The 72,089-nt window shown below is 45.5% G+C and overlaps 2 protein-coding genes across 2 annotated transcripts in view; one reads left to right on the forward strand and one right to left on the reverse strand.

The window, feature by feature from the left end:
• The first annotated feature begins 38,960 nt into the window (after nucleotides 1-38,960).
• On the forward strand, nucleotides 38,961-42,014 carry LOC123401274. The gene is made up of 3 exons (XM_045095044.1): nucleotides 38,961-39,361; nucleotides 40,192-41,332; nucleotides 41,411-42,014. The coding sequence occupies exons 1-3, from the start codon at nucleotides 38,961-38,963 to the stop codon at nucleotides 41,765-41,767; spliced, it is 1,899 nt and encodes a 632-aa protein (XP_044950979.1). The 3' UTR covers nucleotides 41,768-42,014.
• A 27,222-nt stretch (nucleotides 42,015-69,236) lies between these two features.
• LOC123416474 overlaps nucleotides 69,237-72,089 on the reverse strand; it is a 3,062-nt gene continuing 209 nt past the window's right edge. The window contains exons 1-6 of the mRNA XM_045106800.1: nucleotides 71,934-72,089; nucleotides 71,709-71,858; nucleotides 71,367-71,625; nucleotides 71,053-71,271; nucleotides 69,797-69,939; nucleotides 69,237-69,675 (exon numbers count right to left, since the gene is read on the reverse strand). The exon at nucleotides 71,934-72,089 is cut by the window's right edge and continues 209 nt beyond it. Of these exons, the coding sequence (XP_044962735.1) occupies nucleotides 69,376-69,675; nucleotides 69,797-69,939; nucleotides 71,053-71,271; nucleotides 71,367-71,625; nucleotides 71,709-71,858; nucleotides 71,934-72,089 (1,227 nt within the window). The 3' untranslated portion in view covers nucleotides 69,237-69,375. The remainder of the gene's footprint in view (nucleotides 69,676-69,796; nucleotides 69,940-71,052; nucleotides 71,272-71,366; nucleotides 71,626-71,708; nucleotides 71,859-71,933) is intronic.

Here is a 72,089-nt window from a genome sequence, read left to right on the forward strand (position 1 = left end):
ACCATACACAACTTCAAAAGGACACATCTTTGTAGTAGAATGCAGCGAATGATTATAAGCTAATTCAATATAAGGCAAGCATTCTTTCCACAGTTTTAGATTGTTCTTCAAAATAGACCTAATCATAGTAGACAAAGATCTATTGACTACTTTAGTTTGTCCATCAGTTTGGGGATGACATGTAGTACTAAAAAGCAATTTTGTCCCCAACTTAGCCCATAAACATCGCCAAAAGTGGCTAAGAAATTTAGCATCACGATCTCAAACAATCGTATTTCGCACACCATGCGAGCGAATAATTTCACGAAAGAACAAATCAACCACATTAGCGGCATCATACTTTTATGACATGGTATAAAGTGTGGCATTTTAGAAAATCTGTCCACGACAACAAATATGCTATCCCTCCCATTCTTTGTTCGACGTAAACCTAAAACAAAGTCCATAGATATATCCTCCCAAGGAACACTAGGTAAAGGCAAAGGCATATATAAACCATGAGGATTGAGTCGTGACTTAGCTTTTTGACATGTCGTGCAGCGAGCAACAAAACGCTCAACATCCCGTTGCATCCTTGGCCAAAAGAAATGTGTAGCAAGTACGTCCTCCGTCTTCTTTACGCCAAAGTGTCCCATCATTCCTCCTCCATGCGCCTCATGTAACAAAAAAAGACGAACGGAGCTAGCTGGAATTCATAGCTTGTTAGCACGAAACACAAATCTATTATTAATGATGAACTTGTTCCATGTTCTCCCTTCTTTACAATTTTCAACACATCTTTGAAATCAACATCATGCACATATTGATATTTGATGGTCTCCAAACCAAATATTTTAAAGTCAAGTTGTGAAAGCATAGTATAACGACGAGACAAAGCATCAATAATAACATTTTCTTTACCCTTCTTGTGTTTAATGACGTACGGGAAAGTCTCAATGAATTTAACCCATTTAGCATGTCTACGGTTTAGTTTTGCTTGACTTTTAATATGTTTCAAAGATTCATGATCAGAATGTATGACAAATCCTTTGGGCCATAAATAATGTTGCCATGTTTCCAAAGTCCGAACAAGATCATATATTTCCTTATCATAAGTAGAATAATTCAGACTAGGCCCACTTAATTTTTCAGAAAAGTATGCAACAGGTTTACCATCTTGTAATAATGCACCTCCTAATCCAATTCCACTAGCATCACATTCAAGCTCGAAAGTCTTATTAAAATCAGGAAGTTGGAGTAAAGGAGCATGTGTTAACTTATCTTTTAAAATCGTGAAGGCTTCTTCCTGTGCGGTACCCCAAGAATAATGCACATCCTTCTTTATAAGCTCATTGAGAGGTGCAGCAATGGTGCTGAAATCTCTGACAAAACGCCTATAAAACCCGGCGAGTCCAAGGAAACTCCTCACTTGTGTTACCGTTTTGGGCTGTGGCCAACTCTCAATAGCTTCAATCTTGGCTTTATCAACTTCAATTCCGTGTGGAGTAACAACATAGCCAAGAAAGGATACTCGGTCTATGCAAAAGGTGCACTTCCCAAGGTTACCAAATAGACGTGCATCACGTAGAGCAGTAAAAACAACATGCAAATGATCCAAGTGTTCCTCCAAATATCTACTATAAATCAGTATATCATCAAAGTAGACTACCACAAATCGTCCAATGAAAGCACGTGAAACCTCATTCATTAATCTCATGAAAGTGCTAGGTGCATTAGTCAATCCAAAAGGCATAACTAACCACTCATATAAGCCAAACTTAGTTTTAAATGCCGTTTTCCATTCATCTCCCAGTTTCATGCGAATTTGATGGTATCCACTACCCAAATCAACTTTGGAGAAAATTATAGAGCCACTTAATTCATCAAGGATATCATCTAGCCTAGGAACAGGATGATGATAATGAATAGTAATATTATTAATGCCTCTACAATCAACACACATACGCGATGTACCATCATTTTTCGGCACTAGAATAATAGGAACAACACAAGGACTAAGAGATTCACGTATATAACCTTTGTCGAGCAGCTCTTGTACTTGACGCATAATCTCCTTCGTCTCCTCTGGATTGGTATGGTATGGTGCACGGTTGGGTAGCGATGCACCGAGAATTAAGTCAATCTGATGCTCAATTCCTCTAATAGGTGGTAATCCCGGTGGCACGTCTTGTGGAAAGACGTCAGCGAACTCCTGCAAAATGTTAATGATAGCAGGAGGCAAAGAGGGTGGCATGTCCTCAAATGAAAATAATACCTCTTTGCATACGAAAGCATAACAAACACATGTAGTAATATCCAAATCAGTAATATCAGATTTAGTGGCAAGTAAACAACCACTCTTCAGATTTATTTCAGAGGCAACACTAGATGATGATTTAGTAGGCTTGTTGTGTTGCTCAAATTCCTTCGCTACAATCTGATTTTCACTCTTACTAGATCATTGATGGCGCGCGTTGCTGCGCCCGTCTATTTGTACCATAAATATATGGTGGTATTAAACATATTTAATTTTGCATAAACATAGTTGTTACTGAGTAATCAAGGGAAATATCATAGTATATCCTTAGTGAAAGCAACACATGTACACATTGGCTTTGGTATGACAACATATGAAACAAGTGTACACTAAGTAAATAAGCAACAAACCAAACAAATTAAACATGTAATTGTTTACATACAATCCTACAATGTATTGATGGTGCATTGATGAAATCTACATGATGTGCAAAACGGATGCCATGATCGACAACCAAGAAGAATTAGGCGAACTTGTGATGCACCTCGCCATTTGTGGAGTGTATCACAATTCATGAAAAAGAATGTTTACAAAGATTTAATTAGTTAGGAAATGAAATAAATGATTATACTACATACCATACAAGCAACTGTGGGGATATATTCATGTATATTCCCTCCATCTAGAATTACTTGTCGCATAAATGTATAAAAATGGATATATCCAGAGCTAAAATACATCTAGATACATCCATTTACATGACAAGTATTTCCGGACGGAGGGAGTATGTATTAATCAGATATTCCAATTTTATTTCTTAGCTATGTGTATGAAAGTGTAAAACTGATAGTTCCATTTGATACACGGAGAGGCTTTCTAGAATAACCATCATAAGAAAAGGCTGTCATTGGACATGCACGAAATAAATAAGATCTAAATTAAATGTTCAGGAGTGAACAGATCATGATGAAATCTATTACTGGAAAAATTTCCCATTAATTAAGCAAAACTGAAGGGAAATTTCCTCTTAAGTAATGCTAACACATCACAGGAAATGCAACACTCGAAAGATAATAATTACGTGTTTACATGTACTATTAAGCAAGATGTCATAACAAATTTTAACCATTAGATCACATTCGAGTAAGGCATGACAAAAAGAACAAAATCAGTGTTTCAAAATGCTTTCGAAAGTAACATTTTCAGAGCATCATTTTTGTTTTTTCGTCATGCCATACTCAAATGTGATATAATGCTGAAACTTTGCAAGCACTTAGAACTTTTGTCAAAGTTCATTACAAAAAAAATCATTTTTTTTTGGAATGTCTTTGAATTTTGTTTTTACTGTTCATGCGGGTGCATTTGAGCTCGGGCTCAAATACTCCACGCCGAGATGAAACATACAATTCAGAACAATATAACTTAGATTCACGTATCAATCATCTAAGAAACTACCAAAATGTTCTAGTAGATAACTAAAAAGAATTATGAAGGAAGAAGAAATCCCTTCCAAACCTCTTTTTGTTCGTGAGATGATTGAGATGTACCGATAAGCATGTGTCGCGAAAATATACAGATCGTCCATAAGCAGTGCAACAAACCTATAACTTCAGAACAATATGACTTAGATTCACGCATCAATCATCTAAGAAACTACCAAAATGTTCTAGTAGATAACTAAAAAGAATTACGAAGGAAGAAGAAATCCCTTCCAAACCTCTTTTTGTTCGTCAAATGATTGAGATGTACCAGTAAGCATCTGCCGCGAAATATACAGATTGTCCATAAACAGTGCAGCAAACCTATAATATGTTCTAGAGTTGTTGAACAAAACAATAAAATAATGACTCACCCCTCTTCTCCGCATAATTGCATTGAGCACTTATAGTTACAAGAAAAAGAACGCAAGGGGCAACCAAGTGAGCTTAGATGAAACCTAGCTAAGAGATCAATAATGGGCCGAGTCTCATAAGAAAATAACCAAATTTAAGATTAACAAACATAGAAGGCCAACCAGCACATCGACCAAATTTAAGATTTACAAACATAGAAGGCCAACAAACATAGATTTACAAACATGCTGGGCTAATTCCATGTTGATTTTATAACACCATATCTTGTTTTGTGTGCTCTCCTGGACCAAACCGACAAATCAATCCATGCTACCGTCCTGTGCACTCACAAACGCCTAGAGAGAAAGGATATCAAGGAACAAAAGTGGATACCCACAGATCGTACATCTCATACCTTGGTATTTTACGTAGTGGTAGGTGGCGCAAAAATCCAGTCTGTCAACTCCAGGGCAGAGTCAAGCGAGACCGTTTTCGCCATCCACATAACCAACAAAAAATGAGCCTTGCATTGCTTTCCCCCGGTATCCACAGACATGTTTTTTTCCTCTCCCGATTAAATCGGATCAATGGTAAGAACCAACCTTCAAGACACATGAGATAGAAAAACATAGTGAAGGCAAGCTAATTTTACCTGGAATCCGTATGAAGGCATTTCAGAAGCATCGTCATCCCCTCAACACCTGGTACGCCAAAATCGGGTCCCAAACATGACCCCCTCTGGGAAGCCAAAAGGACGTGGCCGCGCCCACCGTAGGGAAGCAACATACAGTAAAAAGTAGATGGGAAAGAAGTGACGCCCCATCCCATCCTCTGATTCTCATCTCATCCTCTAAGATTTGACCGGATTGGTAGGACGGAGACATAATGAACACTGATGACCCATAAGTATAGGGGATCAATCGTAGTCCTTTCGATAAGTAAGAGTGTCGAACCCAACGAGGAGCAGAAGGATCTGACAAGTGGTTTTCACCAAGGAAATATCTGCAAGCACTGAAATTGTCGGTAACAAGTGATTGTGTTGTGAGATGATTCGTAGCAAGCAACAAGTAAGAAAAGTAGCAACGGTGCAGAAAAGTGGCCCAATCCCTTTTGTAGCAAGGGACAAGCCTGGACAACGTCTTATAGGAGGAAAAACGCTCCCGAGGACACACGAGAATTTCTGTCATGCTAGTTTCATCATGTTCACATGATTCGCGTTCGTTACTTTGATAGTTTGATATGTGGGTGGACCGGCGCTTGGGTACTGCCCTTAATTGGACAAGCATCCCACTTATGATTAACCCCTCTTGCAAGCATCTGCAACTATGAAAGAAGAATTAAGACAAAGTCTAACCATAGCATTAAACTAGTGGATCCAAATCAGCCCCTTACGAAGTAACGCATAAACTAGGGTTTAAGCTTGTGTCACTCTAGCAACCCATCATATACTTACTAATTCCCAATGCCTTCCTCTAGGCCCAAATAATGGTGAAGTGTTATGTAGTCGACGTTCACATAACACCACTAGAGGAAAAACAACATACAACATATCAAATTACCGAACGAATACCAAATTCACATGACTACTATTAGCATGACTTATCCCATGTCCTCAGGAACAAAAGTAACTACTCACAAAGCATAATCATATTCATGACCAGAGAGGTAATTAGTAGCATCAAGGATCTGAACATAAACTCTTCCACCAAGTAATCCAACTAGCATCAACTACAAAGAGTAATCAACACTACAAGCAACCTTACAAGTACCAATCGGAGTCGCGAGACGGAGATTGGTTACAAGAGATGAACTAGGGTTTGGAGATGAGATGGTGCTGATGAAGATGTTGATGGTGACGAGTCCCCTCCGATGAGAGGAGTGTTGGTGATGACGATGGCGACAGTTTCCCCCTCCGGGAGGGAAGTTTCCCCGCAGGATCGTCCTGCCGGAGCTCTAGATTGGTTCTGCTCAAGTTCCGCCTCGTGGCGGCGGCGAAACCATGAAAAAGCTCCTCTATGATTTTTTCCTGGACGAAACCCTCCATATAGCAAAAGAGGGGGGCAGTGGGCTAGTGGGCTGCCCACAAGCCCCCATGGTGCGGCCTGGGGGGTGGCTACGCCGTGCAGGCTTGTGGGCACCCCCTGGTGCCCCTCTAGGACTTCTTCGGCCCAGTATTTTTGATAAATCGGGAAAAATCCCCGTTGATTTTCACGGTGTTTGGATTTGCGCAGAATACGTATCTCAACTTTGTTCCACTTTCATGCCAGAATTCCAGTTGCCGGTATTCTCCCTCTTCATGTAAACCTTGCAAAATAAGAGAGAAAATGCATAAGAATAGTATCGTGAAGTGAAATAAGAGCCAAAGAAGTGATAAATATCAACATGAAAACATGATGCAAAATGGACGTATCAAACACCACCTCCACAAATTTCACATTGGAAAGGCATCAAATCCCATGTCCAACCATAACATTTTTTTTGTGGCGAGCGAGATGTACAACGACATTGCGGGTAGGATGGAGGAGAGTGGTTGAGAATCAGATGGGACGAGTACGGCAGGGGTGGTGCCAACAACCTGGTGGAGATCCATAGCCACCGGGAAAGCTTTAGAAGGAGGAAGGAAGCCCAAAGGGTCCGCAGTAGAGCAGAGGGCATGTAAATGTACCAACCATCAAACATTTGCAGTTGGGGCGGTGTTCCTCGTCGTAGTTGGTGCCCTCGTGGCCGATTTCGACCGAGAACGGAACCGATGCCCGATCAATCAGTGACTCAATCCATGATCAGGGACGCGGTCCAGATCACTAATTGAATCGAATCTACCCAGTGTGGAGGGGGCGAGGGGATGCATTAGCAGTCGGGAGGTGAAAGGATCGATATGGTTGGCTAGAGGGGGGGTGAATAGACAACGACCACTTTTTAATTAATCTTAGCAAGTTAAGGTAAACACTATACGGGTTCACAAATAATATGACAATGAGGTGAACCCTATAGAAGCTAACAACGAGAGCTATTAAGACAAGTAAGATATAATCACAAGCATAAGTAAATACAAAGTAAAGGATAGAGATAACCACAAGTGGAACCGATGGAGATGAGGATGTGTTACCGAAGTTCCTTCCCTTTGACAGGAAGTACGTCTCCGTTGGAGCGGTGTGGAGGCACAATGCTCCCCAAAAAGCCACTAGGGCCACCGTATTCTCCTCACCCCCTCGCACGATGCAAGGTACCGTGATTCCACTATAGGTGCCCTTGAAGGCGGCGACCGAACCTTTACAAACAAGGTTGGGGCAACTCCACACAAAGCTTGGAGGCTCCCAACTAAACCACGAAGCTTCACCACAATGGAATATGGCTTCGAGGTGACCTCAACCGTCTAGGATGCTCAAACACCCAAGAGTAACAAGATCCGCAAGGGATTGGTGGGGGAATCAACTTTTCTCTTGGTGGAAGTGTGGATCTAGGCCTTCTCAACCAATCCTTAAAGAATCAACAAGTTTGATTGGCTAGGGAGAGAGATCGGGCACTTTTGAGCTTGGGGCGCAACAATGGAGCTTAGAGAGGTAAGAGATAGGGTTCCTCAGCTAGAAGAACCCTTTATATAGTGGGGGGGGGGGGGAAATCAGACCGTTTTCCCACTCTCTGCCCGAGCTCCAGCGGTACTACCGCTGGCACTCCGGCGGTACTACCGCTGAACAGGGGCGGTACTACCGCTGCGTGGCGGTACTACCGCTGGATGCAGCGGTACTACCGCTGACACCAGCGGTACTACTGCTGGCCCCTTGGTAGTGCAAAAGCACTACTACCGCCAAGAAAGTCTTCGCAAAGAGGTCCATCCACGAACTACCGCTAGGTAGGTGGAACAAAGCACCTGGAGCGGTACTACCGCTGGCCAGGGGCGGTACTACCGCCAGCTAGCGGTACTACCGCTGGCTGCAGCGGTACTACCGCTAGCAGTCCAGCGATACTACCGCTGGGGACCATTTTGCAAAGATGCGAGAAACAAAGTGGCCAGGGCCGCTCCAAAGATAAAGGAAAGGGAGAATGAAGTGTGCGTGTGCAAAGATAGATTCCACCCAAACCTTTCCACTACGGATCCCCTCTTAATAGTACGACTTTCCTATGACTCAAATAAAGAGAATCGTAGAGAGCGTCGTGCTTCCGTTCCATGAGAGAGGAGACGTGTCGTCTTGTGCCGTTGACGTGTGTTATCTGAAACCTTAACACACACGGTTAGTCCTGTACGGTACTGTCATCAATCACCAAAATTACTTAGGCATAAACTATGCCCCAACAATCTCCCCCTTTTTGGTGGATTGATGACAATACCGGATTTGCACAGAGAATAATATGAGAACAAAAAGATAGAGATATATGACAATACGGGGCATATGACTCACAGCATATGATGGAAATAAATCTCACATAAGTTAATGTCTCACAAAAGATAGCAAACTAGAAGCAAACCAAGTTCGAAGCAAACCACACGAAATAAAGCAAAGCAACGCAAAGTTTGAATATGAAAGCAAATCCTAGACTCTCTCCCCCTTTGGCACAAGACACCAAAAAGGGGCACACCTAGTGCCACAGGTAGCTACTCCTCATCTTCAGCATCAGCAGACTCATCTGTCCCCTCCTGATGGGTCTGCTCCTCCTCTTCCGCCTCATCGCCAGACCACTGGTATCCTTGAGCCTGCATCCAAGTAGCCTCAGGAGTGATGTCGTCCTCTGATCCGCTGGAGATGTCCACATCCAGGGTCCTGAGAACACGCTTATGCCTCTGGCGGCTCTCCTTCTGAGCCACGTGCGTCTGGTACTGACCCTTGGCCTGCATACAGAAAAGAGTCTTCATCTTGTCCTGCAGTTTGATAGCCCAAGATGGCATGGCAGACGAGCGGGACTGAGAGGCGGTTCCTCTGTCAGCAGCAGTCTCTGTATTAGTATCCATGTGCTGAGAGGAAGTAGAGGGGTTGGCCCATTTGTCCTTGACGCGAAGCCCGATCGGGTCGTGCACAATGTAGTCAGACTGAGCGTAGAGCAGCTCCTCAGGAAAAGCCTCTTGCCACTTATGGCAAATGTATGCGAACAGATAAGGCCCGTAGATGGGAACCTTACGCATGATGACGCAGTTCTAGAGCTCCGTGAACATCACATCAGAAATATCCAGCTGAGCAGACTCCTGAGACATAGCCTCCTCACAAAGCAGCAGCATCTCAGCCAAGGAGCCATGAACCTCGTCGAAGTTACCACTGCGAGGGAAGAGGGTGTTGCGAAAGATTCGATGCATGATGTCCAGGTGCTTGGGAAGCACCCCCTTCCTCAGATAAAGTTTCTGCAGTCTGTCCTTTGCGGGGGCCCTATCGGCGGTAGCTGCAGCATGAGGACGCAGCCCAAGAGGAGTGTCAGCACCCTGGAAGTCAATGTGGAGGAATTGCATGAGCTCATGCCAGGTATCAGTCATCTTCTTTGACCCAGTCATCCACACCATGGAGCGCTCTGCATCAGGAGAGAAGTGGACCGTGACATAGAACTGAGCAACAGCAGTGGGATCAAAATCTGTCTTGTAAGTGATGATGTCCTTGATCCCCAGTTTGTCAATCAGAGAGAGGGCATCACCAAAATAGCCCATGTTCCTCTGAAGATGTGCCAGGTCAATCCACTGAACAGAGACATAGTTTTTCTTGAAATGAGCGCCAACATCATGGTAGATCCTGCACTGGTCCCTTGCCCAGACATGGTCAACATCCTTGATCACAGCCCTCTCGTTGAGATAGTGATTCTGAGTGCCAAACTGCAGAAAGTCCTTGGGGGACATAGTTCGGACATTGACCCTCTTATCCTTGTGCGCAACCTTCTTGAAGGACTGCTTCTTGGGTTGCAGGCCTGAGGTGGCAGATCCCTCGGGCGCCTCTTGGTTGCGATACTGTTTGGACTGCGTGTCCCGTGGGGGGTTCGAACGGCGAGAGCCACCTGTGACACAAAACACACAGCGAAAAGAGGCGACAAAAAGAGTCAAGGCAACGAATCTTTGAAAACGCAGAACAAATAAGCACGCGTTGCTAATCACGTAAAAGGAATACATAGTGAATGCTCCTGGCAGTAGTACCGCTACCCCTGGCGGTAGTACCGCTGGGGGTCATAGCGGTAGTACCGCTACCCCTGGCGGTAGTACCGCTGGGGGTCATAGCGGTAGTACCGCTACCCCTGGCGGTAGTACCGCTGGGGTTTGACTTATCAGATCTGACAGATAAAAACCGTTACGAGGGCATGGGTTGTATATGAACATGAAGAACTCCACCCCAGCCCTACTTTGCATGAGGAACACTAGTAACACGAAATAAGTACATGCCTAGGTAAGAGAGAGCAGGTTTTAGATCTAATCCAAACATAGTTCAAGTGCTAGATCTAAAACAAGTAAATCCTAGGGCATGGCAACATAATCAACAACAATCCATAGGACCTATACTCCCCTCAAACATCTCCTTCATGCCATCCAAGAACTAGCCATAAGATCAAGGATATGGATTCAATCCCCAATGCTCCTATCCCTAGAACAAGAACATCAACCAAATAGAAGAAGGGAGGAGCTTTACCGGGATTCATTGCTCTTGGAGGAGGAAGGAGAGGTGGAGCAACCCTTCCAAACCAACGGGGAGAAAGAGCTCCACGAAACGAGATCCAAACAGGGAGTTTTCGGGCTGGGGGAGGGAGGAGCCGCGAGGAAGAAGAAACAGGCTGAGAAAATCGGGCTCCCCCTCCTTTATATAGCCCAAGGGGTACGGGCCAGCGGTAGTACCGCTGAGGACCTAGCGGGTAGTACCGCCAGATGCAGCAGTAGTACCGCTGGGGTCCTGGCGGTAGTACCGCTCCCCCTGGCGGTAGTACCGCTCCCCCTTGAGACTGCCCTAAAAGTTTCCTAGCCGGTCATGTCAGATGGGAATCCTGGCGGTAGTACCGCTATCCCTAGCGATAGTACCGCTGGGGTCCTGGCGGTAGTACCGCTACCCTGGCGGTAGTACCGCTATAAATGTCGCAACGCGGCTAAGGAAGAGAGATGAACTTGGGCACATGACAAGTGAGTAAAAACAGATAGCATCTAGGAAAATGTACTGACTTGTCATTGTATATCCTTTCTTCTATACGCAAGAAAGGATGGAGGGGCGGTGGCCGAGGCCACCTATGTTTGAGACAATGGTATGACACCGCGAAGAATTATCCTTGGGTTCATGACCAATGCTCGTCTTTGAAGCACAAGTGCCATTTGACAATGGCTAAAGTGAAAGACTAGATTGATTTATGCATAATGGGGGGAGGGAAAGTTCATTGAGAGAACAACACTCCCCCTATGTCCATGCCTACATCTAGACCAAGATGGAATGCAAAGTGAGGTGCAATATGCCTAGTTTCAATCCACATTACTTGAATCAATGATATTTAGCTCATGCCTTAACTCCCGGAACCTTGCTTCATCTAGAGGCTTAGTGAAAATATCTGCAAGTTGCTCTTCAGTGTTGATGAAGTGAACCTCAATATCACCTAGCTTGATATGTTCACGAATGAAGTGATGACGAATATCAATATGTTTGGTTTTGCTATGTTGCACTCGGTTGAGGGAAATCTTGATGGCGCTTTGATTGTCACATAGAAGAGGCACTTTGTCACAAGTGACACCATAATCCTTTAAAGTCTGCCTCATCCATAGCAATTGTGCACAACAACTTGCAGCTGCCACATACTCAGCTTCGGTGGATGATAAGGAGACGCAATTCTGCTTCTTTGAAGACCAACTTACCAAAGAGCGACCAAGGAATTGGCATCCTCCAGAAGTTGACTTCCTCTCTACACAATCTCCTGCCCAATCTGAGTCAGAATAGCCAACTAGATTGAAGTTTGCTCCTTTGGGATACCAGAGGCCAAAGTTTGGGGTATGAGCCAAATATCGAAAGATTCGCTTAACAGCCATGTAATGACTTTCTTTTGGTGCGGATTGAAACCATGCACATATCCCTACACTCAACATAATATCCGGTCTAGATGCACAAAGGTAAAGGAGGGATCCAATCATGTAGCGGTATACCTTTTGATCCACTGCTTTACCATTGGGATCACTGTCAAGCTTGCATCTTGTTGGCATGGGGAACTTCACCGGCTTGACATCTTCGAGCTCGAACCGTTTGAGCATGTCTTGTGTGTACTTGGCTTGTTTGATGAATGTCCCTTCTAGACCTTGTCTAATCTCGAACCCGAGGAAGAACTTCAACTCTCCCATCATGGACATCTCAAACTTCTCAGTCACTAGTGCAGCAAATTCTTCATTGAATGAAATGTTAGGAGAGCCAAAGATAATATCATCAACATATAGTTGGCATATGAACAAATCCCCTTTAACCCTCTTAGTAAAAAGAGTGGGATCTATCTTCCCAATTTCAAACCCACGATCTTGTAACAACTCAGTAAGATACTCATACCACGCGCGTGGGGCTTGTTTAAGGCCATAGAGTGCCTTATTAAGTTTGTACACATGATTGGGGAGCTTGGGATGTTCGAATCCCGGGGGTTGTTTGACATAGACCAACTCATTCAAAGGACCATTAAGAAATGCACTTTTCACATCCATTTGCTGTAATTTGAAGTTATGATGAGAAGCAAATGCAAGTAACATGCGAATAGATTCTAAACGAGCAACAGGGGCAAAGGTTTCACCGTAGTGGATACCCTCGACTTGGGAGTAGCCTTGAGCCACCAATCTTGCCTTGTTTTGAATCACAATTCCATTGGCATCTTGCTTGTTCTTGAATATCCATTTGGTCCCGATGACATTATGTTCCTCCGTTGGCCGAGGCACTAAATCCCAGACTTGGTTGCGCTCGAAGTTGTTAAGTTCTTCGTGCATGGCCATAAGCCAATCCTCATCATCGAGCGCTTCCTGTACCTGTTGAGGTTCACAATACGAGACAAACGCGTGATGCTCACAATAATTCCAAAGCTGTTGACGGGTGGATACTCCCTTTTTTAAACTGCCAAGTACATTCTTCATAAGATGTGACTTGACTCTCAGCTTGTTCGCATTCTTGGCTGCTCGACGCTCCAAGAGTTCTTCATTAGATAACGGGGGAGCATCGACTTGTTTCTTTTGCTTGCCCTTGCGTCTTGAGCCGGTTATTGGAGCTCCAGACGGGAATTGTGAGACAGTCTCCTGATCATCTTGTCCTTCGACTTGAGCAGGTTCACTAGTTTGATCTTGTATTAGTGGTTGCTCTTGATCTTGATCTTGTGCTTCTACTTGGTCTGGATCTTGGGGTTGCACTTGATCTCGATCATGAGTAGGTTCGGAGTCTTGGGGTAGTGCTTGAATATCATGGGGCACATCATCATTGTTAGGCAATTGATCTTGACCGTGAGCTTGATCAACTTGTTGAGAGTCTTCTCTTTGTTCATCGGAAGCGTGTGGGGCTTGTGGGGGTGATGGCTCCACTTGAGTAGAGCATTGTCCTTCTCCTTCAGCCACAAGGGGTTCCTCAATGGGGAGTATTTGACCAATCCCCATTCTTCTTATGGCTCCGGGAGGAATTTCATCACCTATATCACAAAGACCACTTTGCTCCACTTGGGAGCCATTATTTTCATCAAACTCTACGTTACACGTCTCCTCAATTAGTCTGGTGGACTTGTTGAGGACACGGTAAGCATGAGAGTTTGTAGCATAACCAACAAAGATACCCTCATGTGCTCTAGAATCAAATTTAGCTAACCGTGCTCCCTTTTTGAGAATGAAACACTTACAACCGAATACACGGAAGTACTTGAGATTGGGTTTGTTTCTAGTTAGAATCTCATATGGAGTCTTGTTCAAGCCTTTGCGGATGTAGAGCCGATTGGATGCATGACATGCTGTGTTGATGGCCTCTGCCCAGAAGTTATATGGAGATTTGAATTCTGCCATCATTGTCCTTGCAGCGTCTATCAAGGTCCGGTTCTTCCTTTCTGCCATGCCGTTTTGCTGAGGGGTATATGGTGCAGAATATCGGTGCTTTATTCCCTCATCACCTAGAAACTCATCTAGGGTGTAGTTCTTGAACTCGGTGCCGTTGTCACTCCTAATCATCAAGATCTTTGCTTCATGTTGACGTTGCGCTTCATTAGCAAAGTTGATGACCGTTTGTTGAGTTTCACTCTTCCTTTTAAAGAAATATACCCAGGTATATCTTGAGTAGTCATCAACAATCACTAAGCAATATTTTCTGCCTCCAAGACTATCAAATGTTGGAGGACCAAACAGATCCATATGGAGAAGTTCCAATGGCCTCTTAGTGTAGATAAGAGTCGTTGGACGATGAGCAGTTTCATGAATCTTTCCTTCAATGCAAGCACTGCAAACACGATCTTTAGCAAAGCTCACATTTGTTAGTCCATGAACATGGTCCCCTGTCAGAAGACTTTGCAAAGATCTCATATTGACATGAGCTAAACGGCGATGCCAAAGCCAGCACACGTCAACTTTAGCCATTAAACATGTCGCAGTCTTAGTGGGTCGCTTTGAGAAGTTCACCACATAAAGACCATTTTCGACATGTCCAACATAGGCTACTTTAAGAGTCTTGCTCCTTAGGAGGACCACAGTGTCAATATTAAAGAATGTGGAAAAACCCATAATTGCAAGTTGACGAACCGAAAGTAAATTGTAGGCAAGTGACTCAACAAGCATGACCTTCTCAATAGATAAATCTTGAGAGACGACCACCTTACCAAATCCCAATACCTTTGACGAGGATGCATCGGCGAATTGGACATGGGTGGGCATAGATGGATAAAGATGCACATCCACCACTAAGTCCTTGCTTCCGGTCATATGATTTGTTGCTCCACTATCGAGCAACCATGACACCCCACCGGAAGCAAACTCCTGCAATAGATCAAGGCTTGGTTTTAGGTACCCATTTTTTAATGGGTCCTTTCATGTTAGAGACAAGGGTCTTAGGAACCCAGATAGCCCATTCAATGTCTTCATCGTAGGAACCAATAAATCTGGCATAAACATGCCCATCACTAGCACAACATAAAACATAAGAAGAATTGAGTTTGCCGGCTGTGTTAGTAGGAACGGTTTTGCCCTTCTTGGGGTTCTCATAGTCCACCTTGTTCCTGTTCACCTTCTGAGTCCCCTCACCCTCTTTGACAAAGATGTCCATGAGGGTGAGAGATCGTTTGTTCTTGTTCTTCCTTTTACCTTTTGACTTGGAGGTAAGTCCAAGTCCTTCCTTTCCTACAACACCCTTTTGAGTGCTCAAGAGATCGTTCAGACTCTTCTCACCTTGTCTGCATGCCACAAGGCCCTTCTCAAGTTTCTCCTTTAACTTGGCATTTTCCTCCACAAGATGAACATGCTCACAACAGGGGTTAGTTGCACAAGTATTATCAATTAACACAAAGGGAGGACAAGTAGAGATCTCCTTGGTAAGCTTTGCTTGGAGTTGATCATGAGACTCTTTCAGAGAGAAATGAGCACCTTTCAAGGCTTTGTAAGCCTTGTCAAGTATATCAAACTCCTCTTTGAGTCTGTCACGACCAACCTCAAGAGCATACTTTTCAGATTTAAGCATGCGAGTAAGAACAACATCATGATCTAGTTTCTTTTGCATTTTGGCGCAGTCATCGTTATATGACTCCTCAAGAGCCAAACGAAGAGTGCGCTCTTCCTCTAGAGCACTAGATAATTCGGCAATTTCATCGGCATAGTCACGACTATGTCCTTGGAGCTCGGAGATGGTCTCCTCATGAGACTCAATGAGGTCAGTGGCCTCACCCAGTTGTTCCAAGAGAGCAATAAAGTGCTTCTTGGGTTCTCCCTTAATAGTGCACAGAAACTTATCAAGATCATGCTCATTAAGTTCCCCAACATCACTATCTTCAACACAATTTAACAATGAAGGAGCAGAAGCAATGTTGGTCTTAATGATGGGAGTTACCTGATTGATACCTTTTGCCATGAGGCACTTGGTGATGTGGTTCTCGTTGGGGGCGTTGAAGAGAGACACCTTCTAGGGAGAGGTAGTGGCAATAGCAATAGTTGCCGTTGCCACTGTATCATCATCACCACCATCATCATCGGAAGGATACTCTTCCAGGGCCACCATCCCTTTTGGGTGAGGTTTCTTCACAAAGTTGTTCTTGAGTGGAAATTATTTGGTTTTGTCTTTGCGAATGAGCTTGCCTCCGTTGTCTTCCCTTTTCTCATAGGGACATTCTGCCACGAAGTGACTCACGTTGCCACAGTTATAACATGTCCTTACTCGTTGTTTGGGTTTGAATCCACTCGAGTTGTTCTTGGTGAAGGTGGGTCTTGAGTTCCTTTTATTTCCCCAGAATTGCCTTGATGCAAGAGCCATGTGCTCATGATAGGCATACTTTGTGTCTTCAGGGCAGCTCTCCTCTTCTTCATCTTCTTCTTCTTCTTCAAACATTGCTCTTGCTTTCAACGCAAGGTTGGGTGAAGTTGTCTTTGATCGAACACGAGCAAGTGCATTGTCGGCTGTTTCGTTCATGATTGACATTGCAATGAACTCATCCAACACCTCACTGGAAGACAAGGAGTGGAAGTCTGGCCGCTGACGAATGACAGATGACATGGCTTTGTTGAAAGGCATGATGGCTTTGAGGAACTTGCGCTTGACCCATGTATCATCCACATCCTTACTCCCATGATCTTTTAGTGCCACAGCAATAGCAGTCACCCTCCGATAGAGATCACGAGGGTCCTCGTCTTCCTTCATCACAAACTCATCGGCCTTATCAAGTATCACTTCATAGTTGGATCGTTGAATGCTTGAGCTTCCCTTGTACAACACCATAATATGCTCCCAACAGTCCTTGGCCAATGTGAAGGGACGTAAGTGGGGAAGATCTTCAGGTGGCACAGCAGACTTAAGAATAAACAACGCAGAGTGATTATATTGGTTGTCTGCATCTTCTCTTGGAGTGAGGTTGCTTGGGTCATGAGGATAATATCCTTGCTCGATAATTCTCCACAAGTTTGTTGAGCTGTGATTCAAATGAGACTTAATAGAAAATACCCAGTTAGCAAAGTCACCTTTCACAAGCTTAGGAGGAGGACCAACAGGATTAAGACGAGGTGCGGGAACGGATCCTCCATAGACCATGGGGGGTGGAACTGAGGCATATGTTCCAGTCCCATCCTTTTCGTGAGATGAAGCAGGTCGCATATCTTTAGCCGCTTCCTTAGAGGAGTTGGCCTCCGAATCGGGGATGGTGGGTTTAACCACTAAAGCCGGTTCGGGTGAACCTTTAAGGCCCTCAATTAACTCTTTAAGCATGGTCTTGACTTCGCTCGTCAAGGACGTCTTGAGGGCTGACATAGCCGTATTCAAGTCGTCCCTTGTGACCGAAGTCAAGTCCATGTTTTCGGGTTGCCCATGGTTAACTTCCTCTCCGCCTTCCATACTCTTCGAGTGGTTAAACCCTTAATAAAGAGACGTGGCTCTGATACCAATTGAAAGGATCGATATGGTTGGCTAGAGGGGGGGGTGAATAGACAACGACCACTTTTTAATTAATCTTAGCAAGTTAAGGTAAACACTATACGGGTTCACAAATAATATGACAATGAGGTGAACCCTATAGAAGCTAACAGCGAGAGCTATTAAGACAAGTAAGATATAATCACAAGCATAAGTAAATACAAAGTAAAGGATAGAGAAAACCACAAGTGGAACCGATGGAGACGAGGATGTGTTACCGAAGTTCCTTCCCTTTGACAGGAAGTACGTCTCCGTTGGAGCGGTGTGGAGGCACAATGCTCCCCAAAAAGCCACTAGGGCCACCGTATTCTCCTCACGCCCTCGCACGATGCAAGGTACCGTGATTCCACTATAGGTGCCCTTGAAGGCGGCGACCGAACCTTTACAAACAAGGTTGGGGCAACTCCACACAAAGCTTGGAGGCTCCCAACTAAACCACGAAGCTTCACCACAATGGAATATGGCTTCAAGGTGACCTCAACCGTCTAGGATGCTCAAACACCCAAGAGTAACAAGATCCGCAAGGGATTGGTGGGGGAATCAACTTTTCTCTTGGTGGAAGTGTGGATCTAGGCCTTCTCAACCAATCCCTAAAGAATCAACAAGTTTGATTGGCTAGGGAGAGAGATCGGGCACTTTTGAGCTTGGGGCGCAACAATGGAGCTTAGAGAGGTAAGAGATAGGGTTCCTCGGCTAGAAGAACCCTTTATATAGTGTGGGGGGGGGGGAATCAGACCGTTTTCCCACTCTCTGCCCGAGCTCCAGCGGTACTACCGCTGGCCCCTTGGTAGTGCAAAAGCACTACTACCGCCAAGAAAGTCTTCGCAAAGAGGTCCGTCCATGAACTACCGCTAGGTAGGTGGAACAAAGCACCTGGAGCGGTACTACCGCTGGCCAGGGGCGGTACTACCGCTGGCTGCAGCGGTACTACCGCTCGAACCAGCGGTACTACCGCTGGGGACCATTTTGCAAAGATGCGAGAAACAAAGTGGCGAGGGCCGCTCCAAAGATAAAGGAAAGGGAGAATGAAGTGTGCGTGTGCAAAGATAGATTCCACCCAAACCTTTCCACTACGGATCCTCTCTTAATAGTACGGCTTTCCTATGACTCAAATAAAGAGAATCATAGAGAGCGCCGTGCTTCCGTTCCATGAGAGAGGAGACGTGTCGTCTTGTGCCGTTGACGTGTGTTATCTGAAACCTTAACACACACGGTTAGTCCTGTACGGTACTGTCATCAATCACCAAAATTACTTAGGCATAAACTATGCCCCAACAGGAGGGAAAAGCTCACCAGGCCGGGGTTAGAGATGGCGGATGTGGCGCAAGGTCGGGAGGGAGAAGGGCGGAGGAGACGACGTGGTGGCGGAGGGCTGGATCGACGCAAACCAATGATCCTGTCGAGCGCCGCATCCTCGCGTGCATCGCCTAGGTCGAGGCTGGATATCTCGCCTTGGGTCGATCCCCTCTCACGCCGCATCATGGGCAACCCGCATCGTAATCCCTCGCGAGGCTCGCCCAGGTTGGATGGAGGAAGACAGTGAGTCGCGTCAGCGCATCCTCTTCCTGTGTATCAAGCCGCTCAGATCCCCTCAAGCGAATAGTTTTATTTTAAGGGCAGCGACGGATCGGTAACCCCATACAGGCTCAATCAACCACAAGCCTTAGAAAAAGTCTCCACAGTAGCGGCCCATTAGGACAGGCAGCCCAGATCGTGAAAAACTGCCACTCAATGAAATATCTGACGACCATAACCAACTAAAATATAACATCCTACGGCCAGAAATGCCGAGGGTGTGAGAGAGCTCGCTTTAGGTTCAGTTTTGCTGTCCTAAATGTAGGTCCTGTTTTGCTTTACTAGCTCTAGCAATGTCATCTTTCCTAATATGTCCAGGAGACATAGGAATCAAAGTTATTTTTTGATCCTTATGAACAAGAGTATACTGATTTGCTCTACCATGGTGTATGATACGTCTCACACGTATCTATAATTTTTGATGGTTTCATGCTGTTATCTTGTCAACTTTGGATGTTTTATATACCTTTTATATCTTTTTTGGGACTAACTTATTAATTCAGTGCCAAGTGCCAGTTCCTGTTTTTTCTGTGTTTTTGACTCTTTTCAGATCTGATTTTGGAACGGAGTCCAAATGGAATAAAATCCCCGAAATATTTTTTTCCAGAACAGAAGAAGATCAGGAGACTTGAGGGCCAAGGCACGCGGCCCACAGGGAGCCCACAAGCCCTGACGCCGCGACCTGGGGTGCCCGCAGCGACCAGGCTTGTGGCCTCCCTGGCGCTCCCCTGCCCTAGCTCTTTGGCCTATAAATTCCCTAAAATTCCAGAAAAAATCAGGGCATCCACGAAAACACTTTTCCGCCGCCGCAAGCTTCCGTTTCCGCGAGATCTCATCTGGAGACCCTTCCCGGTGCCCTGCCGGAGGGGACTTTGGAGTTGGGGGGCTTCTACATCAACATCACCGCCTCTCCAATGACTCGTGAGTAGTCCACTTCAGACCTACGGATCCGTAGTTAGTAGCTAGATGGCTTATTCTCTCTCTTGGATCTTCAATACAAAGTTCTCCATGATCTTCATGGAGATCTATCCGATGTAATCCTTATCCGATGTAATCCTCTTTGGCGGTGTGTTTGTCGAGATCCGATGAATTGTGGATTTGTGATCAGATTATCTATGAATTATATTTGAGTCTTTGCTGATTTCTTATTTGCATGATTTGATATCCTTGTAAGTCTCTCCGAGTCTTGGGTTTTGTTTGGCCAATTAGATCTATGATTCTTGCAATGGGAGAAGTGCTTGGTTCTGGGTTCATTCCGTGCGGTGAGCTTTCCCAGTGACAGAAGGGACAGCAAGGCACGCATCGTGTTGTTGCCATCGAGGGTAACAAGATGGTCTTTCATCATAGATTTGAGATTGTCCATCTACATCATGTCATCTTGCTTAAGGCGTTACTCTGTTCTTATGAACTCAATACACTAGATGCATGCTAGATAGCGGTCGACGTGTGGAGTAATAGTAGTAGATGTAGAAAGTATCGGTCTACTTGTTTTGGACGTGATGCTATAGATATGATCATTGCCATAGATAACGTCATGACTTTGCGCGGTTCTATCAATTGCTCGACGGTAATTCGTTCACCCACCGTCTACTTGCTTTCATGAGAGAAGCCACTAGTGAACACTACGGCCCCCGGGTCTATTCACAACTATCATCTCCACTTTTACTTTTACTTTGCTTTGTTTACTTTTTGCTTTCAGTTCTCACTTTGCAAACAATCTATAAGGGATTGACAACCCCTTCATAGCGTTGGGTGCAAGCTCTTTGTGTTTGTGCAGGTACTTGTGACTTGATTCGATCCTCCTACTGGATTGATACCTTGGTTCTCAAACTGAGCGAAATACTTACCGCCGCTGCGCTACATCACCCTTTCCTCTTCAAGGGAACACCAACGCAAGGCTCCAAGGCCGCGGGGAAATCCTTTGCATATTTGCCAAGGAAGTCCCTATAGGCGTAGCCCGTAGCAGAAGGATTCCTGGTGCCGTTGCGAGGGAAGGTCTTTTGTTGCCGTAGGAGAAGTATTTCTGGCGCCGTTGCCGGGGAGATCAAGTCAAGATCTATCCAAGTAAGTGTCACAAACTCATCTCTTGCATTTACCTTTTTTGCCACTTGCCTCTCGTTTTCCTCTCCCCCACTTCACATTTGCCGTTTTCATTTGCCCTTTTCTTCGTTTGCCTTTTTCGTTTGCCTTCCCTTTGCTTGTGTGCTATGTGCCTTCAATATGCTTGCATCTTCGCTTGCTGAAAATCTAGTGATATGGATCCTCACCCACTTGCTAATCTCTTTAAGAGATCCACTTTTGTGGAACCAATTGCTAGTGAGTTGAGTGCACTTGACTTTCTCTATGGAGGTTTGCTTGAGATGCGTGAATCTGAAAATTGTGATGAAGAAATTTATGAAGTGATTCACGAGGGCTACTTGGATGAAAAGCATGATTGCAATGGTTTCACTATAAATTCTATTAGTGACAATCATGCTAAAAATATGCAAAACCCTAAGCTTGGGGACGCTAGTTTTGCTATGATCACTACCTATTGCAATAATCATGATTGGGGTGATGATCTTTCTTATGATCTTGAAAATTTGTTTAAACCTCATGTTGAATATGATATTTGCAATAATATTGAAAGTGGGTTTGGAGAAGTCATGACTTTAGTTGATGATAATCCCACTATTTTTGAAGAGCTTCAACTTTGCATGCATGTGGATCATGAAAAGCATATCCTATGTGATAGTTACATTGTTGAATTCGAATATGATCCCACATGTAATTTCTATGAGAGAGGAAAATATTTTGGTAGAAACTTTCATGTTACCAAATTACCTCTCGTTATGTGGAGATTGCTATTGTCTCTTTCTTCTTCCTTGCATATGGCAACTATTGGTTGTCTTGACAATCTATTTTCCTATAAAATGCCTATGCATACGAAGTATATTAGACTTAGATGTGATTTTCACATGCTTTAGGATGCTCTCGTTGTGCTTCAATTATTGTCTTTTGTGTGAGCATCATTGAATGCCTAGCTAAGGGCGTTAAACAATAGCGCTTGTTGGGAGGCAACTCAACGAATCTATTCTTTTTCTTTCTGTTTTGTGTTTTCCACACTTTCATAATTCTGTTATGAATGTGTTTTTTGTGTTTCTTTTGCGTTTGTGCCAAGTGAAACCGTTATGATTAGTCTTGGGGATGATCGTTTGGTCATGGTGGAAAAGACAGAAACTTTGTGCTCACGAAAAGAATTTTCATTTTTATACTGTAAGAGGTTTTGAGTTGATTCTTTCTGCTGCTGATTGCTATGCAAATTCTACAGACTGTCGTAATTTTTCAGAATTTTTGAAGTACCAGAAGTATACGAAGTATACAGATTTCTACAGACTGGTCTGCTGTTAACAGATTCTGTTTTTGTTGAGTTGGTTGCTTATTTTGATGAAACTATGGATAGTATGGGGGGTATTAGCCATGGAAGATTGAAAATACAGTAACCCAACATCAACATAAGTAGAATTTAAGTTTTCTACAGTACCTAAGGAAGTGGTGGTTTGCTTTCTTATACTAATGATATCACGAGTTTCTGTTTAAATTTCGTGTTATGAAGTTTTCATGTTTTGGGTGAAGTTCTTATGGACAAAGAGATAAAGAGTGGCAAGAGCTCAAGCTTGGTGATGCCCAAGGCACCCCAAATTGATTCAAGGATGCCGTAAAAGCCTAAGCTTGGGGATGCCCCGGGAAGGCATCCCCTCTTTCGTCTTCAATCCATCGGTAGCGTTACTTGGGGCTATATTTTTATTCACCACATGTTATGTGTTTTGCTTGGAGCGTCTTGTATCGTAGGAGTCTTTTATTTTCATTGTGTCACAATCTTCCTTGCTGCACACCTAGAGAGAGAGACATGCACTCACCGTGATTTTGTCGAGCTTCACTTATATCCTTTGGTTAGACAAATCAGCTCACATGTGTTTCACTTATATCTTTTGAGCTAGTTGATTTTGCTCTATGTGCTTCACTTATATCTTTTAGAGCACAGCGGTGCGTGGCTTGGTACTTGATCTATGCTATGAAAGTAGTCTCAAAAGGGGTAGTTATCCAAAGGGATATGAAAACTTCCACCTTCGTGTGCATTGAATAGTTAGAGAAGTTTGATTCATCTCAATTAGTTTTGAGTTGTGGTTGTGGTAATATTAAAGTTATACTAGTAAGGTGTTGAGGATCTAGAAATACCTGTGTTGAAGTTAGTGATTCCCGTAGCATGCACGTATGGTGAACCGCTACGTGATGAAGTCTGAGCATGATTAGTCTATTGATTGTCATCCTTTGTGTGGCGGTCGGGATCGCGCGATGGTTTATACCTACCAACCCTTCCCCTAGGAGTATGCGTTGAATGCTTTGTTTCGATTACTACTAAAACTTTTGTAACAAGTATATGAGTTCTTCATGACTAATATTGAGCCCATGGTTTAGATGCACTTTCACCTTCCACCATCACTATCTTCTTTAGTGTCGTGCAACTTTCTTCCGTGCACAAAACCCACTATTAGCCTCCCCCAAAACAGCCACCATACCTACCTACTATGGCTTTTTCAAAGCCATTCCGAGATATATTTGTTGGGGAACGTCGCATGGGAAACAAAAACTTTCCTACGCGCACGAAGACCCATCATGGTGATGTCCATCTACGAGAGGGGATGAGTGATCTACGTACCCTTGTAGATCGTACAGCAGAAGCGTTAGTGAATGCGGTTGATGTAGTGGAACGTCCTCACGTCCCTCGATCCGCCCCGCGAACAATCCCGCGATCAGTCCCACGATCTAGTACGGAACGGATGGCACCTCCGCGTTCAGCACACGTACAGATCGATGATGATCTCGGCCTTCTTGATCCAGCAAGAGAGACGGAGAGGTAGAAGAGTTCTCCGGCAGCATGACGGCGCTCCGGAGGTTGGTGATGACCTTGTCTCAGCAGGGCTCCGCCCGAGCTCCGCAGAAACGCGATCTAGAGGAAAAACCGTGGAGGTATGTGGTCGGGCTGCCGTGGAAAAGTCGTCTCAAATCAGCCCTAAAACCTCCGTATATATAGGTGGGAGGGAGGGGGCCTTGCCTTGGGTCTCAAGGAGCCCCAAGGGGGTCGGCCGAGTCCAAGGGGGGAGGACTCCCCCCCCCAAACCGAGTTGGACTTGGTTTGGTGGGAGGGAGTCCCCCTTCCTTCCCACCTCCTCCTTTTTTTTCTTTCTCTTTGATTTTTATCTCTATGGCGCATAGGGCACTTGTGGGCTGTCCCACCAGCCCACTAAGGGCTGGTTTGCCTCCCTCAAGGCCTATGGGCTTCCCCGGGGTGGGTTGCCCCTCCCGGTGAACTCCCGGAACCCATTCGTCATTCCCGGTACATTCCCGGTAACTCCGAAAACCTTCCCGTAATCAAATGAGGTCATCCTATATATCAATCTTCGTTTCCGGACCATTCCGGAAACCCTCGTGACGTCCGTGATCTCATCCGGGACTCCGAACAACATTCGGTAACCAACCATATAACTCAAATACGCATAAAACAACGTCGAACCTTAAGTGTGCAGACCCTGCGGGTTCGAGAACTATGTAGACATGACCCGAGAGACTCCTCGGTCAATATCCAATAGCGGGACCTGGATGCCCATATTGGATCCTACATATTCTACGAAGATCTTATCGTTTGAACCTCAGTGCCAAGGATTCATATAATCCCGTATGTCATTCCCTTTATCCTTCGGTATGTTACCTGCCCGAGATTCGATCGTTAGTATCCGCATACCTATTTCAATCTCGTTTACCGGCAAGTCTCTTTACTCGTTCCGTAATACAAGATCCCGCAACTTACACTAAGTTACATTGCTTGCAAGGCTTGTGTGTGATGTTGTATTACCGAGTGGGCCCCGAGATACCTCTCCGTCACACGGAGTGACAAATCCCAGTCTTGATCCATACTAACTCAACGAACACCTTCGGAGATACCTGTAGAGCATCTTTATAGTCACCCAGTTACGTTGCGACGTTTGATACACCCAAAGCATTCCTCCGGTATCCGTGAGTTATATGATCTCATGGTCATAGGAACAAATACTTGACACGCAGAAAACAGTAGCAACAAAATGACACGATCAACATGCTACGTCTATTAGTTTGGGTCTAGTCCATCACATGATTCTCCTAATGATGTGATCCCGTTATCAAGTGACAACACTTGCCTATGGCGAGGAAACCTTGACCATCTTTGATCAACGAGCTAGTCAACTAGAGGCTTACTAGGGACAGTGTTTTGTCTATGTATCCACACAAGTATTGTGTTTCCAATCAATACAATTATAGCATGGATAATAAACGATTATCATGAACTAAGAAATATAATAATAACTAATTTATTATTGCCTCTAGGGCATATTTCCAACAGTCTCCCACTTGCACTAGAGTCAATAATCTAGTTCACATCACCATGTGATTCCAACGAATCCAACACCCATATAGTTATGGGGTCTGATCACGTCTTGCTCGTGAGAGAGGTTTTAGTCAACGGTTCTGAAACTTTCAGATCCGTGCATTCTTTACAAATCTTTATGTCATCTTATAGATGCTGCTACTACGTGCTATTCGGAAATGCTCCAAATATATATACTCTACTATACGAATCTGTTTCACTACTCATAGTTATTCGGATTAGTGTCAAAGCTTGCATCGACGTAACCCTTTACGACGAACTCTTTAACCAACTCCATAATTGAGAAAAAATCCTTAGTCCATTAGTTTCTAAGGATAAATTTTGACCGCTGCTAGTGATTCAATCATGGATCACTCTCTGTACCTCTCAACAGATCTTGAGTCAAGGCACACATCAGGTGCGGTACACAACATGGCATACTTTAGATTCTATGGCTAAGGCATAGAAGACGACCTTCGTCTATTCTCTTTATTCTGCCGTGGTCGGGTTTTGAGTCTTACTCAAATTCACACCTCACAACGCAACCAAGAACTCCTTCTTTGCTGATCTATTTTGAACTCTTTCAAAAACTTGTCAAGGCATGCATCTTGTTGAAACTTCTATTAAGCGCTTTTGATCTATCTCCATAGATTTTTTATGCTCAACGTTCAAGTAGCGTAATCCAGGTACTCCTTTGAAAACTTCTTTCAAACAACCTTGTATGCTTTACAGAAATTCTACATTACTTCTGATCCACAATATGTCAACCACATATACTTATCAGAAATTCTATAGTGCTCCCACTCACTTCTTTGGAAATACAAGTTTCTCATAAACCTTGTACAAACCCAAAATCTTTGATCATCTCATCAAAGTGTATATTCCAACTCCGAGATGCTTGCACCAGTCCATTGAAGGATCACTGGAGCTTGCATACTTGCTAGTATCTTTAGGATCGACAAAACCTTCTGGTTGTATCACATACAATGTTTGCTCAAGGAAACCATCGAGAAAACAATGTTTTGACATCCTACATGCAATATTTCATAAATAATGCATCAACAACTAACATAATTCTAACAGACCTTTAGCATCGCTACGAGTGAGAAAGTCTCATCATAGTCAACTGTTTGATCTTGTCGAAAACAACTTTGCGACAAGTCGAGCTTTTCTTAATAGTGATTTATCACCATCATCGTCTGTCTTCCTTTAAAGATCCATCTTTACTCAATAGTCCTCTGACCATCAAGTAGTTCTTCCAAAGTCTACACTTTGTTTTCATACATGGATCCTCTCTCGGATTTCATGGCTTCCAGCCATTTGTCGGAATCCGGGCCCACCATCGCTTTCTCCATAACTCGTAGGTTCACTGTTGGTCAACAACATGACCTCCAAGACAGGGTTACCGTACCACTCTGTAGTAGTACGCGACCTTGTCAACCTACGAGACTTGTAGTAACTTGATCCGATGCTCGATGATCACCATCATCAGCTTCCACTTCAATTGGTGTAGGCACCATAGGAACAACTTCCTGCGCCCTGCTACACACTGGTTGAAGTGATGGTTCAATAACCTCATCAAGTTCTACTATCCTCCCACTCAATTCTTTCGAGAGAAACCTTTCCTCGAGAAAGGATCTGTTTCTAGAAACAAACACTTTGCTTTCGGATCTGAGATAGGAGATGTACCCAACTGTTTTGGATATCCTATGAAGATGCATTTATCCGCTTTGGGTTCGAGCTTAACAGACTGAAACTTTTTCACATAAGTGTCGAAACCCCAAACTTTCAAGAAACGACAGTTTAGATTTCTCTAAACCTCAGTCTATACTGTGTCATCTCAACGGAAATACGCGGTGCCCTATTTAAAGTGAGTGCGGTTGTCTCTAATGCATAACCATAAACGATAGTGGTAATTCGATAAGAGACATCATAGTATGCACCATACCAAATAGTGCGTGGCTATGACGTTCAGACACATCATCACACTATGATGTTCCAGGTGGCATGAACTGCGAAACAATTTCCACATTGTCTTAACTATGTACCAAAACTCGTAACTCAGATATTCATTTCCATGATCATATCGTAGACAGTTTGTCCTCTTGTTACGACGAACTTCACTCTGAAACGGAATTGAACTTTTCAACATTTTAGACTTGTGATTCATTAAGTAAATACTCCTGTATCTACTCAAATCGTCAGTGAAGTAAGAACATAATGATATCCACTGCGTGCCTCAGCACCCATTGGACTGCATACATCAAAATGTATCACTTCCAACAAGTTACTATCTTATTTCATCTCAATGAAAACAAGGCCTTGCTCATGTGGTATGATTCGCATGTCACTAGTGATTCGAAATCAGGTGAGTACAAAGATCCATCAGCATGGAGCCTCTTCATGCAATTTATACTAACATGACTCAAGCGGCAGTGCCACAAGTAAGTGGTACTATCATCATCAACTCGTATCTTTTGGCACCAATATCATGAACATGTGTAACACTACGATCGAGATTCAATAAACCATTGAAGGTGATTATTCAAGAAAATAGAGTAACCATTATTCTCTTTAAATGAATAATCGTATTGCAATAAACACGATCCAATCATGTTCATGCTTAACGCAAGCACCAAATAACAATTATTTAGGTTTAACACCAATCCCGATGGTAGAGGGAGCGTGCGACGTTTGATCATATCAATCTTGGAAACACTTCCAACACGTATCGTCACCTCGCCTTTAGCTAGTCTCCGTTTATGCCGTAGCTTTCATTTCGCGTCACTAATCACTTAGCAACTGAACCGGTATCCAATACCCTCGTGCTACTAGGAGTACTAGTAAAGTACACATCAACATCATGTATATCAAATACACTTCTTTCGACTTTTGCCAGCCTTCTTATCTACCAAGTATCTTGAGTTGCTCCGCCTCAGTGATTGTTCCCCTCATTATAGAAGCACTTAGTCTCGGGTTTGGGTTTAATCTAGTGCAGCAACTGTTTTGCCGTTTCACGAAGTATCCCTTCTAGCCCTTGCCTTTCTTGAAACTTAGTGGTTTTACAAACCATCAACTATTGATGCTCCTTCTTGATTTCTACTTTCGCAGTGTCAAACATCGCGAATCGCTCAAGGATCATTGTATGTATCCTTGATATGTTATAGTTCATCACGAAGCTCTCACAGCTTGGTGGCAGTGACTTTGGAGAACCATCACTATCTCATCTGGAAGATTAACTCCCACTTGATTCAAGCGATTGTCGTACTCAGACAATCTGAGCACATGCTCAACGATTGAGCCTTTTCTCCTGTGCTTTGTGGACAAAGAATCTTGTCGGAGGTCTCTTACCTCTTAACAAGGGCACAAGCATGAAATCACAATTTCATCTCTTTAGAACATCACTTATGTTCCGTGACGTTTTACAACGTTTTCGGCGCCTTGCTTCTAAGACATTAAGTATTTTTGTACTGAACTATCGTGTAGTCATCAGAAACGTGTATGTCGAATGTTCACAGCATCTACAGACGACGCTCGAGGTGCAGCACACCGAGTGGTGCATTAAGGACATAAGCCTTCTGCGCAGCAACGAGGACAATCCTCGGTTTTACAGACTTAGTCTGCAGAGTTTGCTACTATCAACTTTCAACTAAATTTTCTCTAGGAACATATAAAACAGTAGAGCTATAGCGCAAGCTACATCGTAATTCGCAAAGACCATTAGACTATGTTCATGACAATTAGTTCAATTAATCATATTACTTAAGAACTCCCACTCAAAAAGTACATCTCTCTAGTCATTTGAGTGGTACATGATCCAAATCCACTATCTCAAGTCCGATCATCACGTGAGTCGAGAATAGTTTCAGTGGTAAGCATCTCTATGCTAATCATATCAACTATACGATTCATGCTCGACCTTTCGGTCTCATGTGTTCCGAGGCCATGTCTGCACATGCTAGGCTCGTCAAGCTTAACCCGAGTGTTCCGCGTGCGCAACTGTTTTGCACCCGCTGTATGTGAACGTTGAGTCTATCACACCCGATCATCACGTGGTGTCTCGAAACGACGAACTGTAGCAACGGTGCACAGTTGGGGAGAACACAATTTCGTCTTGAAATTTTAGTGAGAGATCACCTCATAATGCTACCGTCGTTCTAAGCAAAATAAGGTGCATAAAAGGATTAACATCACATGCAATTTATAAGTGACATGATATGGCCATCATCACGTGCTTCTTGATCTCCATCACCAAAGCACCGGCACGATCTTCTTGTCACCGGCGTCACACCATGATCTCCATCATCATGATCTCCATCAACGTGTCGCCATCGGGGTTGTCGTGCTACTCATGCTATTACTACTAAAGCTATGTCCTAGCAAAATAGTAAACGCATCTGCAAGCACAAACGTTAGTTATAAAGACAACCCTATGGCTCCTGCCGGTTGCCGTACCATCGACGTGCAAGTCGATATTATCTATTACAACATGATCATCTCATACATCCAATATATCACATCACATCGTTGGCCATATCACATCACAAGCATACCCTGCAAAAACAAGTTAGACGTCCTCTAATTTTGTTGTTGCATGTTTTACGTGGTGACCATGGGTATCTAGTAGGATCGCATCTTACTTACGCAAACACCACAACGGAGATATATGAGTTGCTATTTAACCTCATCCAAGGACCTCCTCGGTCAAATCCGATTCAACTAAAGTTGGAGAAACCGACACTTGCCAGTCATCTTTGAGCAACGGGGTTACTCGTAGCGATGAAACCAGTCTCTCGTAAGCGTACGAGTAATGTCGGTCCAAGCCGCTTCAATCCAACAATACCACGGAATCAATAAAAGACTAAGGAGGGCAGCAAAACGCACATCACCGCCCACAAAAACTTTTGTGTTCTACTCGAGAAGACATCTACGCATGAACCTAGCTCACGATGCCACTGTTGGGGAACGTCGCATGGGAAACAAAAACTTTCCTACGCGCACGAAGACCCATCATGGTGATGTCCATCTACGAGAGGGGATGAGTGATCTACGTACCCTTGTAGATCGTACAGCAGAAGCGTTAGTGAACGCGGTTGATGTAGTGGAACGTCCTCACGTCCCTCGATCCGCCCCGCGAACAATCCCGCGATCAGTCCCACGATCTAGTACGGAACGGATGGCACCTCCGCGTTCAGCACACGTACAGCTCGACGATGATCTCGGCCTTCTTGATCCAGCAAGAGAGACGGAGAGGTAGAAGAGTTCTCCGGCAGCGTGACGGCGCTCCGGAGGTTGGTGATGACCTTGTCTCAGCAGGGCTCCGCCCGAGCTCCGCAGAAACGCGATCTAGAGGAAAAACCGTGGAGGTATGTGGTCGGGCTGCCGTGGAAAAGTCGTCTCAAATCAGCCCTAAAACCTCCGTATATATAGGTGGGAGGGAGGGGGCCTTGCCTTGGGGCGGTCGGCCGAGTCCAAGGGGGGAGGACTCCCCCCCCAAACCGAGTTGGACTTGGTTTGGTGGGAGGGAGTCCCCCTTCCTTCCCACCTCCTCCTTTTTTTTTCTTTCTCTTTGATTTTTATCTCTATGGCGCATAGGGCACTTGTGGGCTGTCCCACCAGCCCACTAAGGGCTGGTGTGCCTCCCTCAAGGCCTATGGGCTTCCCCGGGGTGGGTTGCCCCTCCCGGTGAACTCCCAGAACCCATTCGTCATTCCCGGTACATTCCCGGTAACTCCGAAAACCTTCCGGTAATCAAATGAGGTCATCCTATATATCAATCTTCATTTCCGGACCATTCCGGAAACCCTTGTGACGTCCGTGATCTCATCTGGGACTCCGAACAACATTCGGTAACCAACCATATAACTCAAATACGCATAAAACAACGTCGAACCTTAAGTGTGCAGGCCCTGCGGGTTCGAGAACTATGTAGACATGACCCGAGAGACTCCTCGGTCAATATCCAATAGCGGGATCTGGATGCCCATATTGGATCCTACATATTCTACGAAGATCTTATCGTTTGAACCTCAGTGCCAAGGATTCATATAATCCCGTATGTCATTCCCTTTATCCTTCGGTATGTTACCTGCCCGAGATTAGATCGTTAGTATCCGCATACCTATTTCAATCTCGTTTACCGGCAAGTCTCTTTACTCGTTCCGTAATACAAGATCCCGCAACTTACACCAAGTTACATTGCTTGCAAGGCTTGTGTGTGATGTTGTATTACCGAGTGGGCCCCGAGATATCTCTCCATAACACGGAGTGACAACTCCCAGTCTTGATCCATACTAACTCAACGAACACCTTCGGAGATACCTGTAGAGCATCTTTATAGTCACCCAGTTACGTTGCAACGTTTGATACACACAAAGCATTCCTCCGGTGTCCGTGAGTTATATGATCTCATGGTCATAGGAACAAATACTTGACACGCAGAAAACAGTAGCAACAAAATGACACGATCAACATGCTACGTCTATTAGTTTGGGTCTAGTCCATCACATGATTCTCCTAATGATGTGATCCCGTTATCAAGTGAAAACACTTGCCTATGGCCAGGAAACCTTGACCATCTTTGATCAACGAGCTAGTCAACTAGAGGCTTACTAGGGACAGTGTTTTTTCTATGTATCCACACAAGTATTGTGTTTCCAATCAATACAATTATAGCATGGATAATAAACGATTATCATGAACTAAGAAATATAATAATAACTAATTTATTATTGCCTCTAGGGCATATTTCCAACAATATTGCCATGCAACTACCACCATGACACGTGCCACCACTTCTACATTGCCATTGCATGATCATAAGATAGCTAGCATGATGTTTCTATTGATGTCTATGACATGCTAGATCATTGTCATGGTACACTACCGAAGGCATTCCATATAGAGTCATCATTGCTCTAAGTTTTGAGTTGTAAGTGTGATGATCATCATTGATGGAGCATTGTCCCATGTGATGAAATAAAAGAGGCCAGCGAAGCCCATTTACAAAAAGAGGCCAAAGATGCCCACCAAAAAAAAAGAAAAAAAAGAGGCCAAAGAGCCCACCAAAAAAATGAGAGAAAAAGAGAGAAGGGACAGTGCTACTATCTTTCCACACTTGTGCTTCATATTAAGCACCATGATCTTCATGATTGAGAGTCTCTCGTTTTGTCACCACCATATAGCTAGTGGGAAATTTTCATTATATAACTTGGCTTGTATATTCCAATGATAGGCTTCCTCAAAATTGCCTTAGGTCTTCGTGAGCAAGCAAGTTGGATGCACACCCACTAGTTTTGTTTAAGAGCTTTCACATACTCTGAGCTCTAGTGCATCATTTGTATGGCAATCCTTACTCATTCACGTTGATATCTATTGATGAGCATCTCCATAGCTCGTTGATATGCCTAGTCAATGTGACCATCTTCTCCTTGTTTGCCTTGCAACCTCCACCACACTCTATTCCACTTATAGTGATAAATCCATGGCTCACGCTCATGTATTGCGTGAGAGTTGAAAAAGTTTGAGAAAGTAAAGGTGTGAAAACAATTACTTGGCCAATACCGGGGTTGTGCATGATTTAAATTCGTTGTGCAAGGATGATAGAGCATAGCCAGACTATATGATTTTGTAGGGATAACTTTCTTTTGGCCTTGTTATTTTGAAAGTTCATGATTACCTTGCTAGTTTGCTTGAAGTATTATTGTCTCCACGTCAATAACAAACTATTGTTTTAAATCTAATGGATCTGAACATTCACGTCACATAAGAGGAGTTACAAAGGACATCTATGCTAGGTAGCACGAAAGCATCAAAAATTCATTCTTTATCACTTCCCTACTCGAGGACAAGCAGGAGTTAAGCTTGGGGATGCTTGATACGTCTCAAACGTATCTATAATTTTTGATGGTTTCATGCTGTTATCTTGTCAACTTTGGATGTTTTATATACCTTTTATATCTTTTTTGGGACTAACTTATTAATTCAGTGCCAAGTGCGAGTTCCTATTTTTTCTGTGTTTTTGACTCTTTTCAGATCTGATTTTGGAACGGAGTCCAAACGGAATAAAATCCCCAAAATAAATTTTTCCAGAACAGAAGAAGATCGGGGGACTTGAGGGCCAAGGCAGGAGGCCCATAGGGAGCCCACAAGCCCTGACGCCGCGACCAAGGGGGGCCCGCGGCGACCAGGCTTGTGGCCTCCCTGGCGCTCCCCTGTCCTAGCTCTTTGGCCTATAAATTCCCTAAAATCCCAGAAAAAATCAGGGCATCCACGAAAACACTTTTCCGCCGCCGCAAGCTTCCGTTTCCGCGAGATCTCATCTGGAGACCCTTCCCGGTGCCCTGCCGGAGGGGACTTTGGAGTTGGGGGGCTTCTACATCAACATCATCGCCTCTCCAATGACTCATGAGTAGTCCACTTCAGACCTACGGGTCTTTAGTTAGTAGCTAGATGGCTTCTTCTCTCTCTTGGATCTTCAATACAAAGTTCTCCATGATCTTCATGGAGATCTATCCGATGTAATCCTCTTTGGTGGTGTGTTTGTCGAGATCCAATGAATTGTGGATTTGTGATCAGATTATCTATGAATTATATTTGAGTCTTTGCTGATTTCTTATTTGCATGATTTGATATCCTTGTAAGTCTCTCCGAGTCTTGGGTTTTGTTTGGCCAACTAGATCTATGATTCTTGCAATGGGAGAAGTGCTTCGTTCTGGGTTCATTCCGTGCGATGACCTTTCCCAGTGACAGAAGGGACAGCAAAGGCACGCATCGTGTTGTTGCCATCGAGGGTAACAAGATGGTCTTTCATCATAGATTTGAGATTGTCCATCTACATCATGCCATCTTGCTTAAGGCGTTACTCTGTTCTTATGAACTCAATACACTAGATGCATGCTAGATAGCGGTCGACGTGTGGAGTAATAGTAGTAGATGCAGAAAGTATCGGTCTACTTGTTTTGGACATGATGCCTATAGATATGATCATTGCCATAGATAATGTCATGACTTTGCGTGGTTCTATCAATTGCTCGACAGTAATTCTTTCACCCACCGTCTACTTGGTTTCATGAGAGAAGCCACTAGTGAACACTACGGCCCCCGGGTCTATTCACAACTATCATCTCCACTTTTACTTTTACTTTGCTTTGTTTACTTTTTGTTTTCAGTTCTCACTTTGCAAACAATCTATAAGGGATTGACAACCCCTTCATAGCGTTGGGTGCAAGCTCTTTGTGTTTGTGCAGGTATTTGTGACTTGACTCGATCCTCCTACTCGATTGATACCTTGGTTCTCTAACTGAGGGAAATACTTACCACCGCTGTGCTACATCACCCTTTCCTCTTCAAGGGAACACCAACACAAGGCTCCAAGGCTGTGGGGAAATCCTTTGCATATTTGCCAAGGAAGTCCCTATAGGTGTAGCCCATAGCAGAAGGATTCCTGGCGCCGTTGCCACAGAAGGTCTTTTGTTGCTGTAGCAGTGTACAATTTTTTTTATCAAATTGCCATGGTCTACCAAGTAAAACGGAGCATGCTTGCATAGGTACCACATCACAATCAACAAAATCAGAATATGTAGCAATGCTAAAATGCACACGGACAATACGTGTTACGTTAACCTTGCCACTGTTGTTGAACCACTGGATATAATAAGGATGAGGATGTGGTCTGGTGGTAAGAGACAGTTTCTCCACCATCTCCATGCTAGCTAAGTTGTTGCAACTCCCTCCATCAATGATTACGCGAACAAAACGTTCCTTTACCACTCCCTTAGCATGGAACAAGTTGTGCCTCTGATTTTTCTCAGCCTGTGTTACCTGCACAGTTAAAACACGTTGAGCAACTAAGCTTTTGTACCTGTCAGCGTAGTCAACAGCCATGTATTGTGTCTCTTGTTCAGTATCATCTACACCCCGTTCTTCACTTGCAATAAGAGCTAGAGTCTCCTCGTCTTAATCACTAGCGGAGTCATATCCACCATCCTCAGTAATAACCATCACGCGCTTGGATGGGCGCTCTCTCGATAATGACCTCCACCCTTGCAACGACGATAAATAACCTCATGTATTTGACCTATGGATGCCATGGATGAAGAAGAGCTCTGTGCAGGCCTGGAAGGTGTGCTATTGGCGAAGGTTGTGGCAGGGGCCTGTTTCCTGGTATCTCTGGTGGAATTGGCGGCTGAAGTAGGCGGTGCTGATGTAGAAGGACGTGTGAAAGTAGATGTGGTTCGTGGCGTCCATGAGGAAGTGCGACCTGCAGAAAAATTAGTTCTCGCCAATGCCTGTCTATCGTGCACTTCACATTCAACTTTGCAAACAAGATGAAATAAACGAGTGATAGTGTTATAATCCTTATATTCGAGAATAGTCTGAATATCTCTATTTAATCCACCCATAAAACGTGCAAGCATGTAATCATTGTCCTCAACAATACCACATCTAATCATTCCAGTTTGTAATTCATGATAATATTCTTCTACAGACTTTTTGCCATGTCTTAAACGCTGTAAGTTTTGAAGTAATTCACGTTGATAATATGGTGAAACCCAACGAGTACGCATAGCAGTTTTCAATGCAGCCCAAGTACTTGGAATATTAGCATGATGTATTCGACAATATTCAGACCACCAAACACAAGCAAAACTAGTGAAAGAACAAACAACAACAGCAACACATCTATCTTCAGGAAATTGCAAGCATGTAAAACGTTGCTCTGTTTCTAACTCCCAAGTAAGATATATATCAGGAACATATCGACCATCAAAAGTAGGAATATTCAATTTAAGTTTAGGGAGATGGTCATGATCCCGTACCTAAGGGTGTGGTGCATCCCTACCATTGCGATTGTATCCATGTGGACGACCAGCGGCTTGTCATGGTGGTTGTTGTCCCTGGTGCTGAACTGGAGCAACCTCTCCCTCATCATCGTAATCACCATCATAATCATCATCATAATCCTCATTCTGCTCAGCCATAGAAACCTCAGTAGTAGCAGCAGGAGGAGCAGCAGCAGTAGTAGCAACAACACCAAAATTCTGGACTTGGCCGACAGGCAGACGTCGCGCTCATAGCCATTGTGGTTGTGGTTGAAGAGGGACAAAAGTTGCAGCTGGTGGTGGTAAACGTTCAAGCACCTCATTGAACTTGGCGTTCATCTTGGTGTCGAATTTCTTCTCCATACCTTCGAGCTTGTCCATGACCTCTCCAAAGGTGGTCACGAAATCCTGTACCTGGTCAGACATCATTTGCTGAAATTTGTCATGGAGCTCCCGGTTGGTCAGGTTCTCCCAGTAGATCTCCTCGTTGTGTGATCCTGACATGGTTAGTAGCAATGGGAATACAGAAGAATATGAACCTACAGACTACTAGGAAGTGATGGTGGTGGTGGTGGTGTGTCACAAATCCGTCAAGCAAATCCCAATTTCTTAACAATTCTTACCCAGCAGCAGGTGGCGATCGGCAACCGGTGTAGTCAAAACTCTCGAAGCTTGGATAGAGCGATTGCCAGGTGGTGTCAAACACACGATGTAGATGTATGTGGAGCTGGGAAGGCTTATAATATGGTAGCAAGGAGGGTCAGCAATAATCAGTTCAGAGATGCAAAATTGAAAATACGCTCAACGACGGTACCGTGCTGGTCCTAGGCTAGACTGTACTAGAGACGCTAGCCTAGAACACCAATGAAGTCACGACGACACGTACTAATCAAGGGAAGAGCCACTCTGTTTTTTGCGCTCTTTTTTCTTCAGAAAATCACTATAATGGCGAGTGTCTCAAAACTCTTCCCAAGGACCAAAAACAGGATAGGCACGAAAAAATATTTGACAATTTTTTTTAATTTCTGGAGCAATTCGGGGCTGCGACGACCAAAAATAGCGACAAAAATCACTATGATGGCGAGTGTCTCAAAACTCTCTAAAAAGCCTAACAAAACGATAGGGATTTTTTTTCACCCCTCAAAATTTTGGCCTAAAAAGTGCTCTGGAAAGCGTGTCAGACTCTTTTTTTTCCCGAAACCTACTCAGGATAGGAAACGCGAAACCGAAAGCAAAAGGATCTCGATTAACCTAAGACAGAAAGGATTGTGGTGGATATATGGTGGTGGTATATGGCAGCAAGGATAATGGTGGCGTGGTGGTGGTATATGGCAGCAACAATGATGGTAGCGTGGAGGTGGTATATGGCAGCGATGAAAGATGATGCGGTGGCGGCGTGACAACCTGTGAATAGAACTCGAAACTCTAAAGAATTAGACACTAAGATCAGCAACTTGACACGACGATGTAACCGCAATTTCAACAAAGCAAACTACTGAAAAGACTATGCAAAGGCTCAGATTGGTTCGGATATGATGATCTAACCCTAATTTTTTATGGCTTTTTCATGGACTATAGGTATGAAAATAGATGCGATCTAACTACAAAAGCTGGTAAAATCTCACCGAGCAACCTGGAAATCTGATACCACTTGATAGAGTTGAAGTTGTCTCTGTCTTTCGATGAGATCGTGGGTATCGTTTTGGTGGAGTAGACTTTGACGATCCGACTACGAACGTGTGAGGACGTCGCGCCTTAGAAATCGCTAAACCAACTCCGAGAGGTTATTGACCACGCCGGAGCACGATCAACCTGACCACGAAGGTCTGTTTCCTGCATGCAAATGAAGAACAAGCAAGAAACCAAGATGCAATCAAAATATTGCGAATATAAGAGGAAATCTTTATTGATGGAGGCGGGGTTCTGTGATGCCTTTGTCTGGTCGTAGAACACAAACGAAGAACGCGAAGTTGCAGCTATGGTGAACTTGTAATCTAAACAAAACCCAAGTCTCAACGGTGCCCTAAGGGTTGTATATATAAGGGAATAGAGAGGCAATTTCGTGACCCTTGGAGGAGGGGTCCTAAAACAACCCTAAACTTGGTTTCCCCATACACACGGACTCTAAAAATAGCCTATATTATGGTATTTAGAAATTACATGGGCCTGGCCCAAAAATAAGGTGGCGCAACATCTATAATAGCCAATGGACGAAATTTATAAAGTGACGTCTTGAATATTTCGTCCAAAGCCTTCATGCTCTCCTTATGGTGGCTTTAGAGTGCGAAAATCACGAGTGGAAGTTCCATTGTTCTCTCCCGCGCGTGCACCTTCTTCTCCATGCTTGATCCCGCTCCAACGGATATCCTTCTTGTCCATGCTAGGTCCTTCATTCATGAGCACAAAAAAAGTATCTAACTTAGGCAACATCATATCTTCGTGAACATTAGAAGTATTCCCAAGAAACGGAAGTACCTGGTAATTCAATTGGCGTGCACGAGATCTAGTAACTGGTCCATTATGTATAGCAACTGGGGCTGTGGGTGTAACAATGGTGTTGATGTCCTCATCACCGTGTCATCGTCGACGACCGTCGGCATTTCATCAAACAGATTGCGGTCGCCGGTGAGCATGTCGGCTGGCATCTCGCGCTGGCGTTTCCTCATGCCTCCGAACGATGATCCGCCTGCCATCGGCATGGCGTTGAGGTTGATGGTTACCGACGCGGGCGTGGACGGGGCCACGATGCTCACCTCCGACGAGCATTCCGCGGAGAAGCGGCTGCCTTCCGGGTGGACATGGAAGGCAGGAATCGGCTGCATGCAAGACGCGCATGGCAACTCTGACAGCATCATCCGAGGATATGCTGACGAGCCCGTGCTAGCCGCAGTTGTGGCAACAACGGCGTTGACAAGCCCGTGGTAGCTAGGGTTTACCCCTAGGTACAACAAGGCATCCCTCGTTGTTGCCTTTACCCGGGCATTGGGTCTCCTGCTGCGCGACAGCGACGATGGTGGCGGCTGCAGCAGCCTCGCCCCTTGCATCCCGCGCGTGCCTCCGACCCTTCCTCTTGTCCGACTCCACGGCCCGCTCCTCGAGCGTCAACTCCTTCTTCTTCGTCTTGGGTGATGCGACAGCTTTGCGGGGGCCGCGGGCCTTGGCTCTTGCTTCGGCGGCGACGGCGGCGTCGGACGAGGCCATGGAGGCGATGGCGGCGGCGGCCTCGAGGTCATCGTCCATGGCAGTGGGAGCGGGCGCAGGAGCGAGCGGGAGGGTTTGGGGAAAATGAAGGGAAAAAGTGGTTGCTTTGCCGCCGATTTGCGGGCAAGGGAGGGGAGTAGGCGCGCGCCGCGTGCGTCCGCTTCGTGTCCGCACTTACGCAAATCAAGCTCAAAATTGGGTCGGAAGTGGATCGACAGGCGGACAAAAAACGGACGCGCGTCGTTTGGGTCGACGCGCTGGGCCAACCTTTTGTCCGCGCAAACCCAAACGAACGACGACTGACGAAATGAATCGTTCCGGTAAAGTTGTTTGCTCCGACGCGTTGGACGGTATGTTCTGTCCGTTTATTTCAACGAGGGCGGTCGGACCAAATTGGGTTAATAAAAGTCCACAAGGGTTTTACGGAGGGGACGAAGAACGGGTGGATGCATGGACGGGCTGCCACATGGCGGTGGGCAGCAGGTGGCGCACACACACAACAGTCGAGTCCCCCAAAACCTCACCAAACACACTTTGTGCGAGCCCAAAGCCACGGGCGCGCGTCCGGAGAGCAGATCTATGGATGGATAAACCCTGGCGACGTCAGAGCGCGCCCCACCAGTCGGTCACACACGCCGCGGCGCCACGGCCGGCACCCCCTGCGGGCGCGCACATGGGATGGGAGAGACGGGGGCACCACTCGCACTCGCTTCCTCCGCTCCCTTTCCCTTGCCGATGTGATCCCGCGCCGCCTGAGCCTCCCCTCCCACCTCGCGCGGATCCCATCGCCCCTCGCCGCGCCGCGCCCCCAGGAAATGTCTCGCCACCACCACCACGACCCGGCCCCGCCGCCCTGCTGCTCCTGCTGCGCCTGCGGCTGCTCCCCGCCGCCCCCCGCGCCGTGCGGCGGCAGCGGCGGGGGATACTACCCCGCGCCGTCTCCCCAGCCGGCGCCCGGGTCCGACCAGCTCCTCCACGCCATCGCCGCGCATCTCCTGCTCAACTCCGCGCCCCCGCCTCCCCCGCAGCCCCAGGCCCAACCGCCGCCCCAGCCCCAGCCCCAGCACCACCCGCAGCAGCCGCAACACCAGCCCCAGCCCCACCCTCATCCCGCCGCGCACCACGCGAATCTCTACGCCACCTACGCTTACCAGTACCAGCACCAGCAGCAGCAGCAGCAGGGATCCGCCCCCCACGCGGCCTATCCCCAGCCGCCCGCGCCCGCGCCGCCGCCGCCGCAGCAGCATCACCATCAGCACCAGCCGAACCCGCCCGACCATGGCCAGCTCCTGCTCCACTCGCTCCTGCGCCGCGTGGCCGCGCTCGAGACCACCCTGCCGCACGCCTTCCCCTCCGTCTCGGCACCGCATCCCCAGCAGCCCAACCCTCGCCGGCACCACCGCGCGCACGCGCACCAGGAGGACCCGCCCTCGCCCCCACCGCCGCGTCGCGCGCGCCGGGGGCCGCCGTCCGAGAGGGAGCTGGCGGCGCGCACGATCCAGGAGCACTTCCGCCGCTTCCTGGCGCGGCGCTCCCGCACGCTGCGCCAGCTCAAGGAGCTCGCCATGCTCCGTGCCAAGGCCGCGTCCCTCCGGGCGTCCCTCTCCGGCTCCGGCCACCGCCGGTGCAAGGACCCGATGGCCATCTCGGAGGCCGCCCTGGGCATGCTCTACCGCGTCGACGGGATCCAGGTGATGCAATGGTCTCTCTTCGATTCGATCGGTTATACCATTGGTGTGGTGGGGTTCTGATGGTGGATTTTGGACCAGGGAGGGGACCCTATGATCCGGGAGGGGAAGCACGCCGTGAGCCGGGAGCTCGGCCGCATATTGGAGTTTGTCGACAAGGTGCTCCTCAGAGAGCAGGAGGAGATGAGCGGGGATGGCGCATTCGACGATTATCCTGAAGGTTGTCGTGGGGGGAATCGCCCAACTGTGAACAAGAAGGTAAGTTTCCACGGTAATGAGGCCAATAACGATGCCGATGAGAGCTCCGAGAGCTCGAGTTCGGCCGAGGCAGATGAGAGGAAGGCCGCAAACAACAAGAAGAGTGCCAATGGCAAGCCTGGGCTTGCAGCCCCAGTGCCTGTGCACATGGAGTCAAGGAGAACTCCAGGGGAAATGTGATAACCCAGTCTTGCATCATGTAATGCTACCTCATGTTTAGGATCATGTGGATTATCTTGCTCTTACAGTACTAAGGTTCTTATTCACTGATGTTTCTCGAGAAAAGATTGGAACCTTTTAGTCGGTAGAGTTTGTGCTGCAACAACTGTGTTTAGACTGTTCTATTGCCTCTCTGTTACATTTGTTACCGCATTGTACTACTGGTAGTTTTGAACATTGAGAATCTAGCTTTGATCATTTTATTGCACGAATTTTGTCATGATTCTTCCGGGATCTTGGGCAAACAGCATATTGTAGGCGTGTTGTTTGTCATGGTCATTTTTCTCAATGAGTCAGAATGCGTCTACACAACTGCACTGAGTTCTGATCTTGTCATTAATATTCAAGATTGCTTCTCGACCTTGATTGATTGAAGTTGTAGCTTTATTATCTGGCCCACTTGTTGATTACCGTACGGGGTCAGTTTGATTGTGTCTATGTATGCTGCTTACATGTGTCAATGCAAGTGTTTCTCCAGGAGCTGGGCCATCCATGTGATGATGTTTTCAGCCATAAGCCCATAACCCGCAAAGAGTGTTTCTGTGTGTTTCATTGTTAAGTCGGTATTGTCTGAATCTGTTGAATGAAATCAGCTTGCCTATTTTGGATCCGGAAATAGAATCTTCTTTGGGGCTTGCTAACATTTCTTTGCTGGGCCTGGTTCGTTTTACGGGGGTTGATCATTTTAGCAGGACTATAAAAAAGGACATGTGAACCGCAGCTTGGATCATGTTTAGACTGTTGTATTGCCTCTGTTACATTTGTTGCTTCATTGTACTACTGATAGTTTTACTGTTGTATTGCCTCTGTTACATTTGTTACTGCATTGTACTACTGATAGTTTTAAACATTGAGAGTCTAGCTTGGATCATTTTGCCGCACTAATTATGTCATGGTTCTCGTGGGTTCTCTGGCAAACATGTGTTTAGGTGAACTGTACGTCATGCTTGCGTCTGCACAATTGCACCAAATTCTGATGTTGTCATTAATAATTCTAGATTGCTTCTTGACCTTGACAGATTGAAGTTGTAGCTTTATCCTTTGGCCCGCTCGTTAATAATCGCATGGGGTCAGTTTGGTTGCGTCTATGTATGCCGTTTACATGTGTTGCAGTGTTTTTCCACTAGTTGGGCCATCCATGTGATGATGTTTTCAGCCATAACTCATTACGAGTGTGTCTGGGTGTTTCATCGTTAAGTTGGTATTGTCAGCTCTGCTGATTGAAATCATCTTGCCCATTTTGGATCCGGAAATAAAATTTTGTTCGGGCCTTGCTTACGCCTTTTCATTTTTCTTTTTCTGATCGCTGGGCCTGGTTCGTTATACATGATTGATCATTTTAGCAGGACCATGATGAGAAGACCATGTATTCGCAGCAGAGCTTGAGTCTCTTCGGTGCTCAATGTACACTGTCAGGTAGGCATTCCTAGCATGATTGTACAGGGTTCTTGAAATTAGAAATTGTTTTAACGCATCAATTGCGGATCTGCGTTGTTTTTTGTAAATGTGTGTTTTCTTTAGTTTTTTAGATTAGATGTTTTTGCCTCTCAGTATCGCACAAGTCTTCAGATAGGTTGAAGTTTGTGGCTGGAAAACACTGAGGTTAGACTCACTGATGGTCTTAGCTTTTGATAGCCTGGATTGTTGAATTACTAGCAAAAGGGGGTGCCTCGCCCTTTGTCTTGTCGGTTTAAGACTTGGTTTTTGGAGAAGTTGTATTTAGCTTCTCGAAAATGGTAATGCTGGAAGGCCAAGATGCCAAGAACCGCCCTTATAGCATCTCTAACCTTATAATTTAGCCCTCCTGTATGGACTCGTAACCTTCAAATTCTTATATTTGCTCTAAAAAATATGATTTCTAGTCGATTCCCTAAACTTAACTCCCTAAAGTTATTTTTTGCCAAATCTTCCTAATTTTACTTTAAATACTATTCCCTTCATTTCTAAATATATAGGATGTATAGTTTTTGACACGGAAATTAAAGAACACACGTAGAGGGAAAATTTACAAGTTTTGGGTGAGATTACACTTCACTAATTGACATCAGAAAATAGACGAGCTTGTCTGATATAAGGAAATGTAATTAAATTCCTAAAATAAATATCCAAACGAATGGTGCAACGCAATACACCTTATATCAATGAACGGAGGGAGTACATTTCAAGTACATATTTGCACACATATTAAATCCAAACATAATAATCAAGGTTCACACAATTTACAAGTATTACAAATTCAGAGTTTACAAATCGAATCAAACACACAGAAGGGTTCAAATAAAGTAAAGAGCATGCTAAAAGCATAAGTATGAAGTGTTATGTAGTTGCCACTGATGGTCAACGAGACTATCTTGGAGCTAGGTATGGACTTCTCGATTCTTGATGCTCGACTGACTTCTTGATTCTTGATGCTCGACTATCATCTTGGATCTAGGTATGGACTTCTCGGTTCTTGATGCTCGATCATCATCTTGGAGCTAGGTATGGACTTCTCGGTTCTTGATGCTTGGATGCACTGCGAGGAATCTTCGTATCCCGTTTGCATCTTGCTCCGACTCAACATGATCCCTATTGGAGATGTACTGGAAGTTTTTTTGGCATGTCTCTCTCATCTTTAATAATCATGTTACACATCTTCAATAATCATGTTATACAAGATGATGCAACTTGTCATTATCTGTCATAGGTCCTTGGGGTTTCAATAATTGGTAGGGCCTGAGTAATGCCAAAGCGCTTCTTAAGCATACTGAAAGCTCTCTCCACATCCTTTCTAGTTGACTCTTGACGTATTGCAAAATGAGATCTCCTGTTCCCCCTAGGACGATGATTTGTCTTGACAAATGTGGCTTATGGAACATAGATGTCATCTGCAAGGTAGTAACACACCTTGTACCGACGGCCACTGATAATACGATTGCAAGGAGGAGCATCTTCAGTAACAAGCCTTGCGAACAACGGTGATCTCGACAACACAATCAGGTCATTATAGACAATCCAGAGAATGTATGCCAAATCCATAGATCCTCTTATGCAACGGCCACAAGAATGATTGTTGGAACTTTGGCTCTTTACATTGGCCTTTGTACTGACCTTTTCACCCTCTAAGGCAATTCTTTCATGTCCAGTGCATGCAATCAATTAATCCAAACATCCCAAGCAATCATCGTTATTCACTAAATCCCAAGAACCTCTCGGTCTCTTAATCAGTGGGTGCCCTCAAGTACTTTGTCCTAAAGATCTCAATCATTGTTCTGGTACCATTGAACGGCCTACAAGATTGTATCTTCTCCTATGCGGACATAGTCGTCAACGACGTTCGCCGAACACCCATAGGCAAGCACTCGGACAACAGAGATACACTTCATCAAACGGCTCGCACTTATCTCTCCCGATGAGCTCCTCCGGAGTTTGAACCAATCATCATGCTTCTCCACAAGTTTTGCAATGGTGAGGAAGAGACTCCTGTGCATTCGAAACCGTTGACAACTATTTCTCCGGATAGGTTGCATCGGGGTTGAAGTAGTCTCTTAAAATCTTGGCATGGCCCTCCGCTCTCTCTTGGTTGTTGTGCATATGACCGAATTCTTATGTACTCTCGGCCATAAAAAATCCTCGTTGAAGATCATGGCATCGGCCATTTCCATGTCATCATCGTCTTCTTTCTCCTCCGAGGATGATGAGTCATCAAATATCATCTCCCTCAACCTCCTCATCTGCATTACAAATGACTATGTTCGATTTAATTGCCAAAAAGAAAAAAATGAGATTAAAAAGCACAAAGAAACTCATCTAGGCAATCTGTCAAACACTTGAAGGATGACATGGGTGTCACGGCCTATCGGTGACGTTGAGCCGATGCCCAAGTTGCCAGTGGTCGACGGGGCTTTGAGATGGTTGGCAATCAACGAAGGGTCTCGGAGGAAGAAGATGCGGTGCATGCTTTCGACAACGAGAGCTTGATTTCGGTGACCGGAAAATATCTCGGAGTGAGGTAGTAGGGTGGCAGAAGCAATGGGTTGTCAACGGATTAAAAGGATGGTCGTCGGAGGTAACGCCGGTGACGATGTGGTGCGGGGTGGGGAGGACGCGGATGGGTGGAGGGCAAAACTTTTTCGCCGGTGGTGGGCGGCCAAGAATTGGGGCAGCCTCAGAGTAAATTTTGTACTCTAAGAGTAACTCTAGCAGACCCCGCATCCCGCCCCGGCCCGCAAAATAACCGCCAAATTGCGGGTCGGGGGCGGAAAATCCGCACGATCAGACCCCTCATCCCGCCTCGGCCCGCAATTTTTTTGCGGGGCGTGACAAATCTGCTCCCCCAACCTCTATCTTCACGGGCTGGGAGGCCGACCCGAGCTGAACCCCTATCCGGCGCGAGATTTGGCGGGAGGGACATTTCCGCGCGCCCTTTCCCCGCTCCCCGCACCCTCCGCCACCATTGCCCCCCTCCGCAAGCTCTGATTCCTCCTCCCCGGTCGTTCCTCGCCGCCATGGAGGATCCCATGCTGTCCCCCGTCACCGTCGAGGTCGCGCATGCTCCTTCCCCTCGGGCGGATCTCGTCGCCGGCCATGTTGTCCCCGCCGCCGTCGCCCAAGCACATGCCAAGCCTTCCCGAAAGAGGCAGGGCAACGTGGTCGTGCAGGGCGGGAATCCGGCTGCCCCCGCCGCGACGACCTGCGCTCCGGGCGCTAACGCCGCAGTGCGATCCTGGCCGGCAGCAGAGAAGGCCGGCAAGGCCGCGAGCGTAAAGCGGAGGAAGGTTCCGGCTACAAGGAAGCCACCTTATTCAACCTCTGACTTCACGCCCCCACAAGGAGGTACTCCAGCGATGCCGTTGAACGATGTCGCTCCCCCCGCGGCCGAGGTGTTTGACGAAATGGCCGGAAGGTATGCCTCTTCGGTCTTGGCGATTCCTTTTCATTTTTTGCCATTAGTCTCGATAGCTCGTGACTTGTTATCGTTCGCTATAGCGGTGGTTCGAACAATGCAACAACCGAGTTCATGAACATGTTGGACACGAACGCGGTTGACATTGATCAAGCCTCTTTCGAACCATTCAACTACAATGAAACGGACGACGGCGTGGATGATCATGGTGTTGCGGACGAATTGGAGGAGATCGAAGCGGAAGCGTTTGAGCAATCGCAAGCAAAGGGTGGGAAAAGCCAAAGATCGAAGAACTACACGATCTTGGAAGATCAAGCTTTGATCCAAGCATGGAGTGCGGTGTCTTTTGATGCATGCATGGGTGTTTCTCAAACCGCCAAGAGATATTGGCAAAGGATCGAAGATCAATATTTCCGCATTAGGACTGCACGCACATTTCGATCACTTCAAGGGCGTTGGGAGAATATCAAGCCTATGTGCAGCTTGCTTGGAGCAAGTACGCAATGCACCTCCAAGTGGCACCGTGGAGTCCGACAATGTGAGTTTGTTTTTCCTTTGTTCAAGTTGTGCATCATCATAATGTATCATGGGAAATGATTGCATCACTTTGTTCACATTTTGTAGGACAAGAAATTTGCTCAACGTAGATACAAGGGCATGGAAACTTTGGAATGCAAATTCTTCAAATTAGAGCATTGTTGGGAGTTGCTCCAAAAGTGCGAGAAGTGGAAGTTGATCGACAAAGAATCCCCACCAAAGAGAGGCTTACTTATAAACATGGATGAAGATGAGGATGATGATGGCCCAAGAAATTTGCACAAGCCCGATGGCGACAAGAAGACTAAAGAAAAGATGAAGAGAGAGCAAGAAGTAGCGAGCTTGAGGGAGAAGATTGATGCCATGGTGCAATCAAACGAGTTGATGTTGTTGAAGTAGTTGGAGATCAAGAAAGAGTTGGCCGAGAAGAAGGCAAAAGAGAAGCAAGAAAAATGGCAAATGCTCAAGGAAGAGGGGCTCCGCAAAGCTGCCATTGAGGAGAGAAAAGAACGCGCCTCTGGAACCAAATCGATGTCATTGTTGCTCGCCGAGGAGAACAAGATCATGTCAATGAACCGCAATGGCATGGACGACCTCACCAAAACATGGCATGATATGGCAAGGAGAGAGATCTTGAAGAGGAGAATGGTCGCCTCGGCCGGTCCGAGTTCCAGTTCCGGTGATGTTTTCTCTGCTCCATATGGTGCCAATGTGGATGATTTTGGTGCGGGAGTTGGAACAAGCGACGGAGGTGGATTCGGTGGCGCCGATGAACTTCAATGTGGACTCCATGGCGCGGAGTGAAGATCGACCCCCAAGATAATGCCGGACATGGGCGCAAATCTTTGCATGTCCTCTTTTGCGTAATGAACTTTGCTTTTATTTGCCCGCAAACTGTTTATGTCGTTTGAATTTGAACTTGTTTGTCAAATCCTATGTCAAATACGAGATTTGCAGTTTTTATGTTTGCGGGTCGTTACGGTGGAGCCCGAGCACAACCCGCAGAAGCCGACCTGTAAAAAGCATATTCCGCGAATATACTTTTTTACAAATCCATTTGAGGGGTCTGCATCTGTTCCAGCCCGCGCCGGCTCGTAAAATAGGTTTTACGCGAACTGCAAACGGATTTTGCAAGCCGGCGAGATGCGGGGTCTGCTAGAGTTGCTCTAACAACGATAAAGGATCGGTTAGGCCGCAGGCGAAGAGTTGGGGCAGCCTCGGAGTAAAAATCCAATTTCTTGAATTTTTACTCCTCTAATGCCTTCTAGCGATCGGTTAGAGATGCTCTTATAGACCTGGATGAAATGAGAACGTTTCCTTTTTGCATGTGCAAGTGCAACCGATGGAAAGTAAATCTGCAACCTTTAAGGACGCGCTTGGTATGTCTGTATTCTAATACAAACGTATTTAACTTACCGGTGTAAATTACTGGGCCAGAACAATTTTTAGTCAGAAACCAAAACGATCAGGAGACATCTGTATTTTTTACAAGTGTATTTAGCACGAAAACTACAATCCAAACAGAGCCTAACGATTTGATGTGAAGAGTTGCAATCAACGATCACTCGCCCATGCATGCCAGCCATCAAGTGATGATCACACAGTTGGAAGCATCAGAGAAATCTCTTTTGTACTGTGCTCGTTGACGTTTGTGTTGTGTGCCACGATTTTAGTGCGTGAGCAATGCTCATAAGCCTTCTTCACACTACGCGGGCAACAAAAGTTGCTCGACACTCAGGTCTCGGGTTATCATGCATGTCTGCCATCACACATTCACAGACGGGAAGTCGACACCAAATCTCACCGCACAGCGATCGATCCACTTCGTTGGAGAGTGAGTGGTACATGGCGTGCATCAACACGCCAAATCTCAGGTTACACGTTACGTCCAGACCACAGAGACAGCATTCCCGCTGGGATCGCCCGTCACCGCCGGCTCGCCGGCCGGCGCGGCGCGCACACCGGCGCTGCGGCGGGCTCCGCGGCGACGCACGGGCCGGCCGAGCCGAGGGTTCCATGGGCGTTTCTTCCCGCACCTTGACGGCAACCAGCTGGGATGGCAAAACTTGGCAGTTGGAACCCTACTAGGCTACTACTACCTCCGGTTTTGCGTCTTCTTCTTCCCAAAAGGCAGCGGTGTGGTGTCTGCCCAACACAAGGAAGGGTTGCCGACAGAGGTGAGGTGAAACGGCTGCCCGGGGAGTTTTTAGACGACCCGGGAAGTAGCCGGATCTCGGGGTTTCATGGTGGCATGGGTCTCACGCAACTCTCCGAAAATAACATGCAATTTATTGCCTTTGCCATGGCTAGCAGACTCAACAACAAGAAATACCAGGCATTTATATCTCCGTTTTTTTTTTGGTATGTAAATGCATTTCGGGAAGGGGTAGCTTTAGCATTGTTTAGAAGTGTTGAAGATTGCAAGTTTTTCACACACAAAAAATGTAGATTAAAAATAGGACTTGAAGTTGCGTCTTTCACCAAGCTGGCGTTGCACTTCTCTGAATGGACTCGGATATATACGACTTAGGCTACTCAAAGTGAGGAGTATCATATAATAGTATGATGTATATGATATAGTACCGTGTGATACTATCTTCATAGTGCATACTATCATAAACTAGTATCATAGGTGCTCTTATTTATTGACATGCCTAACACATAATAGCATAACATTTAAGATGATACGGTGTCTACCTATATATGTTGATGTAACATCTCTATCTTCTTTAATTATTTACCACATGAGTATGTTTGCTAATCCTAAGAACATGATACTACCATGATACCTCCACTATGGCCAGCCTTATATGTAGATGGGCCCTTATATATCTTAGGTTAGTTGCTTAGTTTTCTAAGTCAATGCAAAACCATTCTTTGATGAGATTGTTATCTTGTCGGTGTTGCACTAAATAGTTGGTGATACTTATAGCGACGATTGAATAGTATTCATGTGTGATGAATGATACCCTTGATGATATAATCCAAGATCTGCTACAGCAAGGAAAAAAAACTGAGTGCCCATCTGTGAGTCGTTTGTGATTTGATTAGGTTGCCAAATCAAGATACAAGTCTTTCATTCTGGCCGCATTTCAGAAAAGGGTGGCTTTAGCATAGTTAGGATACTGAAAATATCATCTTTTTTCAAAGTTAGTAAAATACTGAAAAACTGTATCTTAGTAAAAAAATACTCCCTCGGTTTTAAAATAAGTGTCCCTATTTAATACAAGCTGTACTAAATCGACAACAGTTATTTTGGGACGAAGAAAGTATATCAGAAAAAGTGCATATTAGTAAAAAAAAAGAAGGAGACTTGAAGTTGCGTGTTTCACTAAACCGACGTTGCACCTTTTAGAGTCGACTTGGATACATGAAAATCAATCCCAATCAACTTAATGTGGATGGACCAGTATATCTTAGGCTAATTGCTTAATTGTCTAAGTCAATGTGAACCATTTTTGGGCGAGATTGTTATGTTGTCAGCATCGTACTAAATAGTTGGTGATATTTATAGCAACGTTTGAATAGTATGTGTGATGAAAGACACCATTGATATAATCAGAGGTCCATTCCATCAAGAGAAAATTGTTTGCCCACCTATGAGTCATGTGTGATCTGACTAGCTCGTCAAATCAAGATACACCTATGTTCCGTTGCCACTTTCAATCCTAAAAAAATTGGCTGCTCTATTGCCCTAACACACTTCTTTCCTTCGTCTCGAATCAACTCTTGCACTGGAAACCACATGTCATCGAAGTAGAGACCTAGGTGGACCTCTGCTTATCCATTTTTATACATGTTGATATAATGTCTTCTTTCATAGTCCGAGGCCCTTACCTTCTTCCAATCTATTGTTGGTTGTGGTTGTTGAATACCACCTCCTCACAATAACCTCTTGTCGTATCTTCTTAGTATTAGCATTGATCAATGTGCCAGATCACCCCATCTCGCCTAACGCATCTTACTCGAACCACCAGCATAAAAAAACCACCAACCATTATTATAAGTTTAGGTGGCGGTATAAACCTTACACCCCAAAGAACCCTAACCTTAACACCAAATCATCATCGATGAAGATGTTGTGACTTCCTGGAGGAGATGAAGGCGATATCAACAACATAGAGCATGAATCATGAGGATTCCAAAAAACATTTTATGGCTTGCGGATGGAGATTCTGAAGTAAGTTCTAGAGATAGCGGGCCGGAATATGATGGAAGGAACGACTCACCGTTGGTACATCAAGTTTTTTTCTTTGAACAAGGCTCCCACCTTTCCATTACTTTTCAATAACGAAAATATAAAGTTCACACCACCAGAGAACAAGTAAAGCCGGGGTAGGAAAAGAGAATAGACGAGCTTGGGGAAACATCAGGAAATCCACTGCTTGTGCCTGCCATGACGACACATGCCATGGAGCAAAAACTTGTTGTCACGCAAACTACCAAAACCTATAGGAAACGCAATAGTACCAATTTATCTTACAGGATACCATACATGAACCCAACCAATTGCATAGTAATCAAATAAAAGGCCAAACCACGCTAGGAAAAATCTAAAGCTTAAGTTTCCCCTTTGTCACCAGTCCGAGGCATCTGAGGGACTTACGTGCCAACCAAATAGACCATTAAATACCTACCAAACCAACTTTATATATATTCGCAAGACCAGGTAAAATGCTATACGTTAAAGGATAGTATTGCCAGATAGAATTAGGACAGAGACTGGTACCCAACATTAAATCTATAATTCTCCAAATATTTGTCGCCATAGGCATAGGAAAAATAAGTGATGCTATGTTTCTAACTGATTACAAAAAAGAGCAACTTGGATTACTAGGCCAAAATCATTTTTTTCATGTTATCCATGGTAAGGACAAGATTTTGAAACAACTGCCAAAGGAAGACTTGAATTTTCAAAGGGGGGTCTTTCTCCAACCAATTATACATGGATTTTGTAATATAAGCTCCTTTACTATCGAATTTCCAGTACACTGCATTAGGAAGTTCATTCCCGTGAATAAGCAAACTTCTCTTCTCATCTACTCCCATTAGTTCAACAACACAAGAGCCAATCTCACTCTAAAGGAAGAAACAAATTCAAGGTTTCTATTTTGTCAATAGTACAATTTTGTTCTACGAAAATGTCATAAAGCACAGGAAATCTTTTGCTTAAGGGTTCTTTACAATCAAAGTTGTGATCCCACAAATCTTGCTAAATCCCCTTTATTTATCTTCACACCCCTTCCAACCACATAGAAGTCCTTAAATTCATTATAGATTTCCAACAAGGAGAATCACTTGCTCTAATTTTCACTAAAGCCACGAAAGTTTTTTCAAACTATTTTGCTTTGATAATATCTTCCCACAAGCCATCCTTCTTGTCAAGCTTCCATCACATTTAACCAAGAGTCTTATATTTTTCTTCCTATGCTATTTCACCCCCCCCCCCCCTTTCTTCTTAGGTCTACAAACTCGAATCCATTTCACCATCTGGTACCACCTCTTTTTACCATTACTATGACATAAAAGTTTCCCCCTAGGTTTTTCAACACATTTTTTGTTCAACAAGAACATAAACATGTGTTAGGAAAGAATATGTGAAAGCACGGAGTTTACTTTAATAGCACATCCTCCTATGGACAACACATTACCCACCTAGGATTCACATTGATCCACAAACTAATTGTCGACAAACACCCAGTCAGAACATTTAAGTCCATAATAACTCAGTGACATTCCAAGGTATTTTATAGGAAACAACCCAATTTGACAATTAAACATGTCAGCATACATCTGAACATAGCTTCATCAGCATAAACTGTAAACTTTTCGCTCTTAAGGAAATTTATTTTTAAACTAGACATGACCTTAGAGAGGAACTTAAGATGGAAGGAGTCTTTGGGATTATTTTCAAAGCAAAGAATTGAATCGTCCGCATATTATAATATAGCCACACCAATAGAGATAAGATCAAACGCTAGTCCTTTAAACAACCCATTTTGTTGAGCTTTTAAGACCATCTTGGTCAAACAGTCCGCAACAATATTGAACAAAAAGGGAGAAATGGGATCACCCTGAGGCACCCCTTGTGAACTTTGAAAATATGGGCCAACCACATCGTTGAGTTTAACACTAACAGTGCCACCCACAAGTATCTTCTTAATCCAGCCAACCCATTTAGGACCAAAACCTCTCATATAACTTGGTCATGCGCCTTCTCAAAATCCAACTTCAACACAATACATGATTCTTTTTTATAAGAGTGGTGCAAGATCTCATGAAGCGACATAATCATGTCCATTATGTTTTTTTATGAACGCATTTTGATGCCTACTAAAAAGTAGATCCACAAAAGGTTCCAGCCTAATAGTAAGAAATCTATAATATGCTTGTAAATGCAACGCAAAAGATATATCGGTAGAAATTGTTGTACCTTATCAGCTCCAACCATTTTTGGCAAAAGGGTTATGATCCCATAATTCAAACGTTGCACAACAAGTTTATTTTCATGAAACTAGTCAAATAACTGCATTACATCACCCTTAACAATCTCCCAGCAACATTGAAAGAACTCAACAGGGATATTATTGGGCCTGATGCCTTATTATGTTTCATGGAAAAGAGGGCATTTTTAATCCATGTTTCAGAAAAAAGGTCTATTTGGAATTTAGTTATCGGTATCAGATAATTTCTCACTAGTATCCCACACATTAGCGTCCAGTCTACAAATATTCCCCTCAACAAGCCCAAATAAGGTCTTATAAAAATCAGTGCATGTGTAAGTAAATCATTACTTCCTTCGATTCACAGTTCTATGAAATAATCGATTTTTTTTTTTGCGGAAGAAATAATCGATATTTTGATCACCTTGGGCACATCCAGGTTGACGTCCTCAAGATGCCATCTTCCTAATTTACCCCTATCACTTCTCTCATCATACAATAAAATATGCAGGCTTATGTTTTAGTATGTTTCTTTCTTCATACCGCCCACTCCCTCCCCATCTCATATACTCCTTTCCGCTTTTGCGTTTTTTTTCATCGGGTTTCCATGAAAACCGTATCAATTGCCCCACGCCTTAGTGGTTATGTTTTATTTTATAAGTCAATAAGTAAATTAAATTGCAAGCTAAAATCTACATTTGATGTTTAACCACATTAACAATATAAAAATCTCCCAAATCATGTTTGAATTGACTAATGTCAAATAAAAGCATGTTTTTTTAGGTCAATAAGTACTTTCAACAAGCACATACTTCCATTTTCAATACATAATCATATCATGACAATACACCACAGCTATCAAGTTTGATTAAAAAAACATCCGCATAAATCTTGGCTTAAAATCAATGACATCGGCATGATGATTCGTCGACCTTTTCCGCTCTTGCGGGTGTGCCTCTTGGCCGACTGGCCAAAATCGCGGCTGATTCAGCCATAGTGTTCCATTGCGAGAAGGGCCCCACTATCGAGGAGCTTGCAGCCATCCACGTCAAGGCAATCCTTGATGGATGCCTTTTGGCGGCTAGAACGCGGGCTGCGGCAGAGGTTGAGAACCCGACTGCGACATGGCCTCTGGCGCATGGGGAAGTTGGTCCTTGGCTCCGCTCGAGATTTGAGGGCGCACTCGTTCTCGCACGTTGCTGCTTCACCGCCCTGTCAACGCTTCTTCTGCTTCGGGGTCCAGGGTGAACCCCCTAGACGAATAGATGCATACGTTATTTTGAAACATGTGGGGCTTTGGGAATGATGGCCGTCGCAGGCAGCTCGTTGATTACATGCTGGATGAGGACATTGACATCGTTACCATTTTCGAAACCATGTGAACCGAATTCTCTTTGCCTGAACTAGAGTGCTTGAGCAGGCACCTATTTGCGTGGCATTGGATGCCCTCCTCTGGGGTGGCTGGCCACTCGGGGCGGGGGGGGGGGGTATCCTTCTAGGGGTGAAGGATACCACCTTCGATGTTGGGTCCATGGACCGAGGAGAGTTTTTCGTGAGTATGGAAGTGTGGGAGCGAGCCGTCAATTTCAAGTGGGAAGTGATCGCGGTGTATGGTCCGGCTGACCACACCCGCTCTCAGGCCTTCCTGGATGAGTTGCATCAAAACATTGAGGCGGCGACTCTCCCTCTAATTATAGTGGGGGACTTTAACCTCATGCGGTCCGTGTTAGATAATAATAATGTCCGGGTCGATGTCCCGGGCATGCATCTGTTCAATGATTGGATCGCTGATCTCGGTATCAGAGAGCTTGACCGGGTTGGTGCGAGATTCACTTGGATCAACCGTCAACTGAACCCCACGCAGAGTATCCTTGACAAAGTGTTCATGTCCCCGGATTGGGAAGCGCGGTTTCCCCTTGCGTCCTTGTGGGCATTAGTCGTATTGGGTCCGACCATGTCCCCCTTATGCTCTCATACACGGATGAAAGGTCGCGACCTCCACCTCAGTTACTCTTCGAGGCCTTTTGGCTTCGTCGACCAGGTTTTGTCGAAGCGGTACAAGCACATTGGATGGCGGCCCACGGGGAGCCCCATCTTGGTCAAGTGGTCTAGACAATTTATGAAAGGATGGGGTGACAATGTGGGGCGGGACATTAAGCTACGCAAGGGGGCGCTCCTCCTCGAGATCTAATGCCTGGATATGCGAGCGGACACGTCTGGCTTATCCACCGATGAGTGGGCCTTACGGTACAGTCTGGAGGATGAGCTTTTTGAGATATATAGGAAGGAAGAGGCCTACTGGCGGCGGGGGTCCTTCAACTAGGTACTCTTTGGTGATGCCAACACGGCTTACTTCCAGGCCATTGCGAATGGCCGCAGGCGTAGGTGCACCATCCCACTCCTTTGGGATGGTTATCGGTTGGTATACGTGCCCGGAGAAATCCGGGCGCACGTAAACGGCTTCTATAAGGAGCTCTTTGCTGCTTGACTGCAAACGGGCATTGCCCTTGATGACTCCATTTGGGATGAGAGGCAACGGGTTACTCCCATGGAGAATAGGGTCATTTTCGCTCCCTTCGAGGAGGTCGAGGTGGCCGCAACCATCAAGAGTATGAATCCCTCTTCGGCCCCGTGGCAGATGGGCTTTCAGTCCGGTTTTTCCAGACATTCTGGAACTCCATTAAGGGAGATATCATGGCTCTCTTCCACGAGTTTGAGCAGGGTGTTTCCCATCTCTCTCGGCTGAACTTCGGGATTATCACTCTTATCCCGAAGGTTCCCGGGGCTTCGAATATTAGGCAGTTCCGACCTATCATGGTCATTAATGTGATAATTAGGATCATCGCTAAAGGGTACGCCAGTAGGGCGGCCCTCTTAGCTCCGCGGATTACCCACCCCAACCAAACGACCTTCGTCAAAGGCCGCCTCATCCTCGATGGAATACCGGTCCTTCACGAGGTGATCCATGAAATAAAATCCAAGTGCCTACCTGGAGTCTTTTCAAGATCGACTTCCACAAGGCCTACGACACGGTGCATTGGTCCTTCTTGCGGGAAGTGATGATCAAGAAGGGTTTTGACTCGCATTGGATAACCGGGGTAATGCAAATGGTGATGAGTGGTAGCTAGGACCGTCATTAACATTAATGGCGAGGTCGACCCCTACTTCCCCACGGCTCAGGGCGTTCGACAAGGGGACCCATTCTCCCCTTTGCTATTCAACCTCACGATTGATGCCCTGGCCGCCATCCTTGACAGGCCAAGGGTGCCGGAAACCTTTCGGGTCTCTGCCACCACCTCCTTGGGGCTGGCGGAATCACGCATCTCCTATATGCTGATGACACAATCCTGATGGTAGAAGGATCATCTCACGACATTGCCCACCTAAAATTCCTCCTCTTCTGCTTCCAGGAGATGTCCGGCCTAACAAATAACTTCGCCAAAAGAGAAGTAATGGCCTTGGGCTATTCGGACGAGGATAAGCTTACTATAGCGAACAAACTTAATTGTCGTCTGGGGACCTTCCCGACCACCTACCTCGGCATGCCAATCAGTGACTCGCATCCTAGAGAAGGATTTGAGACCCTCGATGACCAAGGTCCAACACCGGGTGGAGCCGTGGCAAGGACGCTGGCTGTCCAAAGCGGCTCGGGTTGTTTTGTTCAACTCGTCAATGACGAGTTTAAAGGACCAAGGTGGTCTTGGGATTATCTCATCCAAGCGAATGAATATTGCCCTCTTATCTAAATGGTTATGGAGGATCGCCTCCCACGAGGGAGGTGTGTGGTTAGATATCATTCGAGCAAAATACCTTCGTGGACAGCCACTGGCGTTCGCCCCTAGGTCTAGGGGATCACAATTCTGACAGTCCATTGTTTAGCTCATGCCAATTATGCGGATAGGCTCCTCTATCGAAGTGGGATGGGGAAATTCCACTTTATTTTGGCTTGACCGATGGTGTGGCCCCGAGGCCTTCGCCACTCGTTTTCAGCCTCTCTTCTGCATTTGTGCACAACAATTCATCTCGGTAGCAGGCGCTCTATCCGACCTAGCGGGTATCGCCTCCAGGAGGTCCTTCAGTCCCACTAAGTGGGACCTCCGGGATGAGTTAGTTCAGTGTGTGGCTCTACACTCTCCGTCCCTCGATCAGGATGTAATCCATTGGCAGCTAGAGCCTAATGGACGGTTCTCCACCAAATCTCTATACCAAGCGATCTTGCCAACTCTAGGACCGACCGAACTGAATATCCTGTGGGAATTCAAGTTACCGCTGAAGATCCGAATATTCTTGTGGCAGCTGGTGCGCGGCCAGGTCCCATCCGGGACGGGGGTGCTAAAAAGGCACGGACCCTTCGATGGGTTGTATCCTCTGTGTAGGGTCCTAGAGGACTGCAACCATATTTTTTTCATTTGCTCGGCCGCTAGATTCATGTGGAACTGTTTACGGGAGGCGGTTGGGGGCAGTTGGTGCCACGACAACCTGCCCGAGATGTTTGCCGAGGTGCTTAGTTCACACAGTGCCGCTGTGAGACCGACCCTATGGGCTACCATCGGGGCCTTCTATGGACTCTATGAAATATTCGTAATAAGCTTGTGCTAAAGCATGTAATTCCTCTTCGTGCGACTGATGCAGTTTTTAAATTGTTTGGCTTTCTTTAGGTATGTCGGCCGCTCAGTCGGCGCAACGACCGAGACTCCATTGACACAACTATCGCAGCATTAAGAGTTGTTGCCGCCCGCATGTCATCTGCTCCAACATCGCTGCCTCCTCCTCCTCCTCCACAGCCGGATTAGCTTAGCTATCATTAGTCTCTTTCTTGGGGATTATTGTGCCGCTCCCAGCAAGACTTTCTATTTTCGTTTGTACTTTGGCCATGGCCGTGTGCCAGTTGATACGTGTGTATGCGTGTGTGCGTTGAATTTTATGATGTCTTCTACGCTTTAGTCGAGGCTTTATAATACTCCCTCCGTTCCAAAATATAAGACCTTTTAGGTATTTCACTAGAAGACTACATACAGAACAAAATAAGTGAATATATACTCTAAAATATGTCTATGTATATCTATATGTAGTTTATAGTACAATCTCTAAAAGGTCTTATATTTAGGAACGGAGGGAGTATAAAGCAAAGAAAACCCTATTTCATCAAATCAATGACATTGAATTTACATGTATACAATACTCACGACACATCTATATGTACTTGAGCAATACTGTTATACTTTAGCAAAATCGTTATAATAAAGACTTAACAAGCTTCATTTGTTTTTGGAGCGGGAGGGCCTCTTGGCCCTCTTGCATAGCTTGCTCTTTGCCTGCCTCTAAATCAGTTGGGGGGTCGAGATCCCCAGATGCGTACCGTAGCTTGACTTCTCCCTTGGCCGTCTCTGTTTTCCAGCTCCTCATGCACCTCACGCCACTGCCTTTAAAGCCAACCGCACCCTCCCACCCCAATTCCCACCTCGTCCCTCTCGACCCGAGTCCACCGTTCGACACAACCCCCCTTCCACCTCTCGCCGGGCCACCTCTCGCCGGGCCGCCCCTCGCCGCGCTCGCGCTCCCCGAGCCACCATTCCGTCCTCCAAGAACCACCGGAGCAGCGCAAGACAGGCGGCCCAGTCGCGCCCGCGTGCGCCGGCGCAGCCATGGGCCGTTCTTGGTCCTGCGCCCTCCGCCTCCTCTTCTTGGCGTCCCTGCTCCTCCTCTCCTCCGCCCTGCCGCCGCCGCCGCCCCCGGGACGCGGGAGCGGGAGCCCGGAGGAGCTGACGGCCGCCGACGAGGCGGTCCTCGCCAGGATATGCAACCCGCGCGCTGGCCCGCGCCCGGCGTGGTGCGAGGAGCTGCACCTGATCAGGCGGCGGGCCCTCAGGGGAGGCGCGCAGCACCGCCACGGCGGCCGCCATCACCAGCAGCACCGCGCGCCCGCGGTGACGCTGCCCCCGCCGGGCCGCGACGAGGTCGACATGCGCTACGGCGTCTCCAAGCGGCGCGTCCCCACGGGCCCCAACCCGCTGCACAACTGAGGCGGGCAAGCGGCGACAACGACGGCGGGGTCAGTTCTTGCTTTCTTGGACGGATCACCGGCGGGCGACGTCACGGCGGGCTCAGTTCTTGCTTTCTTAGACGGATCACCGGCGGGCGACGTCACGGCGGAGTCAGTTCTTGCTTTCTTGGACCGATCACCGGCGGCCGGGTTCTTCAGCGAGGAGCGATCGATCGTCCTCTCTTGTTCCTGCTTTCCGGCGGTACACCCCTCGAGTGCTCGGCCGGAAAGGACTTACAATGGAGGATCGATCGACGCTCCCCTGCTCTGCTTCCTCATACATCTCCGCACGCACGCACGCCAGTAACATAGATATAGCGTATGTATAGGCCAGTTCATCTTCTTCTTCCTCCTTCCTCCTCCGAATTCTTGGTTCTTTCATGTCAATTTTGCTCTAGTGTATGTAATTTCGCCGTTACTCGGCTCGCACCATCAACGCAAAGAAAAGAAAGAAAGAAAGAAAACCCCTCAAGTTTTCGCGTCGCCGACGTGACGTCCGCTCAATTGTCAATTGACCTTCACTCACTGCGGCTGACGGCGTGGACATCGGCGCCACGCAACGCCATTATTTTTCTTCTCTTTCACATGTATCCGTCCGTCCCGTTCCAAAAACACAGAAAATGAGGTCAGGCTTGGCGACCGTGCCCTGCATCAAGCCAGAAGACGAAGTCGCTCGCCGCCACTGCCGCCGGTGGTCGGCGGTCGGCGGCGGGGCCGCGCCGCTGGGGTTTAATGTGCGCTGCCTCTCCCTGTGACGGCGAGGCAAGGTTGGAGGGGTTTAATGGCGCACCACCGTCTGTCTCGCCCCGTTGCGTGGCATTCATTTCGCTCGTCCGTCGTTGATTTCGATCCGCGTCGCGAAGTTACGGCGGGAGGCAGCGCGGTAATTTTGCTCGTGATGACTTCATATCGTTCTGACCTGTGGCCGTGGTAACTAACCTGACTGGTCTGACAGGGATACGGACACACAGCTGAGGCCTCTGACTTTGTGAGTAGGACAAGTCGCAAGCGCTGTGCCCACGTGTACTGCTGCTGCCGTTTCGGTGTGAAACGTTTTTACAGCCTACTACGGAGCACTATAGGACCAAGATTTCTACACGTCGCGTTGCATTTGCCGGTGGTTTCTTGGCTGCCGAAGGCTCAATCTTTCCATTGACGGAACATTTAGTAGCCGTGTCTCAGTGTCAACGCGATGCATACAGCCTAATTTATGTTTATTCAAAGCTCGAAAGCTAAATGTTGAGCCCGTCAACAAAACCGTGATGTGAACTCACCGGATATTCTATTCTGATTTCTTGACGCAGGCTCTAAGATAATTGTACTTCATTTTGTGTACTTCCTCTCTCTCAAAATAATTGTAGTTGAGAAAACTAAAATATTCTCTTCGTCCCGGTGTATAAATCATCTTACGAAAACCAAATAATTTCAAAATACTTAGACACGGTGCATTAACTTTTACATTGTTTCTTTTTTTTTTGCATGAATAAAGAAATCAACAATAAGAGACGTGGGACGTGTATGTTTTTTAATGACTTGAGACTAACTAGCATGACATGCACTGGTCAATTCATTGCATGCAATGATATTAGTTAGCAAATTAGCATTTATTTCTCTCGTTTTTCTCTCCGTCTTGGTCACGGTGCATAACCTAAGGCTAGCCATAGTGGAACTAACTAAGGTAGTATCATGTACTTGGAAATAGCAAACATGCCGATGTGGCAGACAATTAAAGGAGAGAGAGAGGGTTAGAGTAAAAATGAATGAGACCAACCCGGGCTAAACTAGCCTGTTGGCATTTTTTATAGAAGAAAACTCCGTGAGCACCAGTGTTAGAGCCGAGGCTCGAACCCTGGCGGGCTGGCTGCAAACTCCAACGCCAAGCCAACTGAGCTATGCTCGGTTCTCGAGATACCGTAACATGTTAAATGTTATGCTACTATGTGTCATGCATGTCAATAAATAAAGACATCTATGTTACTACTTTATGATACTATGCACTATGAATGTAGTATCATACAATAGTATCATATGCATGATACTACTATATGATACTCCCCACTATGACCAGCTATGAAGGCTACTCATAGTGGCGAGTAACATATAGTAGTATCATGCATATGATATTAGACTACTCACAATGGAGAGTAACATATAGAGTAGTAACATATATATGTTACTAGTCTAAGTTAGTACCTTCACAGTGGATAGTAACATATGAGTAGTAACATTGAGCCTATCATTTATTAGGGTATAGACTCATCTTACCTTGGTATCCGCTATGTTACTCATAGAGGTAGTAACATGCTAAGTTACTCAATTTCTCTCTCTTCTCATTTATTAGTTGCCACATCATATTTTTTGCTTAGGTGGCACTTATGTTACTATCTATGTTACTCTCATTGTGGGTAGTCTTATTGTATTATACTACCTTCATAGTGCATAGTATCATAAACTAGTATTATAGGTGATCTCATTTATTGACATGCATGACACATAATAGCATAACATTTAACATGATACGGTATCTACCTATGTTACTCTAACCGTCTCTCTCTCTCTTCTTTAATTATATGCCACAAAATTATGTTTGCTAGTCCCAAGTATATGATATTAGCTATGATACCTCACTATGGCCAGCCTAAGGTGACTTATACACCGAGACGGAGGGAGTAGTTGTTTTCAACTATAATTATTTCGGGACAGATGGAGTAGGTGCTAAGACTATCATGTAGGCAAAAAATCTGACGTGACAAGCTAATTAATAGGAGAGAAATGAGTATGATGATCCCAAGAAAATACAATGCTAATCGTGTGAACCTAGGCAAAACACTTATATGAAATAAGTGCATCAATGCGTGAACAACTTTAGTTGCAAAATCATTAAATGAAACATGCTTAGCAACAACAAGTTAAGCACCAATGCATTGCAGACTTTAGGTGCTAAACTTTTTAATATGTTTAGCACCTCACGTAAGCACCTTTGCATTGGAAGAGGCATGAGTTACTTGTACTAAACACGCAATCTCGAATAGAGTGTCAAACATACTAGTTGTTTGAATCATTTTTAAGGGTACTCATATTAGTATCATGCATATCATACTATTTTTATAGTGCATAGTATCATAGAGTAGTACTCCCTCCATCTCAGTTTATAAGTCCGGCACGTGCATCTAGGTTGTCAATTTAAGCAACTTAATGGTAAGCATATATTATAAAAAGTCTATCATTAAAAACTTTAGATGTTCTATTTTCTAATGATATAATTTTTATATTAAACAATAGATTTTATATAAGTCAAATTGACTACATAGGTACACGTGCGTGCCTTCTAAACTGTGACGGAGGTAGTATCATATATATACTTTTATTTATTATCATGCATGACACAAAGTAGCATAGCATTTAATATGATAGGTATCTACCTGTGTTACTCTAACCTTCACTTTTTTCTTTAATTATTTGCCACATGAGCATGTTTGTTATTTCCGAGTGTATGTTACTAGCTAAGATACCATCACTATGGCCAGCCTAAAAGGAGGATGACCGATCCATGCAGGCATTTTGTTAATTATTCACAAAGACCTTACAAAGTAATACGCTCTCGTTCCTAAATATAAGTCTTTTAAGAGATTGCACTACAAACTACATATGGATGTATATAGACATACTTTAGAGTGTAGATTCATTCATTTTGCTCTATATGTAGTCCGTAGTGGAATCTCTAAAAAGACTTATATTTAGAAACAGAGGCAATACATCAATAAGTCTAAAGCCATCATCTTGACAAAAATTGTCGCTATTCCTAACCACTTGATGAAGGAGTACCGAAGGTCTCGGGCAAATACCAAACAGATCTCGCACCAAAACCTAACATCTAAAACCGAAGGCCCCAACCAAGCCTTATACCCGGCTGAGGCACACACCGGTCCGACACACTCTCAAAGGTCGCCGGAGCCGTCTTCCATCGATTCATTTTCAGAGCAGGTACTCATGCATCGACCTTGCGAGGCCTGCCGTCGACCCCACCGTGACGCCAGAGAGCGCCACCATCTTGCGCTCATTCATCACCACACATCCAATGGCGAGACCCGCTGCTCCATGCCAGATGTCAGGCCGCTTCTCCTTCGTGAGCACCACGTGTTGTCACTGGTCCCATCGCCATCGAATACATGACCAAACTGCCTCTAAATCACCCGAGTTCTCTACACCACATGCTCCAACCCACCGCCCAAGACGATGCCACAAAAGTGGAAACGACGTTGTTACGCCGTTGTCGCCCAATCGCAAGGATTAGAGGTTTTCACCCGAGCAAGGTGGAAGAAGGGAGTGGGGGAGATTGATACGTCTCCGTTGTATCTACTTTTCCGAACTCTTTTGCCCTTGTTTTGAACTCTAATTTGCATGATTTGAATGGAACTAACCCGGACTGACGCTGTTTTCAGCAGAACTGCCATGGTGTTGTTTTTGTGCAGAAATAAAAGTTCTCGGAATGTCCTGAAAATTTACGGAGATTTTTTCTGGAATAAAAGAAAAATACTTGCGCAAAGATCCACCGGAGGAGGTGGACCAGTGGGCCACAAGCCCACAGGCCACGGCCACCCCCTTGGTCGCGCCGTGAGGGCTTGTGGGGCCCATGTGGCTTCGCCGCCCCCAAACTCAGCTCTATATCTTCCGTCTCGCCCGAAAAAAATCATAGAGAAGGTTTCATTGCGTTTTGCGATACGGAGGCGCCGCCACATCCTGTTCTTCATCTGAAGGGCAGGTCTGGAGTCCGTTTTGGGCTCCGGAGAGGGGAAATTGTCGCCATCGTCATCATCAACCTTTCTCCATCGACAATTCCATGATGCTCTTCATCGTTCGTGAGTAATCTCATTGTAGGCTTGCTGGACGGTGATGAGTTGGATGAGATCTATCATGTAATCGAGTTAGTTCTTGATGGAGATTGATCCCTAGTATCCACTATGTTCTAGATTGATGTTGTTACTACTTGGCTATGCTTAATGCTTGTCACTAGGACCCGAGTGCCATGATTTCAGATCTGAACCTATTATGTTGTCGCCAATATATGTGTGTTTTAGATCCTATCTTGCAAGTTGTGGTCACCTACTATGTGTTATGACCCGGCAACCCCGGAGTGACAATAGCCGGAACCACTCCCGAAGATGACCATAGTATGAGGAGTTCATGTATTCACCAAGTGTTAATGCGTTGGTCCGCTTCTTTATTAAAAGGAGAACCTTAATATCCCGTAGTTTCCATTAGGACCCCGCTGCCATGGGAGGGATGGACAATAGATGTCATGCAAGTTCTTTTCCCTAAGCACGTATGACTACATACGGAATACATGCCTACATTAGATTGACGAACGGGAGCTAGTTACTTATCTCTCCGTGTTATAGCTGTTACATGATGAATCACATCCGTCATACTCATCCATCACCGATCCACTGCCTATGAGTCTTTTACTACTGGTCCTCGCTACGTTACTTTGCTTAGGCTTGTCCCTTGCTAGAAAAGGGATTGGGTCACTTTACTACTCTGTTGCTACTGATGTTATTCTGCTGCTGCTGCTGCTACTGTTCCTTGCTACTTCGTTGTTACTTGTTGCAAGATCTTTTCCGACACTGTTTTCGGGGAAGAATAGTTACTCGTCAGCGTGCAACCTTCTGGCGCCATTGATACAACAGTTAGGAATAGTCTGCCTTGTCAACAGATCGTTTTTGGCACCGTTCATATTATACTACTTTGCTACTGATACTTTGCTTGCAGACACTAATCTTTCAGGTGTGGTTGAATCTGACGAACTCAGCTGCTAATACTTGAGAATATTCTTTTGCTTCTTCCTTGGCGAACCAATAAATTTGGGTTGAATAATCTATCCTCGAAAACTGTTGCGATCCCATACGCTTGTGGGTCATCAAGACCTCTTTCTGGCGCCGTTGCCGGGGAAGCACATCTATATTCTCTGAGTCACTTGGGATTGACGTCGGCTGATCACTATGAGGAATTCGAAAGATCCAAGAACTAAAATCCTACCTTCCACTACGAGGAGAGGTAAGGAACTGAAATCTAGCTCTGCACTTGATTCACCTTCAGTTTTGAGTAAGTTTGCGACTTCGCCTCCTGCTAGAAATCTTGATATGTCGCCTATGCTTGATGATGCTACTTCTGCTGTCCATGATGCTATGCTTGATACTATGCCTGATGATGCTATGCTTGATACTATGCCTGATGATGCTATGCTTGATACTATGCCTGATGATGCTATGCTTGATACTATGCCTGCTATGCTTGATATTGCTTTGCCACTAGGTGCATTCCTTGATGCATAAATTGCTAGAGTTGCTGCTAGATGTGATGATACTTCTGAAACTGCTGATACTATTGAAGTATAACCTGTTACTATGCCTGCTATGCCTGATACATGTTATGTTATGGAGGGAGAGATAGCTGAGGACTTTCTTGCGTGTAAGGATAGCTATGATGTAGAGAAACTTCTGCGCAAGTGGGAAGAAAAATCTCTGAACGCTAGGATGAAATACGACCCGAAGTTTGCCACTTCACCTATCTTTGTGATCGATAAGGATTATGAATTCTCTGTCGACCCTGAGTTAATCACTCTGGTCAATATACTTGGAAAAACATATTAGTCCAATGATGCATATGTTGTGATCAATTATCAAAACCACCCTAGGGAGCAATTGTGCTTTCACTCACCTCCTCTATGAAGCGGTGTAAAACGTCTATTCTCCATTGTAATCTCTACTTGAACATGGTGCTTAATGCTATATATTATTATCCAATGATGTGTGGCTATCCTATGAAGTTGAGTAGATTTCTTTTGTCCTACGGGTTAATTACGATATGATGTTATTGATATGAGTTGTGTGTCGATATGGTGCTGTCCTAAGGTGCCTTCCAGGAGGCGCGCACGTGAACGATTAACGCTGGAGGGCTTGCAATATGTTCATGATTCGCTTATAGTGGGTGGCTAGAGTGACAGAAGCTTACACCCGAGTAAGGGAGTTTTGTGCATATGGGAGTAAAAAGGACTTAATGTTTAATGCTATGGTTGGGTTTACCTTAATGAATTTTAGTAGTTGCGAACGCTTGTTAGAGGTCCAATAATAAGTGCATATGATCCAAGTATGGAAAGTGTGTTAGCGTATGCCTCTCCTCATTGCATATGATAAGTATCTAACTATCTATCATGTTATATTCAATTGCCTATGGACAATCTTTCTCTTGCCTTACACAAAAAGCTTTCTACTAAACAGACCCTAACTTTTATTTACTTGCTCTTTATTTTCTTGCAAAACTATCTATCACACTTACTAAGTCTTCTAGTTTCTTCCTCGCAAAATAGTTTCATACTTGTTTTAGGTGAAGTAAGTGTTAGCATGTGTAGAGTTGTATCGGTGGTCGATAGAACTTGAGATAATATTAATTCTAATTTTAGATCCTTGTTGGGTTCGACACTCTTACTTATCGAAAAAGGCTACAAACAATCCCCTACACTTCTGGGTTATCACGCCCCAGTGGTAGTACCGCTCCCAGCAGTGTTACTACCTCTTATCGGCGGTAGTACTACTCCTGTGCTGGTTGAGTGAGACGGTAACAATTGGATTTGTTCTCTCACTATATAAGGGGGGTCTTCTTCCCCAAGAGGACTACCTTTTCCAACCCTAAGCTCCATTTACGCTTGATCTCTCTCCCTAGGCAACAAAACTTGTTGATCTTCTAGGGTTTGCTCGAGAGGGCCTTGATCTACACTTCTATCAAGAGAAATTTGATTCCGTCACCAATCCCTTGTGGATCTTGTTACTCTTGGGTGCTTGAGCATTCTAGACGGCTGAGGTCGCCTCGAAGCCATATTCCATTGAGGTGAAGCTTCGTGGTGTTATTGGGAGCCTCCCCCAGCCTTATTTGTAAAAGTTCGGTCGCCTCTTTCAAGGGCACTACTAGTGGAATCACGACATCTCGCATTGTGTGAGGGCGTGAGGAAAATACGGTGGTCTTAATGGCATCTTGGGGAGCATTGTGCCTCTGCACCGCTCCAACGGAGACGTACTTCCCCTCAAAGGGAAGGAACTTCGGTAACACATCCCCAACTTTATCGATTTCATCTATGGTTACTTCTTACCTTTATTTTGTGTTTACTACTTGCTTGTTATTAGTTGCTCACCTAGTTGCATATCTAGGCAACCTATTTGTTGCTAAACCTAATTTGTTAAAGAAGTGCTAAAAATTGGTAGTTGCCTATCACCCCCTCTAGTCAACCATATTAATCCTTTCAGAACCCCTATTTTGTCTCTCTTAAAATGGGAGAAATTTTCACTTCCCGGCCTCCGCACCAACTAGGGATGCATACAACCATTTTAGTATGAGTACCAAGATAAACATAGTCCTCGGAATTTTTTAAATGAGTATCAATATATTGTTTGATGAGTAGTTTCATTACACACCAAACTTGACCCTCAATAAATGGGGAAAACTCCATATACATCGCCTGTCAATTCTAAACATTGAACTCGGGTCGTTAGGCTGTACAACCGCATGCCCAACCACTAAGTCAAGGCTCTCTTTGTATAATTCTAAGTTGTTTGAATCATGTCTGCTGACGCCTATAATGTACATGAATACGTGCTGCAGCATGGCAGTGGAGAACCGAGAAGACGAAATAATTCCAGTCATCAATTATGGAAGACCGAAGACTGGACCGAACAAACCGAAAAGACCAAACGCACAAGCTTACATGTACAAGTATGAGTAGTCAGAGATATGGCAACGCTAGGTTATAAACTTGAGAAATATATTCAGGTGGGGTGCCGCGGTTGTTTTTTCAAATAAAAAGAGTTATTTACCTGCCTCAGTGAGCCATGGAAAAAAAACGCGCAGGCAAAACTGATACAGTGTGCTAGTAGTAGTCGGGGTTCGTAGTGCAGCAATGCTGCAGCACACATGATAGGGCACTATACTCAGGAGGCGATGTGCAGTAGTAGTACGTACGTGCGGGTTAATGAGGTAACTGTCTGCCGCGTGAAGATAATGCAGCTGCCCGTGTACTTGACTCGGCCGTGTGCCCGCCGGCTCATGGAGGCAGCCCCCGCGCATTTACTCGACGGAAACTGGATCTGCCGGGCCATGCCCATGGAATTAACTCCGAGTCGGCCGTGCAACATCATCATCCCAATCCTGTGTGCCGTCCGAACAATTCACACGTCCGTCCGTGCCCTCCCTCCGGGGTCCGGCCAACCAAAATGCGTACTGTAAACCGCAACAAGTTGTGCACAGAGGGATAGTGCTTCATTGTAGACCGGCCGATTCTGGATTTCGGATCACAGATTTCTACTGCAAAACGTAGCCGTTTCATCGTACTTAGTACTCCATCCGTCCTAATTTTTTTGTCTTAGATTTATCTAGATATGAATGTATCTAGTCATGTTTTAGTATTTAGGTACATCTATTTCTAAACAAATTTAAGACAAGAATTTTGGGACGGAGAGGGAGTACTATATAATCTACGTATGTAACTAACTCTATACACGCATTCTGCAGCAATGTGGATAAACTTGATCATTTACAGCAGCAACTGGTGTAACCAGTGACGTTTTTCTTTGTGACAAAACTATGGACAGTGCAGCGGTTTCTCTGGCATGTCTCATCGCTTTCTTCCGGAGACGGTCTTCTTGACTGCCCCAACGGAGACCAGGAAGTCGTCGAGCGAGGAGAGCGTCTTCATGTCGTCCGGCGGGAAGTAGCTGGCCGCCTTGCCCATGAGCGAGGCAAACATGAGGGACAGGCTGGGCGACGCGGCGGGGCGGTCCGGGAGGAACTCGTCGAGGAAGGCGAAGGCGGCCAGGAAATCGGACCGGCTCGCGTTGATCGGGGCAGCGAAGTGCGCCGGGATGATCCGCCGGAAGGGCCAGTCTGCGGCGATCCTGTCCACCCAGTCCCTCACCTGCAGAAGGAGGAGATGATGTTAGCACGAACGAAGAAATGACTGAAGTGTAACCTAGCGTAGTGTAACTTAGTGTAGTGTAGAAGCTGCTTTCACACTTCTCAGCATGGACAAAATATACCTTTTCTGGAACTTTGCTGAAAACGAGCGTCTTCACGATTGGTGAAACGATCAGTTTCTGTGACATTTGGGCGAAGCTCGCGTTCGGTTCCAGAAGATTTGAGGGGCCAAGAAACAGTATTTGAAGTACCATCCTCTCCCATCCTGTTGTATCATAGACGAGGTTACTACAATTCTGTCGATGTTGTTGATGCGAATATGTAATACAAGATTGTTGGTACATCAATATATGATTTGTCCTATGCAACGAGCAATTATAATGTTGCTTCTATCTGTCACGTAAAAGCTTCAGACTGAAAGTTAACAGGTTTGATCATTGACAATCTTGAAACGATAGAAATGACAAGGATCAACGATATACATATCAAGAATGACCACGGTGACAAGGTAGCAGGAATGATGGTATTCCTGAACGCAGGAAGATAGTAGGCAAATGAGAAAACCCAACCACATGCACGTGTACCCTTACTTTCTTCTAGGACATGAAAACGCTGAGGACAGAGATTGACAGATTGTCATGTAAACAACATTCAGATACACAAAACCTAAGCAATGTAAACAACATTCAGATACACAAACCCTAAGCAACAGGAACAAGAACACACCGATACTTGCAAGATGACCTTCCTACTTAATGTTGCTGCTTTTTAAATTCGAAAAGGCCAACTAAAGTTACTAAGTTGATACGGACAGGTTTCTGCACGAACATGTTTTCGGAACAATACATACCTAGATGCCTAGATGGAACTCAGTGTAGTGTTCTACTACACTACCTTCTTTAAAACATGAATTCTACATTTACACATTCCAGATAATTATTGTACCATTGTGATAACAATTAATACAGAATGGAAGCATTTCACCATTTTTTTTTGAGGAACCGGCAGGAGTGCTGCCTTTTCATTAAGAGAGTGAAATTTTAAAAGGGGACATGCCAGGAACCCCAAGATCCCGTTAAAATGCTAGACTGTTGAATGTTGCTCCTTTCCAAAATATGGAAAAAGCTAACTGAAAAAAGTGAATATGGTCAAGTTTCTGAAGACACTTCTCTGGATGAGCATACCTAGTTGGGAAAGGGGACTGGCTATATGCCTGTATGTAAATCACCTGAAAAATTATGCCTATATGGGAAACAATCTAGCCAGTGTGCACTGCACTACCTCAATTCTAACATGAACTCAAGATCTCCCCGTTTCCAGCTAATCCTTGTTTAACTTTATGTCAATTAGTTCAGAAATGGCATCAAACAGTATGTACCTGTCTGCCGGGTCAGCTTGTTGTCCTCAACAGGATCATCAGGAACCTCTCTCCCTTTGCTTAGTATCTTCACCGCCAAGCCGTTCTTGGCAGCTGCCAACAAGGACTCTTTGCTGATGCAATCGGGCGGCTGCCGAGGAACAAAAATCACAGCATCCGTCACCAGCAATGTCCTGGAAGGCTTATGGTAGAACGCCACCTCCACGTACGGCCCAATGCCTGAACGCAGCCAATTTACACAGGTAGGACGTACGCATCAATGCATTCATCATAGTGTTCAGAGATCAGAATGTGTGGTGAGGAACTGGGAATACCAACTTCCGGCGAGCTGAGCACCTTCTGCTCGATCTCGGCGGCCCAGGGCGTGGCATCGTCCTCGTCCTCGAGGGGCTTGGAGCGGAAGACCCCGAAGAACTCGAGCGGCAGGTTGACGGGCCAGCTCCACTGGCGCGGCGCCACCCACACCTGCGCCCCGGGGAACTTCCTGGAGAAGGGGCCGAGGAAGATCTTGTGCTCGTACGCGAAGGTCGGCAGCACGATGTGCTCCACCGGCGCGCCCAGCTCCTTGATCAGCTGCACACGGCGTGGCACCGGATTAATGTCGAACAGGAGCCGCGCGAAGTGTTGCTTCCTTTGCTGAAACTGATGAAGCGTACCTGGATGCATTCCTTGGTGGGGGCGATGGGGGCGTGCACCCAGAGCCCGCCGGAGCGCAGCTTGACGACGGTCATGCGGGTGTTGGTGGAGACACTGCTGAAGCCCAGCGCCTGCTCCTGCTCGAACAGCCATACGCTGCCCTTCACCGCCTGCATTCAGAGAGCAAGCGAAGTGAGGCGATGAGTTCGGGGAGCAGCAGGCTGAGGTGCGGTTGTTATCGTCACCTCGGTGCGGGTGGTGCGGCGGTTGAGGAAGGGGCCGAGCGGGAAGGGGAAGCCGGTGAAGTTGAAGTAGAACCGCGACGAGGAGGAGGAGGAGGCGCCGCTGGCTTCGTCGGTGGTTGAGGCCGAGACGGCGAGGCGCGGCCTGCGGAGGGCGTG

This window comes from Hordeum vulgare, chromosome 1H (assembly GCF_904849725.1).
Source record: "Hordeum vulgare subsp. vulgare chromosome 1H, MorexV3_pseudomolecules_assembly, whole genome shotgun sequence".
Taxonomy (NCBI): domain Eukaryota; kingdom Viridiplantae; phylum Streptophyta; class Magnoliopsida; order Poales; family Poaceae; genus Hordeum; species Hordeum vulgare.

Coding starts and splice junctions, on each gene's coding strand:
- LOC123401274 (XM_045095044.1), top strand. CDS start 38,961: ATGTATAGCAACTGGGGCTGTGGGTGTAACAATGGTGTTGATGTCCTC. Junction 39,362..40,191: donor ACGGCGTTGACAAGCCCGTG/GTAGCTAGGGTT, acceptor GCGAGCCCAAAG/CCACGGGCGCGCGTCCGGAG. Junction 41,333..41,410: donor ACCGCGTCGACGGGATCCAG/GTGATGCAATGG, acceptor ATTTTGGACCAG/GGAGGGGACCCTATGATCCG.